The sequence below is a fragment of the Citrus clementina genome, unplaced genomic scaffold (genome assembly GCF_000493195.1).
Source record: "Citrus clementina cultivar Clemenules unplaced genomic scaffold, Citrus_clementina_v1.0 scaffold_5, whole genome shotgun sequence".
Lineage (NCBI taxonomy): Eukaryota > Viridiplantae > Streptophyta > Magnoliopsida > Sapindales > Rutaceae > Citrus > Citrus x clementina.
The window spans coordinates 18893433-18965521 of record NW_006262201.1 but is presented as its reverse complement, the minus strand read 5'-3'; the positions used below and the strand labels follow the sequence as shown (position 1 = coordinate 18965521).

Below are 72089 nucleotides of genomic sequence, written 5' to 3'. Positions count from 1 at the left end.
AGTAAGAATGCAAGAACACAACTATTAGTTATTCCACAACTATCAACTATTCCCCCAACCAAATGAGTCATTATTCTTGATTTCTGAAAGGAAAGAAGTAGAGTTTAGAAAACATTACATGAATGCTGCAGCATAAGAAAATATTTACAAATAGAGGATTAAATCTAATTTGCACTTCCTACTACTGCTGCTACCATCATTAGTTGACCAATCCAAAGCAAAAGTCCTAGAATCTAGCTTTAGTCTGTAACCTTGTTGATGAGATTGAGCACAAAACGGTCACAAGAACGTGGGATAAGGCATATTCAGATCCTATTCAAGTTTTCGTCGGACTTGTCACAAAGAAATTCAAAGAAACATTTAATGGGTTTATTCAAGCACCTTGGGCTCAATCAAATTCGTGGAGCCCAGTTGAAAGAAATGCATGATTTGGGCTCTTTAAGTTTGCAAATAATCACTTCAATGAAATAGGAAGTTGGCTTGCACATTATGGCGGGAAAATATACTATTTTCCTTTTCTAGATACTTTCATGTTTCTTGAGGAGGCTAGTGGAGAAACAAATCAGTTATTTCTATTTTAATTGCCTAGTTTCCATTTTAATTGATGTATTATATTCTTTCATGTTTGCTTAGATTAGGATTCTAATTTGATATAGATTCTTTCCTATTCGCTTAGATTAGGATTCTGATTGGATTTAGATTCTTTCCTATTTGTTTAGATTCAGATTAGAATTTGATTTTGGTTTAGGATTTATTTCTAAAAATTCTTGTAACCAACCTTATATAATATACTTGCATCCAATAAACAAAAAAGTCACTTTTGATGCAATTGGTGAGAGAGTTCATTCTTTTTGGTTCTTAAACAAACTCTTTGAACTTATTGAATTTCCATGGCATTCAAACTCTTGACTTATCAATCAAATCACCCATAACTAATTGTGGCATCATCATGTAACAAGGTTCGTGCTTTTATCAAGCACTGGGTCATGGTTCCATTCAATTCCTGGTTTAGATTCGATCTTGGGGACTAAATTGATTACGGTCGTGTCAATTCTTGACGGGGTTCTTATCATTTGATATCAAAGCTTAGGCACCAAGGTCATATTCATCTATCTTTATCATTTTTAATTCTTATATGAGATTTTTCATTTTTGTTTTCTTTAAAAAAAAGTCATTAAACAGTGCTGCGTGAACAATATTTTTATGGATTCTTTTTTCATCAATTTTGTATCCTTATGGTTTAATTCTCCTTAAATCTACAAATTTTATCTATTCCTTTCCCTAAAAAAGGGGGGGGGGGGGGGGAGAGGGTTCCAACCTCCGCTTAAAATCTTTTGTTCATTTTTCTATTATTAGTGTCCCAGAGAGTCCAAAATTGGTTTTACTCCTTAGGTGAAAATGCTTGCCCAAGATCAAAACCCAAACTTACATACGCATTGTATTCTTAATCTTAGTGTAATCTTTGAGAATTGCTGCTGGAAGTGAGTATTTTGATGTTGGTTTGATTAGTTTGATAAGAATCGACCGAGTATTACTATGAGTGGAAAAAGGCAAAATAGTGTGAGCGTATTAGATGGTAAAAGCCAATAAATTTAAGTGAAACCGGAGTGGAATTGAGTGAATCATTTTCTTGGGTTAAACACGTAAGGAAGTGATGTGTGGTCCTTTCCACATTATTTCTAATTTTCTTTTGCAGATGTTAGCCATGTCTCACAACCCAAAATGAAACATAAATGAAGAGGATCAATTCGCAACTACTTAGAATTTGTAAATTCAAGCAGTAATGGGAGAGATGAGATCATGAGGGTTAAATTAGAGCATATACATGAACGTTTAGATCAAGTAGAGAACACACGGATCCCATAAATTCTACCCACTTTGATACATAGTCAATGGTAACCAATATGAATTGATGGCCAACAAAAGGAGGAAAGGTTCCCATAAAATCAATGCCACACATATTAAAAATCTCGACTACTAGAATAGGGTTTAGTTGAATCACATTCCTTCTGTAATGCTTCCTATGTACTGGCACCTATCACTTGAAGAACCACATTGTAAAACTTTAGTAGCCATTTTCTTGGCACTAAAATGACCTCCACAAGCTTACTCATGACAATATGAAAGGATTTCTTGAAATTCGCTCTTTGGGACACAATTTGAAAATTTGATCTGTGCAATAGTTGAACAGATAAGGATCATTCCAAAAGAAATTCTTTATTTCCACAAAAAATTAGGCCTTGTCTTGCCTAGTCCAATGCTCTAGAAGTTAACCTGTGACAAGATAATTAATTATATTAGCATATCATTGTAGTAGTTCCACACTCATTAGTTGTTTATTTGGAAATGATTTATTTAATAGTAATGGTTCTGCAATTGTGTCAAAATTGAGGTAAGAGAGATGATTTTCCATCGCATTTTCTGTGTATTTAGCTTTGATCTCAAGGTTAAATTCCTCCAAAATTAACACCCAATGAACTAGTCTGGCCTTTGTATCTTTCTTTCTAAGAAAATATTTTAGAGCAATATGATATGTGAACACAATTATTTTACATCCTATGAGATAAGATCAAAAATTTTATAATGCAAACACCACTACTAGCACTTCTTTTTAGTGTTGAATAATTCAACTTTGCATCATTTTATGTCATATAGCATAGTAAATGACATGGGGAATTTGATCAACTCTTTGTCCTAATACTGCTCCTACTACATAATTAAATGCATCACACATGAGCTCAAAAGGTAAGTTCCAATTTAGGGGTTGAATGATGGGTGATGAGGTCAACAACTGCTTTAATTTTTCAAATGCCTCAAGACATGAATCATCAAAGACAAAAAATACATCCTTAACAAGTAAGTAAATTGAATAAGGGTCTAAAGGTTTTGAAAACCAGCATGCCTAAGGAAAAATCTTACTTCTCTGATTGTTTTTGGTAGAGAAATGTGGGAAATAAGATCTACCATTGCTTTGTCAACCTCAATACCTTTATTTAAAATGATTTAACCGAGGATAATACCTTGTTTTACAATAAAATGACACTTTTTCTAGTTCAAGACCATATTCAACCATATAAGAAAAAAATGTTTTTCATGCATCGTTGAAATATGACAGGTGCATTGCATAATTTAAATGGCATTCTCCTCTATGCAAAAATACCAAAAGGGCAAGTGAAAGTTATTTTCTATTAGTCTTTTGGTGCTATGGGAGCCTGGTTGTATCCTGAGTAGCCATATAGAAAGCAATAAAATTCATGACCCACTAATCTATCAAGTATTTGATTGATAAATGGTAAAGGAAAATGGTGTTTTCATGTGTCAAATTTGAATTTCCTATAATCAATACATACGTGCTACCCTATAGACACTTGAATGGTATTAACTCATTGTCTATATTACTAACTACTGTGACTCCTAACTTTCTAAGCACAACTTGTATAGGACTGACCCATGAACTATTAGAAATGGGGTAAATGATACTTGCATCTAATAGTTTAAGAACTTCAGCTCTAACGACTTCTTTCATATTAAGATTTATCCGACGTTGCATTTCCCTAGTAGGTTTAACATTTTCATCAAGGTGAGTATAATACATGCATTCTAGTGGGTTCATGTCTTTTATATCAGTGATGGTCTATGTTAATGACTTTTTATGCTCTCTTAAAATAACCAACAACTTACTCTTTTCCTTGTCATCAAGAGAAGATGAGATCATTACTGGCAAAGTGTTTTCTTATCCTGAGAATGAATATTCCAAAGTGTCGGGTAATGGTTTGAGTTCGAGCCTTAGTGGTGATTTTAATGATGGACTGATTTTATTCCCTGATGGTGCCAATTGCTCTAATCTTAAATTCCATTTTATAGCTATCCATGCATGGTGATGACCTTGTCAACTAATCTATCATCTCTATTTTAAGGTTGTTTGGTAGTGCTAAAAATATTCAACTCCATAATCATGTCGCAAAAGGACAACTATATATTTTCAGTCGTGCATTGAATGTGTGCATCAGCAGTTGCCAAGAAATGTTGACCTAGAATTATGAGGATGTGCTTCTTCTCATTCCTCACTAGTTGAGTGTCAATCATAATAAAGTCAATAGGAAAACAAAACTTATCTACCTTAATGATAACAAACATGTGTCTTAATTGATATGACAAATATTGTATTTCACATTTTCACTAGTTCTTAAAGGATAATATTTATGCAAGTAAATCAAGTGAAATTAAGCCAAGACACTCAACGGACAACGGCTTAATCAAGAACAAAGTTTAGCTTAATAAAGTCATTATTGTGGTAAATTCTTGCAAAGTCAATATAAATTAATATATGCATGGTTTAGCATTTGAAAAGCTCAAGATTTTGTTTAACAAATCATTATTTTTCGTAAACCATAAGGTTTCATATTTATAAGACAAGTATTTTGTGGATTTCAGTGTTTTTTAAATTTTGGATTAAATTAAAAAAGTTTTGAAATCATAAGCATTGTGAAAAGAATCACTTTCAAACGTATTATGAAGATTTAGGCCATATTATAATTTTAGAAAGTTTTAGGAATAACGAGCATTATTTAAAAATTATAGAGTTGGACCTATTTGCACAAATATAAAACATAAAAGACCATAGTGTAATTTATAAACCTTTTGGGCCATATTTAATTTTTTAAAGTATTGGAGCTTAAAAATAAATATAAAAATATGGTGGGGAGAATTTTCAAATCCAAAATTTGCAACGGTAACTTGCACTTTACTAAGCAGTGATCTAGCTAATTAAGAGGCTAGTCGGCTATTTGTCGATTTTGTCTATAATGGCTAGTTTTTGTGTTTAAACTATATAAACTCAAATTGAATTCAATTTTTTAATTTTTGCAAGTAAGAACAAGAGCATACATAATATTTTGAGCTTTTATTTCACAAATCATCATATATTAAATCTCCATTGTGCTATCATTTGTACATCCACTCTAAAAGAGAGTTGTTTGTTGTAATTTTCATTTGTTTATCAAATTTGTGAGAGTAAAGGTCTATTGATACTTTGGAAGTCAATTGTAAGAATTTGAAGCCTTGGGAGGTTTAGATAGTGAAATTTTCAAGCTTGGTTTGCTTAGAGGTGTGGACATAGGCAGGGATTGCTGAACCACATAAAAATCTTTGCATTTACTCTCTCTTCCCTTACTCTTTTATTTTTTAACATTGTTAAATTTATTGTTTTTTATTTCATTAAGGCATTAGATTGAATTGTTGTGTGGTTTGCTTAGCTTGAGTTTTAAAACCCAATTCACCCCTCCTCTTGAGTTGTATAACTAGTATTTCATTTGGTATTAGATCTTAGTTCTCTTATTAGGACTTAACCGTCTAAAGTAAAAGATCCATGGCAACCCAAAATGATTCCACATTTAGGGAAGGTCAGTCCACAACTAGGCCACCATACTTTGATGGAAACGATTATCCATATTGGAAAATAACTATGAGAATTTATTTGCAAACTTTAGATTATGAGACTTGATAAATCGTTAATGATGGTCCTTTCCTGCCGACTACTAAAAATGAAGAAGGGGAATAAATTCCAAAACCTTCTAGTCAATGGACTGAACTAGAAAAGAAAAGATATCTTTAAATTCTAAAGCTATGAATGCCCTGTTTTGTGCTTTAGATAAGAAAAATTTCATAGAGTTTCTAGTTATGAAAATGCTCATGAAATTTGGAATAAACTTGAAGTTGTCTATGAGGGTACAAACCAAGTGAAAGAGTCTAAAATCAGTAGGTATACTAGGTAGTATGAGTTGTTCCAAATGGAACAAAATGAGAGTGTCCATTCCATGTATACTAGATTTACGGATATAGTAAACACTCGAGGAGCACTTGATAAGACCTTGTGAGAAGGTAAATAAAATCATTAGGTCATTACCAAAGGAATAGAGACATAAGAGAACTACTATTGAGAAAGCCAAAGATTTAAATACTTTACTTATTGATGATTTAATTGGCTCTTTTATTTCTTATGAAGAGGATTTGGCAGCCGAAGGAGGAGATGAAGATAAAAAGAAGAAAAAATTACCTTGAGAGCATCAAAACCTGAAAGTGATGAGGAAAGCAATTTCGACGATGAAGACATGGCTATGATGGTTAAAAACTTTAGGAAGTTTTTCAAGAAATCTGGTGAGCGAAGAAGATTCAAAAACCTCAAGAACCAAAAGGAGAAGAAGGAAGTAATCATATGCTATGAATGCAAGAATCCTAGCCATATAAGTTTGGAGTGCCCACTTCTCAACAAACTCAAGAAGAAAGCCATGGTGCCTACTTGGGACGATAGCGATGAAGAATCGAGTGATGAAGAAGATTTGCAAGAAGTGTCAAACCTAGCACTTATGGCAATAGGAGATGATGAACTTGATGAGATAAATGATCTTCCTACTTATGATGAATTATGATGAGAACCATCAAGAGAATATCATTAAAGCTTCAAGTGATCCTTTGCACATTCATGGAGGCCCAATTACAAGAGCTAGAGCCAAAAAGATGCAAGCAGCTTTAAATAGATTAATTGAGAATATATGGATTGAAAATACAATTCAAGATGCAAGACATCATGAATTGGGCTTGAAGAGAAGACAAGACATTGTGGGCATTAATCAAGCTATTGGGCAGCCAAATACACAATTTGGATCAAATGCTGAAAGGTCAAATTCGGAATAAAACTGGTATTGATTGAGCCTGACCTAATGTCCAAGCTATATACCATTGGAAAGATAATTAAGTTAGCTTTCCAATTCATTTTACAGAGCTAGATTTAGAGTTCTCTAGAATGAGTTATGATCGATTCATTACAGCTTGTTCAGACTTGGGATTTTCAACGACTCCTTTGTTTTTCAACTTCGTTTGTTTGTTTTGTTTCAAGTTTGTGAATGTGTAAGGTAAGTCTACCATCAACGATGGTGGGCTAACATTAAGTTTGTCAATGATAGCATTAATCATGGTGGGTTGGTGAAGACTTTTAAAGCATCATTTGTCAATGTTTTTATTTGTATTGTTAGGATCTTGGGTTTCTATTGGTCTATTTAAGCCCACAACCTTGTTATGTAAGACAATTAGAGATTAATGTTATTTGAATTTGAAAGATTATTCTTCCTTTGGTTCTTTTGAGAACAAGTGAACTTATCAAGAATTTGCATTCTTGTAGCGTTCCAAATTTAGACTTATCACTCACCTTCTCTTCTATTTCTTGAGTATGGTGTCAATATCATTCTCTATACCTTGGGTTCATGTTTTCTTAAGGTTTTGTTTGTCATAAATTTGTTTCGCATCATTTATGGTATCAGAGCCATACCAGTCCTTGAAACTTTTTGTTTTCAAAACCTCTTCTTTTCCTGCTCAAAATGGTATGATTTAAGTCTTTTTCTCTTTTGATCTTTAGTCTTCAGGCGCAGAGAGAGAACTTCTCATTCATGGCTTCCACTTCATCTTCCACTCCTGTTACTCTATCTTCTACTCTTTCTTTGCCCAGATCTTGCACTTCTCATACCACTAATAAGATCGAAAACCTTGTCGAATATTCCTACATCCCAGCATCTGCCCAAATTAGTGAGTCATCCTATCCTCTCATCAGCCCTTATCAGTTGTACAAACGCCCCAGTTCCTTTACTCGTAGTATCCGTACTCATCTCTACTAGACAACCTCACCCCAAAGAATATATCCAGTCTTCTCGCTTGGATCAATGTGCTCTTCAAGCCACCTCTGCTGAGCAATATGTCACTCTGGAAATTCCCTCCGAGTTGTTTTCCAATTGGAAACGAGAAAGTTATACTCATCTTCATCTTGGAGGCATCCGATTAATTCTTACTCTTCATGGAAGAAAGGGATTACCAGTTACAGCTCGCCTTGCCATGCTTGATACCCGGTTTAAATAATACTAAGATGCTGTTATTGGCACTGTCCTCATAACTCTTCATGCAGGCAGTGTTTTACTCACTTTTTATCCAAACTTTAACCTTTCTCTCCAAGACCCCAATTTGCCCACAACCTTAAAAGTCCAAGTTCAGATCCAAGGTGCTGAACAAATTTCTTCTGCCAAAATTGCTACCCTACACCACCAATTGGTCTATAGGCTTCAAAATCATGCCTTGGATCTCCCCACTCCAGAACACCATTCTGATACCCTCATGGTATTAGCCAAATCTGGCCAAATCCCAACCATAATCCAAATCCCATGACAAATTCCCCATCATGAGCTCATCAAGCTTATGCCTCTTGAATGGATCTCCAACTATGAACAGTTCCATAACAATGCAGCTCTAATTCAGACATCTGAAAGCATATTTGAAAGACGCCAAGATGGAACAGTCTGAATGACTTTTAAACCTCCTCCAAGTGCTCCACAAGAGCCTCCTCGGCTCTCCTTTACCTATTCTTCAATGATCACAGCTGTTCAGACAGCCCAAGAAGACCTGCCCATTACAGGGTTCAATTCTGACGGCTAGCCTGTATATCCAGCAAAGCAAAATGGACATTTCCTATGGGATGTCCCAGGCTCAGGCATGTGTGACCCAAATTGTCCCTGCTGGGATGATTGGGAAGAGGATGATGATTATTCCACCACAAGGAAAAAGAAACCCAAAAAGAAAAAATCTCCCGCTTCATGCCACCACTATGATCCCCAACTACCGCAAGATCCTCCACCTCCACCAACTCCATTACCCATTTACAAAAAGGAACTCAAATGAATTGCAAAGCATTGCAAATCTGAGACTCCATCACTAATCCCACTTCCAACACCACCACTGACTTGTATGATGTTTTCATCTACTTCTTCAGACTATTCTTCTTCTTTTCCTCCTTTAGACACTCACACAGATTCCCAACGAAATGTCGTGTCCAAACCCTTTATCCCTTCACCAATTACCTCATCTGGCCACCTAGAACCTCCCAAACCTTTTGAATCAGTTCTCAACTGGCAAACCCAAAATGCCAGAGCACATAATGATACTTTGTTGAATATCAATTCCAAAGTTGAAAAAAATCAGTTTATGAACTGAACAACTTGAGACAAAAGTTGACTCCATCGTAGCACAGATGCAGTAGATCCACCAAAATTTCCAGTCCCGAATTACTCAACTCGATTATGAGTTACGAACCATGCTTGCCCAACGCTACTATGGCCCCGAATTTAACCAAAGGGAAAGAGAAATCAGACGCTTAAAAGCTGAACTTGATCAGATTGAATCTGAAAAACAAAGACCTACTCTTTTTACCACATCCCCTCTTATCCCTTCCATCGGACCAACTTATCACCCCTTACAACCACCACCTAAACCAAAATCAAAGCCTAGACCACAACCGCGACCTGTCACAATTCATCCTTCATCCATTTCCATCCCTGGCCAACCATCTCCTGGTTATACGCCGACATCACCACCAGCTCCTCCATCAACCCCTTTATCCCAACCTCAGACCCAATCTAAGGATAAAGAACCCATGCACCAATTTAGTGCCCACACAGTCGATCATTCACCTACTTCAGATGACCAAACTTTTGATTCAAATCTAGCCGTTTCCGATAGCCATACTGAGTCTGACACAGATTCCTCAGTATCCACCAGTGACTCTGAAAAGTCTTATGCTGATATCACTAAAATCTTGATGGCTCAACCTGACCAACCTGCCCAAGGCCAAACTTCTCATACAGAACCATATGTTGATATTCCCTCTGAAGTTGAAGAAGAAATGCCTGAATCTTCTGCCACAAACCAACCCCCTCCAGCTCAAGCCCAGACCAGTTCTACAAGTCAAAAATCGTCGAATGGTCCATGGTTCACATTTGATGATCTTCTATCTCATAAATGGCGTGACTGACTTAATGAAATGTCCGCCTGGATTGACCTCCAAATGCTACGGCCAGGAGCCACAACTCAATCAGTCCTTAGAGAATTTGCTACTCGTTTTACGGGTGCTCTCAGAGATTGGTTTGATTCTTTAGGGTGCTACCGCCAATTACAGTTTGTTGATCTCCCAGAAGTCTCAAGTGCTCTTGCAGTTCTCCATGATCAATTCCTTGGAGACCCCTCTGCAGTTTTTGAAGCTGCACGCCGAGACTATCTCAACATGAAATACTGTTCCCTCAATGCTAAAGATCTTGATTTCCATTACAAACGAATGTCCTTGCTGTTCTATAAGCTTAATGGATTTAATAAGTCGACATTAAAGCATGTCTTTCTGGCCTCCCTACCAGAAGAACTCCAACCAAACATACAGCGGCAACTCACCGCATTCAATATTGTTCTTGACAACATTTCTCTTGGCAAAATTTTTCAGCTTGCCAAAACTTGTCTCGACAAACTTTGTGAGCAGAAATAGTTTTTCAAAGAACTGTTGAAAGATAAAGAACCATTCCGGAGTGCTTGCAAAAAGTCTTATTTGCAGATCAAATGTCAGAAGAAAAAAGATTGTGATTACAGTTCTAAAAAGAAAAGGCATTTTCAAAAATTCAAAACTCCAGAATTTTCATCTAGACCTCGCAGATCCAGAAAGCCTTACCGATTCTTTCGGAAAAAGTCCTCTTCTTCTAGAGTCTTTAAACGAAGAAAATCAACAGATGTTTCATCTGTAATAGAAAGGTCATTTTGCCAAAGATTGCCCCAATAAAAGGGAAAAATCTATTCGGCTAGTCGAGCATCTTCAAGCCACTACAGACTACTCTCCCGAGAAGGATGAACTAGAATTCTATTTCTCTGAACAAGATGAACCTAATGATGAAACTGTGTTCGCACTACAGAATTCTTCTGATGACTCAGACAGTGACCAGTCCCAAATAATTTTCCACCAACACTTACTGTCCCTTGACACTACTGTTCCCATCCCATCCATCAAACTCCAGATCGTGCCCTCAAAATTCCAAAGGCCCATTCCAATAATTGGTCTCATAGACACTGGTGCCCAACGCAACATGTTAAACCCCATATTCTTCCACCAGAATACTGGATAGAGTATGAAGAACATTTCAAAGCTGTCAATGGCAAACTATTCACCACCTCTCTGATTAACAAAAAACCTATTAGTATTCAAATCTTCCCCAACTGTGTCATTTGGGCCAAAGTTATCGGTTCAACCCTTCCTAATAAGGATATCTTGTTAGGTTTTGACATTCTTCACCAGATCAAACACCTCCAAATCATTCCCACTGAAATTCGAGTCAAGTCCATGTTCAAACCTTTCACAAACATTCTGAAACTCTACAATCTGTCTGAAACCCCTCAATCCTACCAAGATATTTCAACCAAGCTTTTGAGTTTCTGCCCAACGTCCCATTCTGAGTTCACCCATCCAAACCCATTGTGGAAAAATAAGTATTTCTTCATTAAGTTACCTTTCAAACTCAATGAAGACATTAACCCAACCAAAGCTACTCACCCAGGAATGAGTCTTTCTGACTTACTCCTAGCCCAACAGGAATGTTCCCAATTGTTAGCCCAAGGTCTAATTGAGCCCACGAATTCTCAATGGGCTTGCCAAGCCTTTTATGTTGAAAAGCATTCTGAAATTGTTCGAGGAAAAAAACGCCTAGTCATTGACTACCAGCCATTAAACATGTTTTTGCAAGATGACAAGTTTCCCTTGCCTCGTAGACAAAGCATGTTTACTTTTCTCAAAAATGCCCAGATCTTTTCAAAATTTGATTTAAAATCAGGTTTCTGGCAATTAGGCATTGAACCCTCTGAACGTTACATTGTTTGTCATAAATTTATTTAGAACTTTCTTGGGAAGTTGAAACTTCAAATTAAGTGTGGATTCAAAGTTTCATTGTGGGATTCGCATCATTTGGTATCAGAGCTAGTTTCTATGATTTAAAAAAAATGTAAAAAAAAAAAACAGATTGCAAAAGGAATCAAGTATTCCTACTTTCATCAAATTGAATTTTAGTTATTCATTTTCTTTGACATTGTTTACACACAATAACAATTCTGTTCTTTTGCTTTCTTGCTTTCTTTTAATCAATTGTTCTTTGTGTCCTCTTAATTCTTTTTCTTTGTTTAGTGTGCCACCTGGGTTTTTCTTGATTTTGTTTATTTAGTTCAATAAAGAATTGAAAGAGAGAATTAAGTGTGACTACAACAAAGGTTTGTGAGATCATTAGAGGGTAAAAGCTAATTTGTGTGTTAAACATGAGAGGTAATTGACATCAAATTGAGTGAAACACGAGGGAGTGTTGTGAGGTCTTTTTTCTAACATTCTTTTCATAAATATGTCCAAAGATCAAGAAGTTATAAACCAATCAATCATGCTCAAAGCCATGCAACAACAATTTGAGCACATGAATCTGATGTTTGGAGAGATCCGTGACAAATTGGAAAGGCAAGACACTGCCATTGCCAATCTACAAAGGAGGCAACAACCCATAGCTCCAAATGTAGGAAATAATCAGGGACGTGCTGTCATTGGAGAAGAACATAGCGATGACCTAGATAATTTTGATGACCAGACCACCGTTGACATGCGTGGAAGAGATGATAGAAGGGTAAGATGACTTGGGGAGTATCAAATTGAAAATTCCTTCTTTTCAAGGTAAAAATGATCCAGAAGCTTATTTAAGGTGGAGCTAGGATTTAATTGCCACAACTACTCTGAGGAGAAAAAGGTAAAACTAACTACTATTGAATTTACTGATTATGCTATTATTTGGTGGGATCAACTTGTTTTGAGTAGGAGACGAAATCGTGAAAGGCCTATAAACACTTGGAAGGAGATGAATGCCATAATGAGGAGGAGATTTGTTCCTAGTCATTATTATAGGGAGCTCCACCAAAGGCTTCAAAGTCTTACACAAGGTTCCAGAAGTGCGAAAGATTACCACAAGGAGATGGAAATAATCATGATTCGAGCCAACATTGAAGAAGAATGAGAGGCCACTATGACAAGATTTTTACATGGTTTAAATCAAGATATTGCTAATGTGGTTGACTTGCAGCACTATGTTGAGTTCAAAGACATGGTTCACATGGCCATGAAAGTGGAACGGCAACTAAAAAAGAAAGGTTCCACTAGAACCAATTTGGGTTCATCTTCCTCATGGAAGTCAAAATGAGCAAAGATGAAAAGGTTGTTTCAAAGCCTAAGGTTGAACCATTCAAGGATCATAAAGAGGGAGGCAACCAAAGCAAAGGTAAGTATGATTCCCAATACTCTAGAAATAGAGATATTAAGTGTTTTAAATGTTTGTGGACAGGTCATATTGCATCTCAATGCCCAAATAAGAGAGCAATGATCTTGAGGGACGATGGTGATGTTGAAACCGAGAGTGAATCAGATGATGATCCTATGTATCGTGCAAATGAAACAAACCTGAATATAGAAGTAACCCCAATGAGACAAAGGAGCTTCAAAGGCAAGTTGAAGAACTCTTGGCAAAGGGATATGTGAGGGAGAGCATGAGTCCATGTGCGGTACTAGTTTTACTCTGCCCAAAAAGGATGGAACATGGAGGATGTACGTTGACTGTCGTGCAATTAATAAAATCACTGTAAAGTGTCGACATCCTATTCTTAGACTTGATGACATGCTTGATGAATTGCATGGTTGTTGTGTGTTTAGTGCCTTTAAAACAAAATATGGTTTATATGAGTGGTTAGTGATGCCATTTGGGTTATCTAATGCACCTAGCACTTTTATAAGGTTAATTAACCATGTTTTGCGTGCTTTTATTGGTAAGTTTTTTGTTGTCTATTTTGATGATATTTTGATCTATAGTAAAAGCTTAGAAGAACACATTGAACATTTGCAAAGTGTATTGACTGTTTTAAGGAAGGAAAAGTTGTATGCTAATTTAAAGAAGTGTTCCTTTTGTACAAATCATATTGTTTTTCTTAGTTATGTTGTAAGTGCTAAAGGAATTGAGGTTGATGAAGAGAAGGTAAAGGCTATTAAGGAGTGGCCTACACCTAAAAGTGTAAGTGAGGTAAGAAGTTTTCATGGTTTAGCTAGTTTTTATAGAAGATTTGTGAAAGATTTTAGCACCCTTGCTGTACCATTAACTGAAATTGTGAAGAAACACGTGGGATTTAAGTGGAGTAGTGAACAAGAAAGGGCATTTAATCTAATCAAGGAGAAATTAGTTTTTGCACCATTACTTGCTTTACTTGATTTTGTTAAAACTTTTGAAATTGAGTGTGATGCTTCAGGTATAGGTATTGGAGTCGTTTTGATGCAAGAAGGGCATCCGATTACTTATTTTAGTGAGAAATTGACTAGACCAACCCTAAACTATCCTACCTATGACAAGGAGATGTATGCATTGGTGAGAGCATTGGAGACTTGGCAACACTATCTTCTACTTAAAGAGTTTGTTACACACTGATCATGAGTCCTTGAAGCATTTAAAAGGGCAAGGTAAGTTGCATAAGAGACATGCCAAATGGGTTGAATTTATTGAACTATTTCTTTATGTGATCAAATACAAACAAGGTAAAGAGAATGTAGTGGCTGATGCATTATCTAGAAGGTATGCACTTATCTTTACATTAAATGCAAAGTTGCTAGGATTTGAGCATATTAAAGAATTATATGTTAACAATCCTGATTTTGCTAATGTGTATTGCTTGTGAGAAAGTTGCATTTCGGGTTCTTATTTAGAGAGAATAAATTGGGTGTGCCTCATAGTTCTTTGCATGAATTGCTTGTGCGTGAAGCCCATGATGGAGGTTTAATGGGACATTTTGGCATTGCAAAGACTTTAGATGTTCTAAAAGAACATGATGTTGAAAGAATATATGAGAAGTGTATCACTTGCAAACATGCTAAGTCTAGAGTTTTACCCCATGGATTGTACAACCCTTTACCCATACCTAGCGAACCTTGGGTTGATATTTCTATGGACTTTGTTTTGGGTTTACCTAGGTCAAAAAGGGGAAAGGATTCTGTTTTTGTTGTTGTTGATAGGTTTTCATAGATGGCACACTTCATTCGATGTCACAAAACAGATGATGCAACAAACATAGCTAATTTGTTTTTCAAGAAAATAGTCAGATTGCATGGAGCACCAAGGAGCATAGTTTCAGATCGAGATGCTAAGTTCTTGAGCCACTTTTGGAAAACTTTGTGGGGTAAGTTGGGTACTAAACTTTTGTTTTCTACTACTTGTCATCCACAAACTGATGGACAAAACTGAGGTTGTAAATAGAACTTTATCCACTTTGTTGCGGGCCATTATTCAAAAGAACTTGAAAACTTGGGAAGAATGTTTGCCACATGTTGAATTTGCTTACAATAGAATTGTCCATTCAGCTACTAAATTTTCACCATTTGAGATAGTATATGGTTTTAATCCATTAACTCCTTTTACCTATTGATGAGTGTTCTAGTATGAGAGAATTTGTCAAGCAATTGCATGAGAGAACGCAACAACACAGAGAAAAGAGAACTAAACAATATGCTACTCAAGCCAACAAAGGACGTAAGCAAGTGGTTTTTCAGCCTGGAGATTAGGTTTGGGTGCATATGAGAAAGGAGAGGTTGCCAGCACAAAGGCATTCCAAGTTGCTTCTAAGGGGAGATGGTCCATGTCGAGTGGTTGCATGGATCAACGACAATACCTACAAATTGGATCTTCCTGATGAGTATAATGTGAGTGCTAGTTTTAACGTTTCTGATCTTTCTCCTTTTGATGTAGGTGAAGATTCGAGGACAAATCCTTTTGAGTGGGGGAATGATGAGAATCATCAAGAGAATATCATTAAAGCTTCAAGTGATCATTTTCACATTCATGGAGGCCCAATTACAAGAGCTAAGCATGCTGCTTTAGGGTGAACGTTGTGAGAAAACAATTTCATTTTATAAAAATCAGTTTTGGAGGATAAATAGGACTTTTCTTATGCACAGGATCCTCAGGCTTAAGGCAAGTGCAGAGCATACTCAGTATGAAAATTTAGAGGCGAGCGTACCCTTATATTCCTGAATCTGCCCAAATCAATGAATCACAATTTCCTATCATGAGTCCTTACAATCTCTACAAACAAAAAACTTCTCTCACCAGAAGTATTCGAACCCTCATCTCCACAAAAAGACCATTACCCAAAGAGTACATCCAGTCTTCTATACTAGATCAATGTGCTTTACAAGCCTCTCAAAGTGAGCAGTATGTCACTTTAGAAATACCCTCAGATCTCGTAGCAAATTGGAAACGAGAAGGGTATACCCATCTTCATCTTGGTGGTAATAGATTGATTTTGACTCTCCATGGCAGAAAAGGTTTACCTGTTACAGCCAGAATTGCTCTTCTCGACACCAAGTTCAAACAATACCAACATGCTATTATAGGAACCGTTCTGACCACCCTCCATGCTGGTAGTGTCCTATTAACCTTTTACCCAAATTTCAACCTCTCTCTTGAGGATCCCAACCTTCCAACAACCCTCAAAGTTCAAATCCAGCTCCAGGGAGCAGAACAAACTCCCACATCAAAGATTGCAACCCTTCACCACCAAATAGTGTATCGATTACAAAATCATGCACTAGATCTTCCTACACCTCACACCACATCTGATGCCTTAATGATCCTTGCCGACACAGACACAATTCCAACCATCATCCAAATTCCCAAACAAATCCAGAAACAAGAATTGCTCAAACTCATGCCTCTTGAATGGCTTACCAATTATTAGCACTTCCACCAAAACTTTGAACCAGTTCAAACATATGTGAAATTTTGACTTTGGTTCTGAAATTTTGACTTTGGATTTTGATTTTTTGGGTGAAGAAGGCTTTGGTGGAGGAGTTGGTTGGAGATGTGGGAATCTAAAGAAGTGATTGTATACAGGTGGTTGAGGTCTTGATGGTGTATAGAAAGGTGAATATGATTCAAAACACTAGAGGAGGAATAGGTGTGGTCGGACGAGTCTTTTCAGCATCAATTTTCACCAATTCAGCTTTGAGTTTTCTGATCTCTGCTTCTTTCTTGTTAAATTCTGGACCCCATATGTGATTGTTGATCATTCGTCTGAGATCAGTATCTAGGTCAGTGATACGGTCTTGTAGATGTATGTACATCTGATCAAGACGATTGCTCGATCAATTTTCTTTTCGAGTTGTTGAAGAGTTTGATTCTGAGCATTGGCATTTTTGGTTTGCCAATTTAAAATAGCTTCATATTGTTTTGGTTCTTCAGGTTGCCTAGAGGCTATAACTAGGGATTGGACAAAAGGTTTTGAGACAACTCTAGTTTGAGTGTCTGTCTGTTTTTCAAGTGGAGGGAATGACTCTTCATAAGATTGTCTTGAAAACATTAGGCATGATCTTATTGGTTGAACAGGAGGTTTGGGATCTGGAGGAGGTTGTGGAGGAAAAGATTTACAAGATGTTTTTGGATGAGAGGTGTTTTCCTTTTTCTTTTTCTTTCTCCTCATGACTTCCAGTTCGTCATCAACATCCGTATCATCTAGGCAAGGACAATCTGGATTGCACATATGGACTTCAGGAACATCCCATAAAAAGTGACCATTGATTTTGTCAGGATATACGAGATACCCTTCTGATGAGAAACCATGAATGGGAACACGGCACTCATGGCCTTCAAAGAGGGTGAACGTTGTGAGAAAACAATTTCATTTTATAAAAATCAGTTTTGGAGGATAAATAGGACTTTTCTTATGCACAGGATCCTCAGGCTTAAGGCAAGTGCAGAGCATACTCAGTATGAAAATTTAGAGGCGAGCGTACCCTTATATTCCTGAATCTGCCCAAATCAATGAATCACAATTTCCTATCATGAGTCCTTACAATCTCTACAAACAAAAAACTTCTCTCACCAGAAGTATTCGAACCCTCATCTCCACAAAAAGACCATTACCCAAAGAGTACATCCAGTCTTCTATACTAGATCAATGTGCTTTACAAGCCTCTCAAAGTGAGCAGTATGTCACTTTAGAAATACCCTCAGATCTCGTAGCAAATTGGAAACGAGAAGGGTATACCCATCTTCATCTTGGTGGTAATAGATTGATTTTGACTCTCCATGGCAGAAAAGGTTTACCTGTTACAGCCAGAATTGCTCTTCTCGACACCAAGTTCAAACAATACCAACATGCTATTATAGGAACCGTTCTGACCACCCTCCATGCTGGTAGTGTCCTATTAACCTTTTACCCAAATTTCAACCTCTCTCTTGAGGATCCCAACCTTCCAACAACCCTCAAAGTTCAAATCCAGCTCCAGGGAGCAGAACAAACTCCCACATCAAAGATTGCAACCCTTCACCACCAAATAGTGTATCGATTACAAAATCATGCACTAGATCTTCCTACACCTCACACCACATCTGATGCCTTAATGATCCTTGCCGACACAGACACAATTCCAACCATCATCCAAATTCCCAAACAAATCCAGAAACAAGAATTGCTCAAACTCATGCCTCTTGAATGGCTTACCAATTATTAGCACTTCCACCAAAACTTTGAACCAGTTCAAACATATGTGAAATTTTGACTTTGGTTCTGAAATTTTGACTTTGGATTTTGATTTTTTGGGTGAAGAAGGCTTTGGTGGAGGAGTTGGTTGGAGATGTGGGAATCTAAAGAAGTGATTGTATACAGGTGGTTGAGGTCTTGATGGTGTATAGAAAGGTGAATATGATTCAAAACACTAGAGGAGGAATAGGTGTGGTCGGACGAGTCTTTTCAGCATCAATTTTCACCAATTCAGCTTTGAGTTTTCTGATCTCTGCTTCTTTCTTGTTAAATTCTGGACCCCATATGTGATTGTTGATCATTCGTCTGAGATCAGTATCTAGGTCAGTGATACGGTCTTGTAGATGTATGTACATCTGATCAAGACGATTGCTCGATCAATTTTCTTTTCGAGTTGTTGAAGAGTTTGATTTTGAGCATTGGCATTTTTGGTTTGCCAATTTAAAATAGCTTCATATTGTTTTGGTTCTTCAGGTTGCCTAGAGGCTATAACTAGGGATTGGACAAAAGGTTTTGAGACAACTCTAGTTTGAGTGTCTGTCTGTTTTTCAAGTGGAGGGAATGACTCTTCATAAGATTGTCTTGAAAACATTAGGCATGATCTTATTGGTTGAACAGGAGGTTTGGGATCTGGAGGAGGTTGTGGAGGAAAAGATTTACAAGATGTTTTTGGATGAGAGGGGTTTTCCTTTTTCTTTTTCTTTCTCCTCATGACTTCCAGTTCGTCATCAACATCCGTATCATCTAGGCAAGGACAATCTGGATTGCACATATGGACTTCAGGAACATCCTATAAAAAGTGACCATTGATTTTGTCAGGATATACGAGATACCCTTCTGATGAGAAACCATGAATGGGAAGTTTCTTTTCTTGGCCAGTTTGAACTGCTGTAATCATAACAGTATAGGAAAGTCTTGGAGTATTTGAAACAGGTTTTGGCTTAGGTGTTTGAAAGGATAGTTTGACTTGACCATTTTGTCTTCTTTCAAACATGGCTTTAGTTGTTTAAACTGGTTCAGAATTTTGGTGAAAATGCTCATAGTTGGTCAACCATCCAAGAGGCATTAGTTTGAGCAACTCTTGTTTCTGGATTTGTTTAGGAATTTGGATGATGGTTGGAATTGTGTCTGTGTCAGCAAGAATCATCAAGGCATCAGATGTTGTGTGAGGTGTAGGAAGATCTAGTGCATGATTCTGTAATCGATACACTATTTGGTGATGGAGGGTTGCAATCTTTGTTGTGGGTGTTTGTTCTGCTCCTTGGAGCTGGATCTGGACCTTAAGGGTTGTTGGAAGGTTGGGATCCTCAAGAGAGAGGTTGAAATTTGGGTAAAAGGTTAACAGAATACTACCAGCATGGAGTGTAGTCAGGACGGTTCCTATAACAGCATGCTGGTACTATTTGAACCTGGTGTCTAGGAGAGCAATCCTTGTTGTAACATGTAAGCCTTTTCTACCATGGAGGGTTAGAATCAGTCTGACACCACCAAGATGAAGATCGGTATACCCTTCTCATTTCCAGGTTGCTACGAGATCTGAGGGTATTTCTAAAGTGACATATTGTTCACTTTGAGAGGCTTGTAGAGCGCACTGATCTAGTTAGTTTGAACTACTGTAATCATAGTAGTATAGGAAAGTCTTGGAGTATCTGAAACAAGTTTTGGCTCAAGTGTTTGAAAGGATAGTTTGACTTGACCATTTTGTCTTCTCCAACCAACTCCTCCACCAAAGCCTTCTTCACCCAAAAAATCAATATCCAAAGTCAAAATTTCAGAACCAAAGTCAAAGACCACTTCATCTTCATCAGTATGGCATCTCCTAGATGTTGAGATATAATGGTTTTATTTTAAACACTTTGGCATGTTCTCAGCAATTATTAGAATTTTCGGCAATCTCGTGCTGGTTCCACAAATTTTTTTCCTTTTTTCTTCGCCACACCTATTGCATTATCCTTTTTGGTTTTTTTCTTTACTTATATATAGCCCCTACTGTTTTCTCTTCCTGTTTACCACTTACGATTATTTAAAACTTTTTGGATTCTATCGCTAATTCTTTACAGTTCTTGTGCTTTGATTTGTCTAATCATTTAAGACGCCATCTTGACGTGGACAAGATATTGTAAGAACTATACATGTGAATTCTGTTATGATGGAATTTGTTTCGCGCTCTTAAATTTTGGGTATGCAAATTTATACAGCTGGTGTTTTTAGGAATTAGTGTATGTTAGCTAGATTTTTATATTTTATGGCAATTCATCAACTGCTTATAGATAATGATAATAGCAACCTGTTAGCCACTCTTGCTATGTTGAGGCTTCAATGTATAACAGAAATTGAAACATAATTGCTCAAGTTTGAGAAATATATTGCCTACTAATTCTTGGGATGTAATATTAATTACCCAATCCCATTTCTTATAGCTTTTCCTTAATAATTTTCTATTATTATTTTCCATAATTTCTATAATTATAGAAATTATAATTTCTTTTTTTGTTCTCTATCAGTTTAATCTTTTACAACAATTTCATCTAGTTAAATAAGAAGTTGGTGTTGTAATTGATGGTACAATTAGCTTTAAACTTTCATATAGTGGATTTTAATTTACTAATGGATTTTTGTTACTTACAATATGCTATTGTTTATAATTTGCAGCCATGTTTACATGGAGATAGGGGTTGTGGTAGCTGGTGAAAAGATTGATGTAGCAACTGTAATTCCAGAGCAGTACACCTTAAAGAAGTTGTGGCAAGATGTAAAGGATGTGTGCTTTGACAAGCCTATAAGACATGCTAACAAAGTGAGAGTTTATGTCATGTTGCCATGGGAAACATCTAATATGCATGTAAAACCTGACTCTGACCTTCAAGACACATTCAAAAAGCTGAAACTGAAGAGTTATTCTTGGCCATTATTCATTATCAGAACGAAGTTAGATGTAACCCCTATTTCTCTGGATCAGAATGAGAATGAAGAGACTCCCCTGGCCAGTTTCATGTTCCACAAGTTTCTGAGCTTGATTGGTTTGATTTTGCTGAAGTAAATGAATCTGCTTTGCCTGACTGGAATGCTTAAATCAAATCTGTTGTTGGATGTTCTGCTACTGCAGCTGAAGAGATTGAAGGCAACGAAGATGATGATAGCACAACTAGTGGGTTTGTTAATACTTATGATAGTATACGTGTTCCTGATCATGAAAATAATACAGAGGAAGTGGAATCTGTTGTAAGTGATGATGAATTAATTTTAACAACGAAGATGAGTGGGATGCGAGATTGGATGCCTATGAGTCTGGAGATGACAGTGGGGTAGATTTAGACGGTGAAGATGAAAACGTTCAACTTGCTGCTTGTAGGTATGAAGCAAATTATGGTGGCTTCGAGTTCACTCCTGATGGTGACAATATTATACTTAGAATTGGACAGCTATTCAAGACAGCTGATGAGTTTAGAAATGTTGTCAAAGTTGACATAATAAAAAATGGGTTTAGACTTAAAAGGGTGAAAATGAGAAGAGTAGGGTGACAATGAAGTGTTCGGCTTTAGGATGTACTTGGAGAATACACGCGAGTCTAAATTGGAATAAGAAACATTTCCAAATTAAAAGTCATATGCCCAAACATAGTTGTGAAAGAAACAGTGAAAACTATGAAGCAAATTCAACATGGATTGATGCTACATTCCTTCATTTATTCAGAGCTAACATAGAAGTTCCTATTGATGTGCTCGGGTCAGAATTATTCAGAAATTATGGCCTTAGAGCTGCTTGGTCAAGACCATAATGCCATTTTCACAAAGCTATTCAGGTACATGCATGCAATCTTAGCCTCAAATCATGGTTCAACAGTGTCGTTAGAAAAAGATTGGCTTGGTGGTGGGGTGAATCCTCACTTTAATTTTTTTTTTGTATTTTTTGATGCATGTAGGTTTTTGAGGGTTGTAGGCAGTTCATAGGTGTAAATGGTTGTCACTTAAAGGGTCTGTACAAAGGGGTTTTACTATATGCTGTTAGTGTAGATGCCAACTACGGCATATACCCACTGGCCATGTGTGTTGTAGAAATTAAAAACATTGAGTCTTGAGTTTATATTATGGAGAAACTTTATGATCAAATAGGCTGTAACGATGGTGAGGGTTTGTGCTTCATGTGTTGTAAAAATTAAAGGGTATATTGAATGCACTTGATAGGGCTTTTCCTCGAGCCATGAGAAGGTATTGTTGTAGGCACATATATGCAAACTTGAAGCTGAAATTTCCAGGAATCTGACTTAGGAATGAATTTTGGGCAGCATGTAAAAGTGGAAACCAAGTGGAGTTCAACAATCATATGACTGAAATTAACAGCATCAGCCCTACTACCCATAGGTGGCTGTTACAAATTCCTGTGACATGTTGGGCCAAACATTGCTTTCCCACACAAACCAAATGCTCACGTCATAAATAATATGACGGAGTCCTTTAATAATTGGATAAGTAACTTTAGAGGCATGCCAATAGTAAGAATGCTTGAGGAGATTAGAAGAAAGATTATGATCCTCATTCATAAAAGACATGAGCTGGTCAATACTTGGCAAGATGAGCTGCCTCCACTTGTTAGGAGAAGAGTAATGGAAGCAAGGGTTGAATCTAGGGCATTATCTATAATATTTAGGCACAATAAATCATTTGAAGTCATGGAAAATGTCTCCAAGAGGTGTGTTGTAGATCTAGGCAGCAAGCACTATGATTATGGGGAGTGGGATGTATCAGGCTTGCCTTGCAAGCCTAATATGTGCCGCATTGATACAATGAGGTATAATGTAAATGAATATGTCCATCCTCTGTTGAAAAAAAGTGCATTCATGAAGACCTATCAACACCAATCATATTAGTGCCAGATGAAAGTAGATGGCCATTACTCCTACATGATAACTTGCTGCCACTAACTATCACTAGAGCTGCTGGCAGGATAGAGAAAGACAACCATTTAAGAGGAGCACAAGTGTAAGATGTTCTAACTGTGATGAGTGGGGCCACAACGTGAGGAGTTGCAAGTCTATTACCAAAGCTGGAAAAAATAAAAAATTGGTGAAGAAGAACTTCTATCAGGTCTTAGTTACTTGTTTGTAATGAAGTTTTTATATTGCTTTTGTTAGTCTTTGCCTATTTAAATGACGAACTAATATATCTATTAATTATCTAAATGTAAGATCGAGGAACGACATCCAGCTGTAACAAAAAAGAAGTTGTCACATGTGGTCCAACCATGAACACTCAAAACAGTGTCCATGAAAATGGTAAGCGTTTCGTGTCTAGTTTATTTTTTAAATTTATACATATACAAGTTTAATTTCACCACCTGTTTGTTTTACTAATGTTGTAATTCCAAAATAATATGTTACATTTTAATTTTTGTACATTTTATTATGAAGGACAACTTACCTAAGAATGACCACTTCCAAGTTAAAGCATCCAGCAGCATTATGAATACCTTTTTTGTAATTATGGAAAGAGCAGGAGTGAAGCTAATCCCTTCTAACAAATTCTTTTGAGGGATCAGATGATACATCACCTTAACTATAAGCATTGCTATGAAGATGTCGTATCATCTTTTTGTCACTCAACTATAGATATAGGTTTGAGTTTTTGTACATTTTTAGTTGTCCGTCACATACAAACACACACTTTTTATGGGGCCATATATGCCTTGCCTATTTTTGTCATTTCTAAACAGAGGATATTGTTATTTGTATTGGCTAATAGGAATTCAGCCATTGATGATATGTGATACTCTTATTGTTGCTAGATTGCATACGTCTTTATAATCTAAATAGCAAAAAATTAAGTGCTTTATATTGTTTCAGTACTTCATTCCTTATTAATTTTAATTTGTTGATTAAGGATTGAATATTTAAGGCAGTCAAGGGTTAATTTCAGCAAAGGCTTATGCTCTTGTTGTGGTTGACATTGTCAATTTAAACAGCAGCGTTTCCTCTGCTTGTACATGTTATTATGAAATGAGACTTGCTTTGTTTGCAATGACAAACGGATATATAGTTTGTGCATATTGTTGTGTGTTATTAGATGTATGTTTCTTGAGAAATTAGCTTGAACAACAGTAGCTTATGCTATGGTTGTTCTTAAGCGAGTTGCTTGTATGTACTTGTTGAACTTACATAATGATGTAACTGCTCATGTGTGTTATTTATTGTGTGTGTTGGATATGTATAGATATGAACAGCGGGATGTGCTAGGTTTGTAGAGGTTCTTATGAAATAAGTTGCTGTGTGTTAGTGTGTGCTTGTTGTATTTTGAACAGCAGCTTGTGTTGAGGGATGTAACTGCTACTGTGTGTTATTTGTTGTGTGTATTGGATATATATGCATAAGACGAGCAGCTTGTGCTCTACTTGTGGGTCGCAATGAAGTGAGTTGTTGTGTGTCTACTGGATACGTATACATATACTGGTAGTTTGTGCTATGTTTGTGGTGATTGTTATGAGGTGAGTTGCTATGTGTTAGTGTGTGTTTACAGTATTTTGAATAGCAGCTTGTGTTAAGGGATGTAGCTACTGTGTATTATTAGTTTTGACTACTCAATATTGTCAGTTTTTGCCACCTTCATTTCCAACGTTGGATTACACATGCATTTTATTCCTATTAATAAGCACATTACATATAAAAAGCACTATATTCTACAATTTATTGCATTCTTCATACTTAGGAATTCTTAGGATTACCACTTCTTAAGCATCATTAAATTGAGCACAAACATAACTAGGTTCATGTACATTATCATCTTCACAGCTCCTCCAAAAACTGACTTTTGCAGCTTCTTCACAATACTCTTCACTTCCTTCATGTTTGATTCAATAGCATTCAGAGTATCATAATCCACAATAGCACCTAAATTCTCCTAAAACACAACTCCATTATTGAAATTATTCCTTTCTGGAACCCACCATTTAAAGTACCCACAACCTTTGTTTCAGCATCTATAATAAAGCTTGTGAGGGTTGTCATCCGATTCAGATATCATCACTTCGGCTCTCATCCGACACCTGCAGATTCGATTTGAAAACCTAATGAGTTTCCCATTAACAAAGTTCCTCTAAGCTGGCTCATAAATTTGTTGCATGCTTGATTGGCTGGATGTGTTTGAGCTCTCAACATCCATTTAGTTGAGACAATGCAGTAGTTTCCTTATGTTGAATGCTGTTGTGGATGAGTTTGAGACAAATGCAAAGATTTCTTATGCCTTTGTTGAATGCTTCTGTTGATAAGAAGAAAATGAAGAATAAATTGTACTTTGTGATTTACTACGCCTCCATTTATAGCAATTGTTGCTGCTCAAATTTTTACCGTTTACTTACAATGGCTACTTTTACAAATTTATTTCAGTTTTACATTTTTTTAATAAGCAATGTCAATTACTTCATATAGTTGGGCATTTTGGTCTTTTTCTAATTTTTTGTGATTCCCGCCATTTTTAGTACCCATCGGTTCTCATCCATTTTATTTAATAATTCATTATTTTGGCGGAAAGGGTATTTTAGTAATTTTAATAGTCAACTAACGGTCAACTTAACGGCAAGGGAGGTATGTGTAATTACATCAATACTTTCTATCAAAGTGTTAATACTTCAAACCTCAGGGGAGGTCCCTAAAAATTGCCCTTTGTCAAATGATGTATAAAGCTTGTAGCTAATAATCCAAAAGAAAGAAAAAGCAAATAGTAAAACGAAAATAAATAATGATTAGATCCATAACACTAAAATCAATTATGCAAATGATAAAAAGGATAATAAAAAAAAAAAGGACATTTACTGGTACTTGATGATTTTGGCTCACATCTTGCTCTGGTTTTACACTCAATAATGGCTTGAATGCCCTCTATGGGTCGAAGATAAGCTTTCCATCCAGTTTTCTTATAAAGTAACAAATGAGATCTTTTAGAGTCTGATTCCCAAGACTAAATTGTACACTTTCTTTTTGAAATAGTGTCCATAAATTATGAATCTCACATTGCACATATTGCTTGGATGCGTCTCAAAAGATCATAAGATATTATCTAATAGTTCTTTACTTAGGCCATCTTTAACGAATTTAATTTTATCTTCATGATTTTCATAAACCATTCCTAAATTTTTACAATGTGATTGATTACAATCAAGTTTTACACAGTCAAGACATTTAGAGCCAAGTCGATTAGCTTTTTTTTTTTTTAGCAAATGTGCTTTTACCAAAACCAATCGAACCTTTGCTTTAATTAACCAATGAATATAAAAAAAATCACATTGGTCATCAACAAACACAATCATTCGCAATGAGATTTATTAATTTTCTTGAGAGCATTTTAAAGAAAAGAAAGAAAACACTTATGCAATTTACATTGTATTTCTTCCATATTTGATTTTGGGGTTTTAGTTATTATAGAAACTGAAGATACTGACTTAAAAAGTTACAAAGTACCATTTATATCGAAAAATGAATCAAAACACATCAACAAAATAAATCAATTATGCAAAATCAAGTCAAACTTGGAGGCAAACAAAATAACAAAATGAAACACACAATGTGACAAAGATTGAGTATAATCAAATATTCAACTCACCTTCATCCCTTTATTGAGTTAACCTTAAGTTCTAATTTAAAGTCTTATGTCCACCCTCTGTTTCCATGAATTGTCTTTTTAGATCCTCAACATGTGACACTAACACTGGCGGTCGTAGATCCCAGATGAGATGTGATCTACAAATTTGTGTCAGGCCTCTTAAGTGAAATTTCACTTGTAACAGTTCTCTAAGATGCTTCAAAATGATCTTTCTTATTGAGGTTGTCATGACGTTCGATGAAAGGAAATACAATCGTCAAACAAACTCGGCAAGAGATATCACGAAACTCAAAAGATGTGCGATGCATATCATCTAAAACATAAAAAAAACAACTAAAAACTTTTAAATTGGCAAAGTAACAGTAAAACAAATTGGCACAAAGTAAAATCACTCATTAAATATAGAGAAAAGAAAAAAAAGATTTAATCAAGATATGGTGGACCACTTAAATTTATTTCAGTGCTTAATGTGATTGGTATTCCAGATATAGTTTTAATATTTTATCATCAACTTTAAATATAACTCATTCTTTAGATTCTCATTTTTGTACAACCCCATATAGATATATATTTTTTACAATAAATGGGCCACTCCACTTTGACTTTAATTTCTCTGGAAGAAATTGAAGATGAGAATGTTAAAGCAACGTTTTTTCACCAATCTCATCTGTTTTTCAAAAAATTCTTTTATCAAGTAAGATTACAAAATCATGCACTAGATCTTCCCACACCACACACTACATCCGATGCTTTAATGATCCTTGCAGACACAGACACAATCCCAACCATCATCCAAATTCCCAAACAAATCTAGAAACAAGAATTGCTCCAGCTCATGCCTCTTGAATGGCTGACCAACTATGAGCATTTTCACCAAAACTCTGAACCAGTTCAGACAACAGAAGCCACGTTTAAAAGAAGACAAAATGGTCAAGTCAAACTATCTTTTCAAACACCTGAGACCAAGCCTGTTTCAAACACTCTAAGGCTTTCCTACACTGCTATGATTACAGCAGTTCAAACTGGTCAAGAAAAGAAACTTCCCATTCATGGTTTCTCATCAGAAGGGTATCTTGTATATCTGACAAAATCAATGGTCATTTTTTATGGGATGCTCCTAAAGCCCATATGTGTAATCCGAATTGGAAATCATAAGGAAAAAGAAAAAGAAAAAGAAAAAATCTTCTCATCCAAAGACATCTTGCAATTCTTTCCATCCACAACCTCCACTAGATCCCGAGCCTCCTGTTCACCCAATTCGATCATGCCTCATGTTTTCAAGTCAAAGTCAATCTTATGAGGAATCCTTCCCTTCATTTGAAAAACAGACAGACACTCAAACCCGAGTTGTCTCAAAACCTTTTGTCCAATCCCCAGTTATAGCCTCTGAGTAACCTGAAGAACCAAAATAGTATGAAGCTGTTTTAAATTGGCAAACAAAATATGCCAATGCTCAGAATCAAACTCTCTAACAACTTGGAAAGAAAATTGATTGAGTTGCCAGTCAAGTATCCCAGACTAACACTAAAGTTGATTCAATCATCAATCATCTTGACCAAATGTACATACATCTCCAAGACCGTATCTCTGAACTAGATACCGATCTCCAACGGATGATCAAAAATCATATCCAGGGTCCATAGTTTAATAAAAAAGAAGCAGAGATCAGAAAACTCAAAGCTGAATTGGCAAGGATTGATGCTGAAAAGACTCGTCCATCACCAGTATCTTCTCCAATGTTTAAATCTTATGCACCTTTCTATACACCATCCCGACCTCAACAACCTGTCTACAATCAGTTCTTTGGATTCTCACACCTTCAACCAACTCCTTCACCAAACCCTTCTTCACCCAAAAAATCAAAATCCAAAGTCAAAATTTCAGAACCACAGTCTTCATCTGTTCCTCCGGTCCCTCCAGAAGATTCTCCAAACGCCACTCCTGACCCTCCTTGCAAAGACAAAAGACCAATGGATCAGTATCATTATCATGTTGTCTAAGGCTCATCATCTAATTCTTCTGAACCAAAAACAGTATATGAGTCAAATCCATCAAAGTCAAACCCATCGTCCTCTTCTTCAAACTCAGCTAGTACCTCCACTAATTCTGAATCCGAATATGCTGACATTACCAGCATATTAATGGCAACCAAAACTGAAGATCCAAGTGCTTCAACTTCCACACCTATAGTTGAAGATAGTCTTTTTGAAGATGAAAATCAAACATCTCAAACATAACCGGTGCCACCAATGCCACCACCAGCTCCTAATCACTCAATAAAACCATCTTCAACATTTTGGTTCAAATGTGATGACATTCCTCGTCCCAAATGGCCTGCTTGACTTCAAGAATTTGCTGCATGGATTGATCTCCAAGGAACAAAACCAAATGCTCAACCTCAAGCTGTTCTTCGTGAATTCATGGCCCGATCCACGGGTTCTTTATGAGATTGGTTAGAAAGCTTGGGAGAATACAGACAGCTCCAATTCATGCAATCCCCAATTGGTAGAGCACTCAATATCATTCATGAACAATTCATCGGTGAAAAAACAGCATCCACCGATGCAGACAGAAAAGAGTATCATCAGATGAAGTGTTGTTCTCTCAAAAGACATCTATTGGAATCTCATTACAAAAGAATGAGTATTCTTTTTTACAAGCTGAATGGATTCAATGAACCTTCTCTCAAACATGTTTTCATAGCCTCACTCCCTTCTGAGTTACAACTTGATCTTCAAAGAAAACTCACAGCCACTAATCTCAGCATAGTTGATATCTCTCCGGGAACGATTTTCCAAATGGCAATGCTATGTCTAGACAAAATTTGTGAGCAAAAGGAATTCTTCAAAGATCTTATGGAAGATAAAAAATCTTTTGCTGAAGCTTGTAAAAAACCCTATCTCAGGATAGAGTGCAAAGATGACAGGAAGTGTGTTTTTCCAACCAAAAAGAAAAAAACATTTTCAGAAACACTTCCACAAGAACTCATCCTCCAAAAAACCCTTTCCGGTAGTTCAGAAAGAAGGATGTCTCTCAGTACAGAAAGAAAAAGCACAACCGTTGTTTCATTTGTAAGAAACACGGTCACTTTGCTCGAAACTGCCCTCACAAATCTGCCAAAGTTGTTCGTCTCATATAGTATGTTCAGCATTCTTCTCTGTTATCTGAGAATGCAGATGTTGAATTAAATTTTTCAGAACAGTCAGAATAAGATAACCAGATTGCTTTCATCATCGCAGAATCTTCTAATTTTGATGATATTTCAGTCATCTCTACAGTTCAAAATGTCAACCTTATCTCAGCCATTCCTAGACTTTCTCTCAAAATGTCCATTTTTCCTTTAAAGTTTCATAAATCTATCCCTGTCATCGGGTTTATTGATACTGGTGCAAATACTAGTATGATTGATCCTACTGTTCTTCCCTCTGAGTATTGGGAATCTCATTCAAAGCTTTTCAGAGCAGTTAATGGAGAAACTTTTGAAACCACTTTGATTACCAAAAAACCCATTGGTATTCAATTCTTTCCGAATTGTATAATTTGGAAAAAGATTGTAGCTTCAAAACTCCCTGATAAAGATTTACTCATAGGTTTTGATATCCCGCATTTAGTTAAAAACCTATTCCTCACTAGTTCTGGAGTTCGCTACAAACAGATGTTCTTGCCTTATAATGATACACTTCGTCTGTATGCACTTTCAGAAACACCATCTCCATACAGTCACATTTCACAAAAGTTCCTAGAGTTTTGTCCAGAAAACCATTCACAGTTCCACCATCCTTCACCTCTTTGGAAGGATGAAAAATTCTTCATTCATCTTCCTTTCAAACTCAATGAGGACATAAACCCCACAAAAGCATCTCACCCAGGTATGTCTCCTTCAGACCTCTTGCTTAATCCTCAAGTTCGTTCAATTACAATTTACGCACAATACTAGCATCATTAAGATTTGAATTAAAAGCTTTAATAGCTCAAACTGATTTATGTTCAAGTTCGACCGATAAGTGGCAACACTTACCGTAAATCAGTTGATAGGGTGACATTGTTAAAGACGTCTTAAATGCCCAAAGTGCATCAGTTGGTTTCTCTGTACTTTGAGTTAACCGTCTTTTCTAAAGTTTATTTTATCTCCCTATTTGCTAATTCAACTTGACCATTTGTTTGAGAATGATAAGGGATAGCATTTATGTGTACTTCCATATTTCTTCATTGATGACTCAAATGACTTGTTACAATAATACTTACCTCTGTCACTAATAATGGCTTGAGGGATTCCAATTCGACTTAAAAGATTTTCTTTTAAAAATTTAATCATAGATTTGCTATCACTATTTAAGCAAGAAATTGCTTCAATCCATTCTGAAACATAATCAATTGCAACTAATATGCATACAAATCCAAAAAATGGTGGAAACGAATCCATTAAATCAACTCCCCAATAGTCAAACATTTCTATCCCAAGTATGGGATTTAAGGGCATCATGTTTCCTTTAGTAACTGATCCCAATTTTTGATAGTTTTCACAATTTTTACAAAATTCATATGAGCCTTTGAATCTAGTAGGCCAATAAAATCCATATTACAAAATTTTAGTCCGCCACATGTTTCAGAATAACAAAAATTAATGACATTGCTTATCTTGTTGTTAAGAATACATCGCCAAAAAATTTGATTAGGGTTATATTTGAACAAGTAAGGATTATGCTGATAAATTTTATTTTCTTCAACCAAAGTTTCCTCATATCTTGAATGTTCCATTGCAAAGGTATTTTACGTATAACAAGGAAAATAACAATGTTATTTGTGTAACATGTCGATTTGAAGATATCACATCTATAATGACTGTAAAATCTACAGTAACTATAAGATTTTTCTATTTTTTCAGAGATATTATCAGGTTTATTAATGTGTGTATATTTCTATACATATTCATATAGTCGTTCACATGCCATCTTCACCATCACCCTAGCAAATGTGTAAGCTCAGTCCAATGTGTTTAGGAGACAGCAATCCTAATGAGAGTGTAAATGGATAATATTTATATGTCAAGTTGCATTTATCTTGCTAGATTAGAGAAGGGCAAGAGAACTGGTTTTGATGGTTTGTGTTTCAAGGAAGGTTGTGGGAGATTACTCATATGTAGAATCATACTATGCTTTTGGTCAAAATATAATAGCAGAACATTTAAATTTAAACAAGAGTTCATATTCACAAGGGCCTTCTTGCACTTGGTAATGTTTCAACGCTCTTAGTGATGATAAAAAGCGAAAAGAAGGTGTACATGCGCCTTTGGGACAGGGAACTTACTAAACCTTTTATTTGAAAATCATTTTTCATCGTTACATTTTATGCTTCTAAAAGTTTGTTTTACTACTATGTCATGTCTACACTTTTGTAGTTGTGTCATGAAGTGATGGTTTTGTGTTGCTTTATGTAATTGTGAATAGAGTATTATGATTATTTTATTATTAGATTGATGATTTTCACTTGTCTTGTTATTTGTATCTACATTATTGTGAACAAAAATAGTGTGATTACATATCTGGTTGAGGCTCCTCCTACTATTGCTAATGCTGAGTTGTTGGAATGGCCAAAGAAAGATAAGCTACGCTTCCTTCATGATGTGTATGGTGTTGTTGATACCATCAAGTATGTCTTTAACCCATAAATTTTTGCTAATGTAGTTGATAATTTTAGGTGCTCGGATGTCCTAATATTCTTTTATTCTTTCTCTTCAGGTTTTACACTGAATGCTTTGAGATAAAGCTATTGAGAAAAGAGATGTCCAAGAGAAATACTCAAATGCCTTTCTTAGATTTAGCCATAAATAGTCTTACTTTGTTCTGGTGTTAATATATAGTATGGTGCTAATACTTTTTCTTTGTCTAACATAAGAGTTACTACATCTACAAAATTGCATTAGAATTTTATTTCTTGGGAAATGATTATGAATGGATTTTTATTTTTATATACCTATTTATAAGAGTTTACTTTGCTATTGATTCATAGGCTATGGTTTAACTTTATATGCTATTGGAACTAGTTTTCATCATTTTACAATTGTAACTGGAGATGTAAGTGTCGTAAAATATTTACTTATTTTGAGCATTGGATTTTGTCGAAGCATTGAAACTAAACTAGTATACCATGGAATTTTAAAGTTTACAAAATGGTTGAAAACATTCTTGCCAAGGGTGGCATTGTCTCCAGAGAGCTTGGTCTAGTTGAAGGTGGAACGACTCACATTGTCTTTGTGAAGGATCTCGATGGTTATATTTTTTATCTCATCTAGAGAGGTCCAACTCCTGAATCACTCTGTCAAGTAATACTTCACATTGGGGATCTGAATCACTCCATTCAAGTTCTATGAAAAGGTAGTATGACAAAATGGAATTAATTATAATACTGAGATGAGATTTGTGAATGTAATAATAATTAAAAAAAAAAGTAACCCTATAGAAATTATGTGTGCGTAAGTAAATTTTTTTTTGTTTTACATGAACAGGGTCCGGAAAAAAATATTGAAAAATTGGAGTTTGGCTATTATATCTTAAGGAACATGAAGGAAATAATAGCAAGCGTTAATTTGTTAATGAAAAACATAAGTTGATGATATGATATATTAAATTTCTTTTATTCCATATATGTGACATTATTTTTTAAGTTTGACTATATTAATCTTGTGATTAACAGTTCATTTGGAGTGGGCTAACCATTTTTCCGACATCCTTGTTGCATCAACAAAATGGTTAGTGTGAGTACGAAACTACAAATATTGTTTGTTGCAAATTGTTGAAATAAAAGTTGTAGTGTCAAAATATAATGGTTGCTCTTAAGGATTGTAGTGTAGATGTTATGCATTTGATTACATTGGGTATTTTAATTGATTCTACATAGACTGGTTTGCTCAGTTTAGGTTGGATTGTTGTTGGGTATATTGCTAGAACTAGAGCGCTATTGGAAGATGGTGGGTTGCTAGGTATGGGGTAGAGTGTTGCTGGCTATATGGCTAGAATTAAAGTGTTGTCAGAAGATGGCATTGGTGTCAGAAGATGGCATTGGTGCCAGAAGTCTTGTTAGAAATCTTGCTATTGGAATAGTTACATTAATCTTTGGAAGTTTTGTTGAGTAGCTTGGCTTGGTGGCTGGAATTTTAATTGGTTTTCACGAAGTTTGAGTGGAATTTAGTTGTTGCATTATATTTTGGAAGGTTCTGTGAATTTTGGATGGTTTATTATGTATTAATGTTGATCACATTGGATATTAGATGTATTTTGCAATTAATTTGTTGGATTGAATGGATATTAATTAATATTAATTTCTTTAATTTTTTTATGATATTCATTTTATAAATGAATTAAAATTGTAAACAGGAACTCATCAATAAATTATAATTATAAAATAATTTTTTTTAAATCAAAGTTTTATGAGGGGAAATATCCATCATAGATTCTATAAATTTACTCACCAAAATAAACCTAATGAATATACCAATTTTTACGCCAAAATTAAATAATAAATTTAGAAATGATAATTCAATTTCCAACCAAAAAAAATAAATAAAGACACAAAAATTTAAACAAATTTTAATTTTAATTCAATTATTTTTTTCAGATTAAAAAAGTTGTGTGACAGATATATGAATGTGACAAACCATCATGAATTTATGATGAAAAATATTTTGTCATTAATCAATGGTAGTGACATAAATGACAGATATACACAATCTGTTTTATAACATTTATTTTTCATTTTCTATTGTTTATTTTCTTATAGTGGTTGTAATTTCATTGCAAGCCTTGTCATTATTACAATGGTCCTACATCATTATATTGTAACCTCAAAAACTTTAGGGAGACGTTCTCCACATTTCTTAGATTAACAAGGCGACTCACGGTCATTGTTAGAGATCTTATACCCACCCATTTTTCCTTCTGACATACCATGAGGGTATATCAGTCATTGTGGTTGTATTAACAAATGTATTAACAAATTTGTGGTTGTATACCTACCCATGTCATGCCCTGAATGTATTAACAAATTTTACCACCAGCACCCCTTACAAATCAAACAAAAAGATAATTACATGAGGCAAATGCAAATGTAGATCACAAACAAAAGGCAGAAGAAAGTATCTATTGTAGAATACAAATCTCTAAACTTTACGTTAAGTCAGCAGAAAATGTAATCAAATTATTGAAATTAATTTGTTTCCAATTATTACAAATAATTTCTGAATATGAATTGGATTTTTTTCCTAAGATCCTTGTTTATTAAAATTAAATCAGACAAAATTAAAGTTTTAAAAATACCTTATAATAACTTGAGGACGAAAATAATTGTAATCATATCAAATAAGTTGTCTTAACTTGCCAACACTACAAGAAAACCGGCAATAGATGGCAGACACTTTGTAACGGAAATGATGTACGTCATAAAAATATGATAGAGTCGTGATAGATTTTGTGTCTATCAAGTATTCATGATGGACTCATGATAGAAATAAATTATGTCAATAATATATGACGACTTTGTGATAGAATATATTACATCAAGAATTCATGATAGAATTTTAGTGTTGACTTCATTTTGGCGCTTCTTTGACTGAAATTTTTGGCATTATTTGAAATAAAATATCATATGAATCAAGAAACGCTGTCGTTTCACTTAAGTTGGAACAATGATGTTTTGCTTATAAAATATTAAATATTTAAAATTTTTATTATAAAATAAAAAATAAGCTATTAAAATAAAAATAAAAAGTTAAAATTAAAAAGAAACCCTCGATTTTTTTTCTAAGTGTTGAGGTTCCCACCCATTCTCACACCAAACTCTTCTCTCATAAAACCACCTGAAACCCTAGCCTCCTTACAGCCACTCTCAATCGACCTAGGTAGATACTCACATCCATAGCCACCATGGCGGAAGCATTCAAATTGGGCTACATTTCTTGATGCAACAGAAGCGTGGCGGTGCTCATGGCTCTGCTAGTTGCACGCGAGGTTCCAGCGTGGGCTGACAGCATGTGATGACCACAAAAATAAGCAGTACAGTGGCAACAAAGTGTGTTTCATGCTGGTTGCAGTTGTCACGGACTAGAGGCATGAGCTTCCAATGGCCAATTTTAAATATTTGTTCTTTAATTCTTATTTTTTTTATCTTAATTTTTATAATTTTTATCTTATTTTGGCGAGTGTTTGAGATTTATAGTTTGGATTTATGTTGTTATGTGTCACTTTTAGTAACTACTCTGCTAAGGACCTTAGTTTTTTTAGAGAACTTTTGCTTTGAAAGCTTCTAGTGCATTTCTAATGTCGTTGGAGCTATTCTTCTTGCTTTGAAAGCTTTTTCGTAATTTATATTCTCTTTGTTAGGTTGTGAGTGATAGCAAAATGTTCCGAGTTCATGTGGTATTTTTGGGGCATCCTCTACTGGAGGGGTTTCGAATGATATTTCCATTCTTTCTTTTTGTTTTTGGCTTCCATCTTTGTCTATCTAAATACTATAAAGTTGCGGTTATGTTCTGATTTTTCATTTCATTTTTGCAAACTTTTGTTGCAATGATGTTGGAATGTTTGTAGTTTATGTAGAGTATCCGGACTCTGCTATTTGGGGCCTCTGTAATGTGTTTCTTTTCCCCCCTACCTCTCTTTATTGATGGGTTGTGAATGGTATATTTAGAACTTAGTTGGCTTTTTTTCCCCTCAATTTTCTGAAATGAAATACCCTTTTGCAGTAATTTTGAATGTCAAATAGTTTTCTCATTTTGAATGTTGGTTTATGATTAATTTGTTTAATTGTCCGACTGTGGTGCAGAATTTCATGTGTAACGTGTGCAGGATTGGATAAACGTCCTGAAGACGATCTCTATTTGAAGAAGAGAGTAAAGATGCGTCGTTGGCTCTTTTGTACTTGTCAAGTAGAAGAGTCTTATCCATCTCATGAAAATGAGCGCCTGAAAAGCCTAAAGAATTATCCATATGGTATGTTTCTTTGGCCCTTGTTGTCTCGATTTATTATTGAATAGTGAAGCAGCTTTTGAATAGATGTAATACTCTGAATTCCTTGTTTATAGCATCACTTTTAATTGGTCTTGCAATTATATTTGGGTACATTTAATAATTTGTAATGATTCCGAACTTTTAACTGTTTTATGTTTAGATAGAACGATTTGGACATGGCTTTGATCTCGTATTTTACAGCTTAATAAGATAAATTAAAATTCATATTTATGATAGGAAATTCTTGATAATTTTAGCACTTGATTTTTAATATTATGTTGGAGAATTGCTAGAGATGAGAAAAAGTTGGTTATGATAGTTGTTTTGATGATCAGATGGGTACCGATGTCAAGCATTCAATAGTTAATACCTTTTACTTTTCCTCATTTGTGGCTGCGCTCAAACTAAAATTCAAAATTGTTTTGTGAGAGCTTATTGCAGTGGATATTCTATTCTTTTTGCAGAAAATTGATATATCATTTGATTAGTAGCAACTAGTTTCATTGTGACTCCAAGTACATATTTACTGTTGTAATTAAGTTTGTTTTCACATAAGGCCTTCAAAAGTAGCTATTGGCATAATTTCATATGGTTAAAAGGAAATGAATAGATTTCTTATTTATGAATAAAGGCATACATCTATAACTAGGTTCAGTTGTTTTTCTATGCTTGTCCTATCTCAATCATTTTCCACATTTTAGGGCACCACAAAAAGGTCCTAGCTCTTGTAAAACCTGAAGTGCAGAAGGAAGCACCACCTATTGAAGTGCCTGCATTGCCTTTGGATGAACTGAAAGAAAAGACAGACAATTTTGGATCAAAGGCATTGTTTGGTGAGGGATCGTATGGAAGGGTGTATTATGCAAACTTAAAAAATGGCAAAGCAATGGCTGTTAAAAAGCTTGATGTTTCCTCTGAGCCTTAGTCAAATGTTGAATTTTTTATTCAAGTATATCTGAAACTTCATAGAAGCATATTGTTTTTATTATTACTTTGTTGTTATTGATTGCTGAATTTACGTTTTTAATGCATGTGCTTTTGTCCCGCTATTTTGTATCAAGTTTCAGTTGTTTCAAGATTGAAGCATGAAAATCTTGTCGAGTTGCTTGCTTACTGTGTTGAAGGAAATTTATGTGTTCTTGCTTATGAATTTGCTACAATGTGATCTCTTGATTAGAAGATATGATGAGCTGATTTGGATTATACATGTAATTACATGCAGAAAAGGAGTTTAGGGAGCACAACCAAGTCCAGTGCTTGACTGGATGACATGGGTTAGAATCGTAGTTGATGCAACATAATACACAGAGATATCAGATCTAGCAATGTCCTTCTCTTCTAAGATTTCAAAGCAAAGATTGCATATTTTAACCTTTCAAATCAGGCCCCTGATATGGCAGCTTGCCTTCATTCTACTCGAGTTTTGGGAACCTTTGGTTATCACGCTCCAAAGTAATGCTTCTGAAAATCTTCTGTCCTATTTATTCGTTTTCTCTGTTCTTGATTCACTATTTCCTTTTTTGATGATTGGTTTGGTTAAGTGCTTCTAACTGTCAAAGATAATGCAATTACTACTGACAAATTTCTATATACCATATGACCTTGATTGATCCCAAACTTGTGACTTTGACTTTTATCCTATCCAAAATGACACTAAGTAAATGTAAAACAGTAAATTTTAAGAATGGATAATGTTCTGTTGAACTAGAATGGTTTTTAAGAATGGGTAATGTTTATTGAACCAGAATGGTTTTAGGAATGAGTTATGTTCTATTGAACTAGATTGCTCTGTCAGAGATGGTTTATAACAAAATAAAATATATTAATGTTTCTGAGATTTATAATCTTTTTATGATGATTGTTGTTAAGGATTGTAGTGTAGATGTTATGTGTAGATTTTGTATAGATTTATTTGTTGGTTTGGTTTGGAATGTTGTTGGGTATGTGGCTGGAATTAGAGTGGTATTGGAAGATGGTGGGTTGCTGGGTATGGGTTGGAGTGTTGTTAAGTGTCTGCATTGGAGTGTTGGAGTGTGGCTGTTGGAGTATTCCCACTGGAAGAGGGCATTCCTGCTGGAAGTCAAGCTTAAAGTCTTGCTATTGGAATATTTCCATTAATCTTTAGAAGTTTTGTTGGGTAACTTGGCTTGGTTTCTAGGATTATAACTTAACTGTGTTGTTTTATATTTGGGATTTTTTTAATTTAAGATGTTTTATTATGTATTCATGGTGATTACATTGGATACTATATGTATCTCTTTTGAATTTGTTGGATTGAATGGATTTTAATTAATATTATTTGTTTTTAGTTTTTGTTCCCATATTCATTTTATCAATTAATTAAATCTGTAAACAGGAATTGATTAATAAATTATAATTATAATATAATTTTTAAAAAAATATATAACTCTATGATGGAAAATAGCCATCATAAAGTCTGTCACAAAAAATTTTCATCCAAAATTTTAAAATGATAATTGAACTTCCCACCAAAAATTAAAAAAAAAGGCGCGAAATTTAAATAAATTTTAATTTTAATTAAATTATTTTTATATTAAAATAATATGTGATGGATATATGACCGTGAAATACCATCATAAATTCATAATAGAAAAATATTCTGTCATAAATTAATGACAGTGACATAGATGACGGATGAACTATCATGCACCCCCTTTTATGATAGTTATTTTCCGTCATCTATTACATTTTTTCTTGTAGTGCAACAGGTAGCGTAAATAATTACCTGATGATGAAATGAAGAAAAAATTAATAGCTTGTGGAACATATTGATAATCAACAATAAAATTATATTTACCTAGTTAAGAATAGTTTGTATTTTAAGTGATGAGTCATAAATCATTACTTGTCATTTGTTAGGTGTTTTGACATTATTTTTTATATTATAAAATGGTACTTTCATTTTGTACAATACAAAAAATCACAATTATATAAGTGTTATGTATCATTATTTAGTAATTAAAGGTCATCCGCACTGATATTTGGCTAAGTAAACACTCAAACTTCAGATTTTTTATTTCAAATCAACAGATTTTACCAAATAAATTAGCCGATACAGATGTATTATATTATGTTGAACTTATTCATAAGATTTTAGGAATTGATATTTTATTCCAAATTGAGAAAAAAATAACCACAAAAAGTAAAAGAAATCAAAGTTTCATACTGTAAGCGTCATATTTCCTAGCTATCTGCATATAGTAACGAGTGTTAGTCAAAAGAGTAAGCTACGTCCTCCTACACACGTGTCAGCCCAGTCAACCTAAAGGTATTCTGAAAGTAACAAAATAAGTAAGGTTTTAATTAATTTTTTAACCCTTATCTTCTTTATGATTCGAGCACGGATAACATACTAATTAGAGTCGACCGCAAATATACGTATCCAAGAGTATGACATATATATATGTATGTATTGCAACACATGAATTAGGTAAATAATACTTTCCAAGAACTTACCACTTTAAAGTTTAAAGCAATGTCAAATTGATAATAAATAATCCACCAAAAAAATCACGAAGCACATTAGTGGAGAAAAGCCGACCCGAGCAAATTATTTCACACATGGAAAGTGCATAATCAGCTGAGAATTAATTTTTGACTAAAATCTAGTGGACAAATAGGAATTCAATTGCCTTCCAAAATTACAGCTACTTCTCCTTTTCAACGTGGGCAACATAAATCATGGCAACTGCCACCATGCACTATCCCACGTGTAACAGCCACGAAGCTACTTCGCACGATTGCATGTTTCTCCAAGCGTGTCATCAGGTATTACGCAGCCTTTCAATTGATTTTTGCGAGTCAGAGCCACAAAGTACATTAAAGAGGAGCCAGCCCCATTAATGTTTAATTAACAGAATTGTTTACGCATGAGCAACAAACGTGGACGCTACGTATGTGCTTACGTGGTAAAAAAAAAATTGCCTATAAAGACTACTGAAAGAGCAGAGCAAAGAAAGCCATCCATCTCTCACAGATTAATTTTAATTTATTGGTTTCATTTGTTTCCTTTCTTCTTTCAATTTCAAACAAGAGAGAAGAACAAAAAGGAGAAAAGATTTTCTTGCTTGCCCGTGCTATTGATTGCTCTTAAATTGTCATACATTTTTTACATGATGATGATGATGAAGTGGGGGCAAATATGTAATTTAATACATGGGTTAAAGCCAGCGTTGACGATGGTGGTGGTTCAAGTGGCATTTGCCGGGGTGAATGTCTTTTACAAACTGGCGGCTAATAACGGAATGAGCTTGCGAGTTATTGTTGCCTATAGATTCATTTTTGCCACTGCTTTTATGGTTCCCGTCACAATCATTCTGGAAAGGTGATTTCATCCTGTTAATTAAATTTTCGATTTGGCACTGTATATATATATATATATATATATATATATATATATATATATAGATTCTTTGGTCTAATTAGTTTTCGGATTTCAAATTTTATTTAGTTAGTCACTTCAGTCCGAATCTTAAGAAGTAGGGATTTTCAAACAATTTGATTGAAATGGTCATTTGAGTTTAAATTATAGGAAAAATAGTGGTTAAGGCCCATCCCCACCTTTAGAGAAGAATATTTCTTTAATAGAACTGTTGCTTAAAAATCGTTATAAATATCTTTTTTTTTTTTTACAATTATAAATATCTTTTTTATTTCGCTTGTTATTGTGATTTTCTACTGCTTTCCAAAGGTTCTTACACTTCTGCATACTATTTTTATACACTTCTATTTCTGTTTAGAACCCTCAAGAATCAGAAAAGCTCAAGCCAAGGCATAATTGACAATGAAATAGCCAGACGGAACATATTAGCTACACTGTAGAACATATTGCGCATTAAAAGAGACGGGAAAAATGTAAAGATTTTATTTGACTATTTGGTATAGTCTAACAGTATTAATTATTTGTTATGAAAATATTTTTTCAGGAAGAGCAGACCAAAATTGAATTTGAAGATACTCTTTCAAGCTTTTCTTTGTGGATTATTTGGGTAAGTTGATGGAAATATATAATGCTGTATTACAAAAACCTGCAAAAACCTACAAAATCCCTAGTTGTCTAAACATTTTTGTCGAGCAAAAACTTCATTTAGTGGATTGAAGGGAAGAAGAGGGCTCAAATCAGGAAATAATTCTAATTTTGAGATTATTTTTGGTAATTGAATAAAGACATTAAAAGTAATGTGATGCATACAGTTGGTGGTAGACAAACACAGTAGCCAGCTGTATCACGGAAAATCTCTCCTATGCATGGCCATGTAGCTGCTGACCTGCTGTTTAATAGCTTTAAGTTACACTTGTCACTTCTGTTTCTTTTGGAATCCACAAAGCATGCAAACTCTTTCTTTACCAACTCAAGTATCTTGAATGAGACAACGAATCCTAAACAATCTTTGGTACGCTGCATTAGTTTAGTTAATTAATTTTATCAAATATAACAGTTATCTTTACAGCTAATTTATTATTCTTCAGATTTTATTTATTTCTTTTTAAAATAATTTAATCTACGTTTACAAATTGGTTTATGTCAATCTGCATGCAGGGGATCACTATCTCAAAACCTGTACTTGGAGAGCTTGGTCCTGACATCTGCAACATTTGCTTCAGCCATGGCTAATCTCGTTCCAGCTATTACCTTTGTTTTGTCAATATCTTTTGGGTACAGTTAATTTTAACGCACTTTAATTAATGGCCATATCATTTTGATCATCGTAAATGCTTTGATCATCCTAAATGTGGAGGAAATGATAGTAAGACTGCACTGTCAGAAACAAAATAATTAAAATCGGTGTTGGCTAGTTTATTCACTTGAATGAAAAATAAGATACTAAGTTAACACCGATTTTATTTTATGATCTTTAATTACAATCGATTGATTGCAGATTAGAGAAGCTTGGAATAAGAACACGGGCAGGAAAGGCAAAAGTGTTGGGGTCATTAATTGGTATAGGTGGGGCAATGATACTCACGTTCTACAGAGGAGTAGAGATCAATATCTGGTCAACAAATATTAACCTTATTCACTCTAACGGGCACGTGGCATCATTGCATGCTGACCCTGGTAAACGTTTCTTGGGTGCTTTATTTGCTCTAGGCAGTTGCTTCGGCTACGCTATTTGGCTGGTCATTCAGGTAATTAATAAATTAAAATTTTGCATGCCTTGTAATTTAATTAATTGTTAGTTAAATTTAATTATTTAGTTATAAATTGCCGTAATATGCATGTAGGCCAAGATGAGTGAGGAATATCCATGTCAATTCTCGAGCACAGCTTTGATGTGTGTAATGGGGGCAATTCAAGCTGTTGTTTTTGCTCTTTGCATGGAGAAAGATTGGAGTCAATGGAAACTGGGCTGGAACATTAGACTTCTTACAGTAGCCTATTCGGTATATATATGATGGTGAATTAATTGATGACCATTAATTTTGTTAAATTCATATAAACTTTAACCGTTAATCAAATTTTTAATTTTGTTTCTTATATCGCAGGGGATTGTGGCTTCTGGTTTGATGGTGACACTAATATCATGGTGTGTGCGCACGAGAGGCCCTCTTTTTGCATCCATCTTTAACCCGTTAATGCTTGTGGTTGTGGCCATACTTAGCTCTTTAATTTTGGATGAGAAGCTTCACTTGGGAAGGTTGTTACTTTTTATCATTATTATTAATTAATTAACTGTTTAAAATTATTATAAGAACTAATTGAATAATCCGCTCAAATGGATATAATGGATATAGTAGATATTAAAAACATTGACCTTTAACTTTCATGTGTAGAAGTAATGGTGGAGAACTTCTAAATAAGTTTTAGAAAGACAAAAATTAAATAAATAAATAGACTCAAATTATGGAAACTAAAAGAATATTGACTTTTATTTGAATTTCGTATGCGTCTTGTTTTGACAATATTTCGAAAATTGTTTCAGCATACTAGGAGCAACATTGATCGTGTGTGGGCTCTATGCAGTTTTGTGGGGTAAAGGAAAGGAGATGAAGAAGATAACTCAACTAGTACCTGCTAAAATCAATGGAGAGTCATCAAAATCAATTGAAATTGTTATTACTTCTCCAGTAGATGGAGATATAACAACGAAAAAAGAAGAAAAAATAGAGGAAACAATAAAGGTAATTACTAAAGGAGATAATATATTAGCCAAAGAAGAAATCAATACAGTAGAGATAAAAGGATTTGATTGAGATTCAAATACATCAACCAAGGAAAACGGGAGTGCTACAGGAAAGACACATAGTTCTAGCAATTTCTAGCTTACAATTGTCAATATATTTAATTAGTTTTCATCCCAACTTTCCGGACCCATTCAATAATCCTTCGTTTTCCTATTTAATTAAATTTTTTTCTTTGTTTAGACCGAATAGTTTTTCACATTGTAAGTTAATTTAAATATTTTTTTATTATTGTAAAGCACTGTATACATCATTAGTTAAATATTTGTTTAGTCTCTATATTTTGATCTTATGTGTTTGTTTGAACTTCATATTTTTTAAAAAAGTACATAAAGAAAGCCTTGTTAGTAGTTATATTACAATTCTAAACTTATTTTTCTACTTTTACAATAACTCCCTTGTAGAAATATTATTTGATATATTAATGAAAAGAAAATAATGTAAATTTATCAAATTAACCTTAAAATAAAAATAAAAATCAGTTATTATTATTTTACTTTTAAGATTAATTTAGTAAATTAATTTTTTACAAAAAATTATTAAGGATATTCAACATTGTAAGGATATTGATATTTCAATGGAAGAAATCATAATTAATAAGATTTTTACAAGAGTACGTGCCAGTTGTTTCATGCATATTGATATTTATTTATTGATTTGCTAATAAGTAATTATTAGTTAATTTTTTAATTATTTTTTAGATAAAACAATTAATGTAAAAAAATATGGTTGCTATTATTGTAAAAGCAAAGAAAAGTTAGAATTAGAGTGTAACATATTTAATAGTAAAGTATCTTGAGGTATTTTCCAAACTAGAGGGACCAAACAAGCAGTTAGGTTAAAATATAAGAATTAAATGAGCATTTATGATATATGACCACTGGAGATGGTTAGTTTTTTTCTATTGAAATTAATATTTATCACTTACTTCTCTACTATTTTTATAATATCAATAAATTACTTTGACCTTATAATTTTATAATACTGCTCTTATTTTCTAAATAAATTTTTATTCATATTTCTCATAAATTACAAAAATGAAATAATTTGAAATTAAAACTAAAAAGTAAATAAGAGAAATTCTTATTGTTCTTTTTATTTTAATTGTTTCTTTTTTTGTTTATTCCAAGATTATTATTCGTAAACTAAAATAATATCTAAATAAAAATAATAAATAAAAATTCTAGAGAATATGTCAACCTTAATTGCATATTAGCTTTTCACATAATCGCTGCAATTGCATCTTTAAAATTATTTCTTATAATAAATGTATATTTTACATTCTCAAGCACTCCATAAGAGATAGGGGTGTTCACATATTGGATTTTGTAGATTGGACTTCAATCCATATCTGATTCATGATTTTATGGATTATAAATTTCTAATCCAATTCATGGATTGGTGAAATTCAATCCAAATCCAGCCCATATATCTGCGGATTGGATGTAGATTTGACCTAAATCATATCAAATTCACCATTTTGCGGATTGATTTTGCAGACTAAAAACTCTAATTCTGTCCAATCCACATAAAATAAAAAAATTAATGTATAAATAATTTTACTACCAACCAAATTCAAAATTAAATAAAATTTAAATAAATAAATTATTTAAAAATATAAAATACATTCAAAATTTCTACACCAAAAAGAAAAAAATCTCATTTGTTTAGATACATGAAAATTAACTAAAATTATGAAAATTAATTGTTTATTTTATACTATATTATTATTGGATAAGATATAATATGGTGTTAATGTTACTATATTTTAACTTATTTATTTTTTAGTAAGCACTAATGCCACAATTACAAGTTTTAATTTATAACCAAATAAGTATTTTTTTTTATTTTTTTCCGGATTCGCGAATTACTATAGATCTACAAAAGTAAATCCATATCCAATTCACCAACTACGGTTTTTCAATTTTCAATCTAATCCAATCCACTAATTCACAAATCAAATTTCTATGGATCAGACAGATTGAGTGAATCAGATTGGATTCTGAACACCCCTAATAAGAGCAAGTGGCAAATATTATTTGGAAGGAAAATCCCTAACACATGATGCGCATGCAAGTGGTTCGAATTGTAACATTGTCGTTGGCATTTAGCATAAAAGAGAAGGAAGTCAATTTTAAACGACAAAAAAAGACAACAGTAGCGGCTTTAGCACTAGGAGAACTAGGTAGTTGCCTTGGGCCCCGTATTTAGGAAGGCCCCAATTTTTAGGTATCTATTTATTAATTTGTATAATTATTTTTTTTTAAGATTCAAAATAATTTAAGTTACATATATTTTTTTTTCTACAGTAGAAAAATCTTATTTTTAGGCTTTACTATAATATTACTTTCATTCATAATCAACTCTCTTATTTGATAATCTTAATCTTAAATATAAGATATATTTTTACTATATAATAATTATTTTGAAAGTTACTTCTTTATTTTTTTAACTATTCATGATTTCCTTTTTAAAGAATATGACTTATTAAAATTAGTAATGTTAGATTTTGAGAGCTAACTTTTAGTATTCTATTATATTTAAATACTCATTATCTATAAACTGATGCACATTGAATTGAGGATGGATACTTTCAGCAAAAGTTTTCGTGCTCTCTTATCTTTCTCTATGAAATTCATTTCCATCATCATATTCATCTCAACTAGTTAATTGACTCAATTCCAAGTGCTATCATTCTGTTTTTTCTATTTTTAATTATTATTGTTCTTATCCTTTTAAAATTTAATTTATTTTTGAGTTTTTGTATTGATTATGGCTTGAATAATCTAAAAAAAAAATTGTGTTTGTTCATTTGTTTGTTTTTTAGATTTGAAAAACATGTCAACTAGAAAATATGCATCATGATATTAAAAACTACAAAAAAAAAAGAGGAGAATAGAAAAGTTAGTCCAATCTCAAAAAGGAACTCTTGATAAATTTGTCACAACTAGTAAAAATGATTTAAATTTAAGTAAAGAATTAGTTATTGAACAACCAACCTCAAATGAATTAAACAATGATGAAACAGTGAATGAAATAAACAACAATGAAGATGATAACAATAAAAATACAGACAAAGTTAATGTAGGAAATTTATTTGTTCCAAATGTTGATACAAAGTTAAGAGATCTTTCAATAGAAAAAGGCACAATTAGAGAGAATGATATAACTTTCCCAAAAGATGAATATTCTATTGCATTTTATGTTAAAATATTACCAAAGAGAAAAAAAACATGACAAAAAATGGTTAATATATTCAATACAAATTGTAGCAAAAATCTGTTTAATGATGAAGGAACAAGAGATTGGAAAAATCTTAGTTCTAAACTTAAAAGGCATGGGTTGATTTACAAGTAAGACTATCGAAAAGGAAAACAATTAATAAATATGTTCAAGAAAGAATTTGTTAACTTGTATGTTTCCTAAATAATGATTTTGATGATAACAAACACGTTTTAAATTGATAAGTTAGAAAAAGTTTTGTTAATCCGTTTTAAATTGATAAGTTAGAAAAAGTTTTGTTAATCTGATCAAATTATTAAGTCTTATAATATTCTAAGTATAGAATAACTTTCTGGAAATAAACGGATAACCGTTAATAACTAAATGGCACACCGAATTTATAGGGATTAATGGATAATGGTAATCCGATTGTATTCCATAAAGCAAGTCTTTTGCTAATGGAAAATTGATTATTAATAACGGAAAACCGATTGCATTCCAGAGAGCAAGTTCTTTGCTAACGGCGAATCGTTTATGGATAATGATAAATCGATTGCATTCCAAAGAGGAAATCCTTTGCTAATGGATAGCTGTTTATGGATAATGACAAACTGATAACAAACTAGAGAGCAATCATCTTGCAAACGGTGAACCGTTTAAGTCAAATAGATAACCGATACTTTCGGACAAGATTCTGAAGCGATAACGGTAATTTGACTTCTTAAAAATGGTGATCAGATAATAAGTAATGGCGATCTAATTGAGTACAGAAAGTCAATAACGGCTAGTTTTTAGCTCCAACTATAAAATGGTTCAATCAAATTCAACCAAAGAGATATCCAAGAGTTATCATCAAGCTTGCTACTGAGTATACAATTCTTATTGCGCTTTAAACTTGTTTTTGTTTCATCCATTCACATTTTGAACTTTCATTTGTAATCAAACACATTGTGTGAGAAAATTTATTTGTAATTCCTTTTGTAAAATCAAGTTGAGAGATTATAAGTGTTGGGATACACTTGAGTTAAGAGATTAGAGATAATTCCATAGAGTTTTTAGTTGTGAAATGCTCATAAAATTTGGAATAAACTTGAAGTTGTCTATGACGGTACAAACCAAGTGAAAAGAGTCTAAAATCAGTAGGTATACTAGACAATATGAGTTTGAAATGGTAGTTATGCAACCCAAGAGGGAGGGTGAATTGTGATTTTAAAACTTAAACTAAACAAACCACACAACAATTCAATATATTGCCTTAATGAAATAAATAATAATAAATTTAATAAAGCACAATAATAAAAGAGTAAGGGAAGAGAGAGCAAACACAATGATTTTTACATGGTTCAGCAATCCTCGCCTACGTCCACGCCTCCAAACAAACCAAGCTTGAGGATTTCACTATCCAAGTCTCCCAATGCTTCAAATATTTACAATGAACTTCCAATGTGTCAATGAACCTTTTAAACAAGAGATTATCCCCCAATCTCTTCACTCAAGTGTTTCCCAAACTTACACACTCACAAATTTGATAAGAAAACAAAGATTACAATAAAAACTCTCTTTTAGAGTGGATATACAAATGATAGCACATTGATGATTCGATATATGATGATTTACGATGGAAGCTCAATATAAGTTGTACGCACTTGTTTATACTTGCAAAAGTCTTAAAATTGAAGTTGGAATTGAGTTTATATAGCTTAAGCCCAAAAACTAGCCGTTATAGGCAAATTCCAGCGAGCAAGTGGCTACCCGTTTAATTTAGCTAGCTCCCCGCTTCAGAATAGTAAAGTTACCGTTAAATTTGAATTTTGCTACAGTCATACTGTTCACAAATTTATATTTTTGCCCAAAACATTCTGTAATTATATTATGGCCCAAAATGTCATAAAACTTTACAACCAGGTCCAATTTCAGAATTTCTAAATAATACTTGTTATTCCTAAAAATTTTTGAAATTGTGATATGACCCAATACATAATAATATTTTTCAAAGAAGTCATTTTCAAAATTTAACAAAATACTTATAAATTTCAAAGTTCTCAAAACCTTTCAATTTAGTCCAAAATTTGAAAATATGAGATTTTCGTTAGTCGGCTAGCCGTTAGCCCTCATGCGGTTAATCACTAACTCTTTGTCCATTTTTGGATATTTACACTTAGGTCCTCATTTTTCTAAAATTATAGTATGGACCAAAATGTTTCAAATGTTTGCAAATAGGTCCAAATCTAGAATTCAAAACAATGCTTATTAAAATCAACGATGACAAAACTTTTTCATTTTAGTCCACATCTTGAAAAACAAATAATTTCATAAAATATTTGGCTTATAATTGCAAAACCTTTGGTTATGAAAAATGATGATTTATTAAAAAAATCTTGAGATTCTCAAATGCTAAACCATGCATATATTAAATCATACCGACTTTACAAGAATTTTCATAATAATGAGTCCATTGAGGTCTAAGCTTTATTCTTGATCGAGTCGTTGTCCGTTGAGTGTCTTGAACTTGAGTTAACTTGATTCACTTCATCGTAAATGTTATCCTTCAAGAACTAGTTAAATGTGAAATACAATATTTTTCAATTTACTTAAGACACATGTTTGTTATCATCAAATTTACAATATGTGTAGCCCTTTAGGCTAACAAAGTTGTTCCAAATAGCATAAAATGAGAGTGTCCATTCTTTGTCTACTAGATTTACGGATATAGTAAACACTCTAGGAGTGCTTGGTAAGATCTTTTCAAATAGTGCGAAGGTAAAGAAAATCATTAAGTCATTACAAAAAAAATGGAGACTTAAGAGAACTAGCATTGAAGAAGCTAAAAATTTAAATACTTTATTTATTGATGATTTAAGTGGCTCTCTTATTTCTTATTAAGAGGATTTGGTAGCCGAAAGAGAAGATGAAGATAAAAAGAAGAAAAACATTGCCTTGAGAGCATTTAAACTTAAAAGTGATGAGGAAAATGATTTCGAGGATGAAGAAATGGCTATGATGGCTAGAAAATTCAGGAAGTTTTTTAAGAAATCCAAAGAGCGAAGAAAATTCAGAAACCTCAAGAACCAAAAGAAGAAGAAAGAAGTAATCACATGCTATGAATGCAAGAAGCTTGGCCATATAAGATCGGAGTGCCCACTTCTCAACAAACTCAAGAAGAAAGCCATGGTGGATACTTGGGACGATAGCGTTGAAGAAGATTCGCAAGAAGTGTCAAACCTAGCACTTATGGCAATAAGAGATGATGAACTTGATAAGGTAAATGATCTTCCTACTTATGATGAATTGTATGATGCTTTTAAAGAACTGAATAATGATGTGATGAAAATTGGTAAGAAAAATGCATGTCTTAAGAAGAAAATGCTAGAACTTTCAAATGAAAACGATGCCTTGCATAAATGCAATGATTTACTAAATGAAAAGATCAAAGAACTAGAATTAGAAAATGAAATATTGCATGATAGGATTATTTCTTTAAAAGGTAAACGAAGTACCTCATATGAGCATGAAATATCAAATGTTGATAATTTTATCAAAGAAAATGAAGAGCTTAAGAAGAAGAGCAATGAACCCAATAAAATTATGTTAAAATTCACAAATGGTCAAAAGAACTTAGAAAAATTGCTCGGTTCTAAAAAATGTGTGTTTCATAAAGTAGGGCCTGAGTATAAGCCTAACTTGAAATAAAAATACTACAAAAATTACTTTATTAAGGCTACCTTCACTAGTGATCATAAAATTGTTTGTCATTATTGCAATAGAAATGGTCACCTAAATTATAGATGTCCTGTTAAGAGAAATGCATATTACGGAATCAAATGTGTTTGGGTTCCAAAAAGAACTATCGCTAACACTCAAGGACCCAAAAAAGTTTGGGTACCTAAAACTTGAGATTTTCTCTGTAGGGTTTGAAGAAGAACAAGAATAAATAGTACTTGGATAGCGCTTGCTCAAGACATATCACGGTAAATTATACATAGTTCTCAAGTTTTACTAAAATAAAAAATAGTGGAGATGTTTCCTTTGTAGACAATTCAAAGGGAAAGATTCTTGGAATTGGTAATGTCGGTAAAGTTTCGTCAACTCTCATTGAAAATGTATGTTTGCTTGAAAATTTGAAATACAACTTGATTAGTATTAGTCAATTATGTTATAAGGGTTATAAAGTTGTTTTTGATAAAACTAGATGTGTCATTGAAAATGCACGTGAGAACAAAATTTTGTTTGGTGGAAATAGATGTGGTAAAGTTTACAACACTAACATAGAATGTGCATCTACCCATGATAAATTTTTTTCCGCATTGCATGATGATGATTGGTTATGGCATAGAAGATTAGGACATGCAAGTATGGATTTAATTTTAAAAATTTCCAAAAATGATTTGGTTAAAGGTCTTTCAAAAATTGGTTTTCAAAAAGATAGAATTTTCAAAATCTCTTCTAAAAGCAAAAATCATATCTCCACTTCAAAACCACTTCAACTACTTCATATAGACTTATTTGAACCATCTAATATGCTAGCTTGAGTGGCAAGTATTATGCTTTTGTAATTGTTGATGATTTTCAATATACACATGGGTATTATTCTTAGCCAACAAGGATAATGCTCTTGATACTTTTAAAGTGTTTTGTAAAAAGATTTAAAATGAAAAATGTTATGGTATTGCATGCATTAGGAGTGATCATGGAGGAGAATTTGAAAATCATGGATTTGAAACATTTTGCAAGAATTTTGGCATTGTGCATCAATTCTCTTCACCAAGAACTCCACAACAAAACAAAGTTGTTGAAAGAAAAAAATAGGTCTATTCAAGAAATGGCTAGGACCATGTTGAATGAAAATGCATCACCAAAATATTTTTGGGCCAAAGCCGTTAACACCGCTTGATATGTTTTAAATTGTGCGCTGATTAGACCATACCTCAATAAAACTCCCTATGAGCTTTGGAAAGATAGAAAACCTAACATTGGTTATTTCAAAGTCTTTGAATGCAAATTTTTTATATTAAATACAAAGGAAAACCTTGAAAATTTTGATCCAAAATCTGATGCTAGCATCTTTCTTGGGTATTCAAACTCAAGCAAAACTTATATAGTTTATAATAAAAGAACTATGGTTGTTGAAGAGTCAATGTATTTAAGGTTCATTTCTCTCACTTAAATATAATAGAATTTATTTTGACTTAAGAAGCCCCTTTAAGTATTAGAATAATAATAATAATATGTAATATTTAATTCTAAGAGTAGTAATAACATAAGTGATGATGCAATGACTAAGTAATAATGACATAATCTATGACATAAGTGATGATGTAAGAGAAGTAGAGATAGATAAGAATTCTAGAAACTAGTAAGGTATTTATGAAGGATAATTTCAACCATTGATCAAGAGTTATGGTGGCAAAATTCTAGCCATCCATTAGCCTTAAGAAATCCTATAAATACCACCTAGCCCATTCATTTTCAATCCAACTTAGGAATTAAAACATTTGTTTAGGAGAGAATCAAAGCAATTGGTAAGTTTACTCTCCTTATTCTCTATAAGATTTCCAATCACTCTATCTAGGGTTTATATTAATATGATTTTATATTGATACAGATTATAATACATGATTTAAGGTGTGTTTAGGTTCTGTTTAGGGTTGTGATTTATTGTGGGTTTTAATAATCAACCCTTGCTGCATTAAGCACACTAGACAAATTCTGGACAATATGAGTACCTCGAATTCAAACATATATTTTCTAAATGAATTTTTTTAAAAACTTTATATTTCTGAAAACTAGACATGTAGGGCTTATTGAATAAATTTTGTTTCATAAGATTTGACCTTTTGTTCAATTTTATATGGATTTTTGAATCGCACACTAATACACTAGAAAACTGTGATTCACAAACTTATTGGTACTATTAAATGAACTCAAAAAATTCTGAAATTTTATATAGGAGTTGATACATGTGTCTAGTATTCATAGTTTTAATTTTATAATTTTCTGATTATTATATGATTTTATAAAAATCTTAGAACACGTTCTGTTCGGTTAAGGTACTGTGAAACAGTTTCAAATTTGTCAAGTAATAAATAGTCTCGAAAATGTTTTTGGTATCGGATCCTCTTGAACATTTTACACGAGATACCCATGGATGTCCAGAATGGTTCCATAGAATATTATGTCATTTTGATTTTTAGATTAAGAATATTATGGTTCCATAGAATATACGAGAATCAGACTAGTACGGGTATGAATTAGAAAATCAAATTCTTAGGATAAATTATTGATAGTTATATCTTATATTTGTTAAGGTGTTGGAGGTGATTGAGGTTTTTAGAGGTTTAAAGGTGTGTTAGTTCAAATCCTTTTATCGAGGTAAGTGACTTCATTCCTAATATACTGGATATGTATAAGTATTTTGATACTTCTTAGAAGATTAATGGATTTTCATAACAAAATCAATTTATGAAAATGTTTTCAAATTTAAATTCTTTTAACAAAATATTTTATAAATGCTTTTCAATATGTAAATTATTTTATGACATGACTACTTTTTATAATTTTGTCTATAAAATATTCTACAAGCCTAAATTATTGTTATGGACTTTTATAAATCTGATACGAATGTTTTGTACCCATGTCTGATTTCAATTATTGATGATTGTATGAGATTCCTAATGTTTTGGCTCATTGTCCATAGTTATTCTAATTATGATTCTAATTCTGATCGTAATATACGATATATCTGTCTGGACCAGTACTGGGTTTCTGTTCTAGGTGTGCACATGATATTCTAATTCTGTTTCTAGCCGGGTCACCAGGACTATAGGTGACACTATGTGATATGAGCTAACTATCTGCTTTCTGTGTACGCGTTATGTGATTTGCTTTCATAATTGATTATTCTTTAGATATTTTGAATTACTATGAAATTATGTCATCTTTTTGAAATATGTTGTTTTTATGAAATTTATGAATTATAATATATGTTTTAAATGGAAGAAGGCTTGCAATATTTTTGGTATCGGTTGGGCTAGTGTGTTAGGAATGGTTTTACTTACGGAGTTGACGGCTCACCCCTTGCCATTACTTTTTTTACAGATTAAGTTTCTTTTGAAAGGTGTGGTTAGCTTTAGAGTTAGAGATTTCATTTTCCTTTTGCTATTTGAATAAAAGGAGGAATGGACTCATGTTTCTTTTTAGTTTATTTCTGTTATGAACTTGTAATTTGGAGTTTGAGACTTTTGTTATTATTTTTATATTTCGAGAGTGATTATCTAGTATTAGACATATGTATTTGTGGATCTATTTGAATAAGATTTTAAGGTATTTCAGTTTGGAATTTATGAGTAAGGATTACGATTTGTAAGTAACCTCCTTCTTCACGTGCTCCGCACGTGTTAGTTTTGGGGTGTTACAATGTATGTTACGGTTGATGAAGCTAACCCTTTCTTTGCGAAGAAAGTTGTTGTTAATGATGATGCAAATGAAAAGTTACAGGAAGAATCATCAAAAGATAGACAAGAGAATATTCTGTTTGCTATCGGTTAACTGTTAAAACAAAAACAGTCAACTGATATCAAGTTTTTAATATTGTTATGGATATTAACGGTACGCCAAAATTATAACGGCTTGCCGTTTTTGTAAGATAAGGGAACATTAAACCATTTTCTTCCTCATTTTGCCTTGGCTTGAACCGTTTTCTCCCCTCATCGCAACTGCAACTCCCTCTCTCTCTAAAATCAATTGGTCATCTTGCATTTTTCTTCGAAATTAATGCCATAGGATTGTTTTGCATCAAGTTTAGAACCTTCTACCCGATTAAAACACAAATTCAAGCCTAAAATTGAAAAATCCCTATTTTAAGACCATAACCCAAACCGCGTCTTTTTCTCTAAATTTAAACAAATTAAGCCCATAATCACCTTTATCTGCACCCAAAATTCACCTTAATCTATTCTTTTTATTCCAAACCAAAATTATTTGCAAATTTCTCCCCATGGCTGATGCAGGACCTTCCAGGCTTAAAAGACAATAAAACAGAGGGCAAGCAGGAGTCCTACTCATCCCCCTCAAGCTCCTGAGTTCGAGAGGATTCACTTCCCCCTCTATTTCTCTAGCTAGGAGGTTCCAGACTCGTTTTATGACAAGAAAAGTAACTGATTCCTTTTATGTTGATTTGGATGATTTTGAACTATAGTAGTAATGTCAAAGAGATGTTAAAACCATGGGAGAATGCCTTAAGTATAGAGAAGAAGGTGTATCTGAACTTAGTTAGAATTTTCTACTCTTAAATAGAGCTTTCGACTACTAGGTTAGATTGATTAGTCACTAATATTGGGGGAGTGTCTATTGAGCTCAATATGGAGAATTTGAATTCTATTTTAGGAACTGAACATGCAGGACTAGAGTTGTATGCATCTGGGAAAGAACTTTAGTTTAACCGTTTTTCTCATGTAGATGCGATTAAGACCATATATGGTATTGATTAATTGATTGGCCATATACTAAGGGGGAGCACATACTTAGGGGGAGTAAAATTGCATAATCTTCCTAATATCTTGTAACGTTTGTCATCATAAAAAAGGGGGAGAATGTTAATTTGTATGTTTCCTAAATAATGATTTTGATAATAACAAATACGTTTTAAATTGATAAGTCTGAAAAAGTTTTGTTAATCGAATCAAAATATTTAAGTGGTATAATATTCCAAGAATAGAATAACTTTCTGGAAATAAACGGATAACCGTTAATAACTAACCAACACACCGAATTTATAGGGATTAATGGATAACAATAATTCGATTGTATTCCAGAGAGCAAGTCTTGCGCTAACAGAAAACCGATTGTTAATAACGGGAAACCGATTGCATTCTAGAGAGCAAGTTCTTTGTTGACAACGAACCGTTTATGGATAACAATAACAAACTAGAGAGCAATCATCTTGTAAACGGTGAACTGTTTATGTCAAATGGATTCTGGTTCAATAACGGTGGTAATCCAACATCTTAAAAACGGTGATCTGATAGTAACTAACGGCGATCTAATTGGGTACAGAAAGTCAACAACGGCTAGTTTTTAGCTCCAACTATAAAATGACTCAATCAAATTCAAACAAAGAGAGATCCAAGAGTTATCATTTAGCTTGCTACGGAGTATACAATTCTTACTGAGCTTTTAACTTGTTTTTGTTTCATTTATTCACACTTTGAGCTTTCATTTGTAATCAAACACATTGCGTGAAAACAATTTATTTGTAATTCATTTTGTAAAATCAAGTTGTGAGATTGTAAGTGTTGGGATATACTTGGGTAAAGTCTATTGACACCTTCAAAGTCAATTGTAAGTGTTGTTGAAGCCTTAGAGGCTTACTTAGTGAAATCCTCAAGTCTGGTGAGCTTGGACGCGTGGACGTAGGCACGGTTGGTTGAGCAACATTAAAATTGTGTGTTTGCTCTCTCTTACCCTGTCTCTTTATTTTTCATTGCACATTAATTTGTTTATTTCGAATATTGGTTGCTTTGTTTAAATTGTTTTAAGTTTTAATTGCTTAAATTTTTAGAAACTCAATTCACCCCCCTCTTTGGTTGCCTAGTTAGTGTTTCAGAATTGACAAGGAAGAAAACATTAAAAAAAGTACTAATAAGAATTATTGTTGTTGTAAGAATCTTACTAAAAATAATTTAGCATTTCGTGGAAAAAAAAAGGGAAGATCTACGAAGAGAGAAATGGAAATTTCTAAAGTTTAATTGAGAGTTTGATCCAACAGTGCAAGAACATACTCGACATATTAAAACTGGTGATATTCATGATCATTATCTTAGACATAACCTACAAAATGAACTGATATTAATGTTAGCACTTGAAATAAATAAAAAAATCAATTGTTAACAAAGTTAAAGAAGCAAAGAATTTTTCGATTATACTTGATTGTGTTAATATAAATATTTCTTTAATATTGATTTTGATGATAACAAACTTGATTAAGATTGATTTAAAAGCTCAAATTATTCTTTCATATAGTTTTCATACTATAAAGGCTTTATATTCAATAAAAAGTAATTTTATGATCTTCATGTTTATGATTTATATTGAAAAAGTTTTTGAGGACTTTGAAATTAGCAAATATTGCTTAAAACTCTGGAAATGGACTTATTTGACAAGTTTTATAAAATTTTGGGTCATAGTATAATTTTATAAAGTTTTAGGGCCAAATTGTAATTTTGTAAAATAGTTCATTGTAGCAGTCACTATAGCAAACGGCTAACCGACATCTTGATAACGGCTAGCCGACATTGAATAGAATTGAAGAGTAGTCTCTGGACACTAACGGCGATCTGACATCTTGAAAACGGCGATCCGACAATTTTAAAATTCAGCCCAACGGTCATATTGACCAGTCAAAATGGTGATCCGTCATCGAGTTAACGATGATCCGATAGTGAGCAGAAAGTCAATAACGACTAGTTTTCAACTCCAAATTCAAACAATAACAATTCCAACGATTATCATTGAGTAAAATATTGAGTATACAACTTTCATTAAGCTTTAAATTCTTGTATTCATCTCACTTACTCACACTTTAGATTTTCATTTGTAATCAAACACATTGTGTGAGAGAAATTTATTTTTGTAATATTTTTTAAAAACAAATTGAGAGGTTGTAAGTGTTGGGATACACTTGGGATAAGAGATTGGGGATAATCTCTTTGTGTAAAGGTTTATTGACATCTTGAAAGTCAATTGTAAGAGCGGTTTAAGCCTTGGAGGATTGCTTAGTGGAATCCTCAAGCCCGATGAGCTTGGAGGCGTGGACATAGGCACGGTTAGCTGAACCACGTAAAAATCACGTGTTTGATTTCTCTTCCCTTACTCTTTTATTATCTTGCTAGATTAAATTTATTATTTTTTATTTCATTAAAGTAATAGATTAAATTGTTGTGTGGTTTGCTTAGCTTAATTTTTAATAACCCAATTCACCCCCCTCTTGGGTTGCTTAGATAGTATTTCATTTGGTATCAGAGCCTTGTTCTCTTATTAGGACTTAACTGTTTAGAGTAAAAGATCCATGGTAACAACTAGACCATCGTTCTTTGACGGAAATGACTATGCATATTGGAAAACTAGGATCAGAATCTATTTGCAAGCTTTAGATTATGAAATTTGGGAAGTTGTTTGTGATGGTCCATTCTTGCCTATGATTAAAAATGAAGTAGGAGATGATATTCCTAAACCATCAAGTCAATGGAGTGAGTTAGAAAAAAGAAAGATGTCCTTAAACTCCAAGGCAACTTGTTTTGTGATCTTGATAAGAAAGAATTCCATAGAGTATCTAGTTGTGAGAGTGCACAAGAAATATGAAATAAACTTGAGGTTGTCTATGAAGGAACAAATCAAGTTAAAGAGTCTAAAATTAGTAGGTATACTCGCCAATACAAATTATTCCAAATGGAACAAAATGAAAATGTGTATTCTATGTATACACGATTTACGGACATAGTGAACACCCTATGAGCCCTAGGAAAGAATTTTTTGAATAACGAGAAAGTGAAGAAAATCATTAGGTCACTTCCAAAAGAATAGAGACCTAAGGGGACTGCCATTGAAGAAGCCAAAAACTTAAATACTTTACCTATTGATGATTTAATTGGCTCTCTCATTTCATATGAAGAAGATTTGGCAGCAGAAAAAGGGCATGAGAAGAAGAAGAAAAGTGTTGCTCTCAAAGCTTCAAAATATGAGAGTGATGAGGAAAACAAGTTGGATGATGAGGAGATGGCTATGTTAACTAGAAGATTCAGAAAATTCTATAAGAAAACTAGTGAGCGGAGAAAGTTCAGAAACTTCAAGAACCAAAAAGAAGGAGCCAATCACTTGCTATGAATGCAAAAAGCCTGGACACATCCGGTCTGAATGTCCTCTTCTCAACAAGCTCAAAAAGAAAGCAATGGTAGCCACATGTGATGATAGAGATGAGGAAACTAGTGATGATGATGAGTATCAAGAAATGACAAATCTTACTCTCATGGCTATCGGGGAAGAATCATTGGATGAACTTGATGAGGTAAGTGATCTTCCTACGTATGATGAATTACATGATGCTTTTAAAGAATTGCATGATGAGTGGATGAAAATTGGTAAAAAGAATGCATGCCTTAAAAAGAAAATGCTAGAACTTACAAATGAAAAGGATGCCTTGGAAAAATGCAATAATAAGAATATAAAAGAATTAGAATTAGAGAATAAAATGTTGCATGATAAGATTGCATTTTTTAAAAGTAAACAAAGTACTTCATATGAGCATGAAAAATCACATGTAGATGAATTGATGAAAGAGAATGAAGTGCTTAAGAAGAAGAATAATGAGCTAAATGAAATTGTGCTAAAATTTTCAGAGCCATACTCATCCCTGAACTTTTGTTTTCTAAAACTCAGTTTTTCATGACCAAAATGGTATGATTTAATTCTTTGTTCTCCTTTGATTTCTAGTGCTTCAGGAGCAGAGAGAGATTTTCTTATTCATGGCTTCCACTTCATCTTCAACTTCTTCCAATCCTGTTACTCTTTCCTCTACCCTTTCTTTGCCCAAATCTTGCACTTCTCATACCACCAATAAGATTGAAAACCTTGTAGAATATTCCTACATCCCTGAATCAGCCCAAATCAGTGAGTCCTCCTACCCTCTCATCAGCCCTTACCAGCTATATAAACGGCCCAGTTCCTTTACCCGTAGTATTCGTACCCTGATCTCTACCAGACGGCCACACCCTAAAGAATATATCCAGTCATCTCGCCTGGACCAATGTGCTCTCCAAGCAACCTCTGTTGAGCAATATGTCACTTTGGAAATACCCTCTGAATTGCTTTCTAATTGGAAAAGAGAAGGTTATACCCATCTCCATCTTGGAGGCATCCGATTAATCCTTACCCTTCATGGGAGAAAAGGGTTATCGGTCACGGCTCGCATTGCTATGCTTGATACCCGGTTTAAACGATACCAAGATGATGTTATAGGCACTGTCCTTACAACCCTCCATGCAGGAAGTGTTTTACTCACTTTCTATCCAAACTTCAACCTTTCTCTTCAAGATCCCAACTTGCCCACAACCTTGAAAGTTCAAGTTCAAATTCAAGGTGCAGCCTTAGATCTACCCACTCCAGAACACCACTCTGACAGCCTCATGGTGTTATCAGAATCTGACCAAATTCCCACAATCATCCAGATCCCACGACAAATCCCCCGTCATGAGCTCATCAAACTTATGCCTCTTGAATGGATCTCCAACTATGAACAGTTCCATAACAATACCGCTCCAATTCAGACATCTGAAAGCATGTTTAAAAGACGACAAGATGGCACAGTCAGAATGACTTTTAAACGACCTCCAAGTGCTCCACAAGAGCCTCCTCGGCTCTCTTTTACGTATTCTTCAATGATCACAGCTGTTCAGACAGCCCAAGAAGATCTGCCCATTACAGGGTTCAATTCTGACGACTACCCTGTTTATCCAGCCAAGCAAAATGGCCATTTCCTATGGGATGCCCCTAGCTTCGGCATGTGTGACCCAAATTGTCCTTGCTGGGATGATTGGGACGAAGACGATGATTATGCAACCTCAAGGAAAAAGACACCCATAAAGAAAAAACCTCCAGTCTCATGTCATCACTCTAATCCCAAACCACCACAAGATCCTCCACCTCCACCAGCCCCATTACCCATCTACAAAGCAGAACTCCAATGGATTGCAAAGCATTGTAAACCTAAGGTTCCATCTCCTATCCCAAATTCACCGCCTATTGTCCAACCACTGGCTTGTATGATGTTTTCCTCTACTTCTTCAAACTACTCCTCTTCTTTTCCTCCTTTAGAAACCCACACCGACTCCCAATGTAATGTTGTGTCCAAACCCTTTTTCCCTTCAGCTATAACCTCCACTGGTCATCTTGAACAACCTAAACCTTTTGAATCAGTCCTCAACTGGCAAACTCAAAATGCCAGAGCACAGAACGATACTTTGTTAAATATCAATTCAACACCTAACAAGATATCCTTATTAGGAAGGGTTGAACCGATAACCTTGGTCCAAATGACACAATTGGGGAAGATTTGAATACCAATGGGTTTTTTGGTAATCAAAGAGGTGGTGAATAGTTTGCCATTGACAGCTTTAAAATGTTCTTCATATTCTGTCCAATATTCCGATGGAAGAATATGTGGGTTTAACATGCTGCGTTGGGCACCGGTGTCGATGAGACCAATTGCTGGAATGGGCCTTTGAAACTTGAAGGGCAAGATCTGGAGTTTGATGGATGGTATAGGGACAGTAGTGTCAAGGGACAGTAACTGTTGGTGGAAAATGACTTGGGACTGATCACTGTCTGAATCATCAGAGGAATTTTGCAGTGCGAACACAGTTTCATCAGTGGGTTCATCTTGTTGAGAGAAATAGAATTCTAGTTCATCCTTCTCGGGAGAGTAGTCTGTAGTGGCTTGAAGATGCTCAACTAGCCGAATAGATTTTTCCCTTTTGTTGGGACAATCTTTGGCAAAATGACCTTTTCTTTTGCAGATGAAACATCTGCTTGATTTTCTCCGTTTAAAGTCTCTGACGATGACTTCTTTCTGAAGAATCTGTAAGGCTTTCGGGATCTGTGAGGTCTGGATGAAAATTCTGGATTTTTGAATTTCTGAAAATGCCTTTTCTTCTTAGAACTGCAATCACAACCCTTTTTCTTCTGACATTTGATCTGCAAGTAAGGCTTTTTGCAAGCACTCCGGAATGGTTCTTTATCTTTCAACAGTTCTTTGAAAAACTGTTTCTGTTCGCAAAGTTTGTCAAGACAAGTTTTGGCAAGTTGGAAGATTTTGCCAAGAGAGATGTTGTCAAGGGCAAGATTGGATGCGGTGAGTTGTCTCTGTATGTCTGGTTGGAGTTCATCTGGGAGGGAAGCTAGAAAGACATGCTTTAATGTCGGCTCATTGAATCCATTAAGCTTATAGAACAGCAGGGACATTCGTTTATAATAGAAGTCAAGATCCTTAGGATTGAGTGAACAGCATTTCATATTGAGATAGTCTCGGCGTGCAGCTTCAAAAACTGCAGAAGGGTCTCTAAGGAATTGATCATGGATAACCGCAAGGGCACTTGAGACCTCTGGTAATTGAACAAACTGTAACTGTCGGTAGTGGCCTAAAGAATCAAACCAATCTCTTTGAGCACCCGTAAAACGAGTAGCAAATTCTCTAAGGGCGGATTCAGTTGTGGCTCCTGGCCTTAGCATTTGGAGGTCAATCCAGGCAAATATTTCATTAAGTCGGTCACGCCATTTATGAGATGGAAGATCATCAAATGTGAACCATGGACCATTTGACGATTTTTGGCTTGTGGAACCGGTCTGGGCTTGAGCTGGAGGGAGTTGGTTTGTGGCAGAAGATTCAGGCATTTCTTCCTCAACTTCTGAGGGAATATCAACATAGGGTTCTATATCAGAGGTTTGGCCTTGGGCAGGTGGATCAGGTTGAGCCATCAAGATTCTGGTGATATCAGCATAGGACTTTTCAGAGTCACTGGTGGATGCTGAAGATTCTGTGTCAGGTTCGGTATGGCTATCAGAAACAGCTAGATTGAAATCAGAAGTTTGGTCATCTGTAGTTAGTGAATGGTCGGCTGTGTGGGCACTAAACTGGTGCATGGGTTCTTTATCCTTGGATTGAGGAGGAGGTTGGGATAAATGAGGTGGTGGAGGTGCTGGTGGTGATGCCAGTGTATAACCAGGGGATTGTTGGCCAGGGATGGAAATGGATGAATGATGAATTGTGACGGGTCGTAGTTGTGGTTTAGGCTTTGGTTTAGGTTTAGGTGGTGGTGGCAATGGATTGTCTCGGAAAAGAGTATGAGTCATGCCAAATAACTTGGAGGGATCATACTGAACTTTTGTTTTCCATACTCGTCCCTGAACTTTTGTTTTTGAAAACAAAAGATTTGACAAAGGACGTATTGGTTATAAACCAAATTTGAAACAAAAATATTATAAGAATTACTTTATGAAAAGCACCCTTATCAATAATCAAGTTGTGTGTCATTATTGTAATCAAGATGGGCACATGAAAAATAGATGCCCAGTGAAAAGAAATGCATATTATAGTGTGAAATGTATTTGGGTTCCAAAAGGAACCATTGCTAATACTCAAGGACCCAAGAAGTTTTGGGTATCTAAAACTTAAAAAAATTTCTGCAAGGATCAAAGAAAAAGAAAAATAAGTGGTGCTTGGACAGTGGATGTTCAAGACACATGACAGGGAATTACTCTTGGTTTTCAAGTTTTACCAAGATTGAAAACAGTGGAAATGTATCCTTTGGAGATAACTCAAAAGGAAAAATCATTGGTATCGGAAATGTCGGTAATGTATCCTCTACTCTTATTGAAAATGTGTGTTTAGTTGAAAACTTGAATCACAATTTGCTTAGCATTAGTCAATTGTGTGATAAGGGATATAAAGTTGTTTTTTATAAGAATATATGTGTTATTGAGAATGCATGTGATGGCAAGATATTGTTTGTAGGAAATAGATGTGTTAATGTTTATACCATTGATATAGATTGTGCATCTACACATGATAAATGTTTTTCCGCATTGCACGATTATGGTTGGTTATGGCATAGAAGATTAGGACATGCAAGCATGGATTTGATTTCAAAGATTTCTAAAAATGATTTAGTTAAAGGTCTTCCAAAAGTCGGTTTTCAAAAAGATAAAATTTTTGAAGCATCTCAATTTGGTAAACAAATCAAAACCTCTTTTAAAAGCAAAAATCATGTTTCTACTTTTAAACATTTTCAACTACTTCACATAGACTTATTTGGACCTTCAAGGTATGCTATTTTAGGTGGGAAGTATTATGCTTTTGTAATAGTTGATGATTTTTCTAGATACACATGGGTATTGTTTTTGGCTAATAAAGATTATGATTTTGATACTTTTAAAGTATTTTGTAAGAAAGTTCAAAGTGAAAAAGGATATGGTATTTCATGCATTAGGAGTGATCATGGAGGAGAGTTTGAAAATCATACATTTGAAACCTTTTGCAATAATTAAGTATTGTGCATCAATTTTCATCACCTAAAACTCCACAACAAAATGGAGTTGTTGAGAGAAAAAATAGGTCAATTCAAGAAATGGCTAGGACTATGTTGAATGAAAATTCCTTGCCTAAGTATTTTTGGGCTGAGACCGTCAACGCTGCTTGTTATGTCTTAAATCGTGTGTTGATTAGACCTAATCTTAATAAAACTCCATATGAGCTTTGGAAATATAGAAAACCCAACATTGGTTAATCTTGGCAACTTTGATCCAAAATCCGATGTTGGTATTTTTCTTGGATATTCAAACTCAAGCAAAACTTATAGAGTTTATAACAAAAGAACTCTAGTCGTGGAAGAATCTATGCATGTTACATTTAATGAATTTAACTCCTCCTTTACGGAGAAAGTTGTTGTTGATAATGATGCAGATGAAGAATTACAAAAAGAGTCATCAAAGGATAACCAAAAGGATGCATCTCATGGGAATCAAAAGGAGCAACATGAAGAAACAAATGTAGAGTAAAATGAAGGTACTTCTCAATCACTACCCAAGGGATGGAGGTATGTTTCTTCTCACCCTAAGCACTTGATTTTAGGAGATCCCTCAAGTAGCATAACAACTAGATCATCATTAAGAAATACATGTGAGCATGCTGCATTCATATCTCAAATTGAACCAAAATCCTTTGCGGATGCGGAAAATGATGAACTTGGATTATGGCAATGCAAGAGGGGTTAAATCAATTTGAGAGAAACAATGTGTGGGAATTAGTTCCTAAACCAGAACATCAATCCATTATAGGCACTAAATGGGTATTTAGAAATAAAATGGATGAATCCGGTGTGGTTGTAAGGAATAAAGCTAGACTAGTGGCTCAAGGTTACAACCAAGAAGAGGGAATTGATTTTGATGAAACATTTGCACCTGTAGCTAGATTAGACTCCATTAGAATGTAATTAGTATTTGCATGTCATAAAGATTTCATTTTATTTCAAATGAATGTCAAAAGTGCGTTCTTAAATGGTTATATTATGGAGGAAGTTTATGTGAAATAATCCCCTGGTTTTGAAAATGAAAAATTTCCAAATCATGTTTATAAGTTGTCAAAAGTATTGTATGGATTAAAGTAAGCACCTAGAACATGGTATGATAGGCTTACAAATTTCTTATTTGATAATGGCTTTTCGATGGATAAAGCGGATACTACTCTCTTTGTAAAGCATAAGAACCTAGATATTCTTCTTGTTCAAATCTATGTTGATGATAAAGAATTTTCATCTTGTATGAGTAAAGAATTTGAAATGAGTATGATGGGAGAGTTAAAGTACTTTCTTGGGCTACAAATAAAACAAAATGACAAGGAATTTTCATAAATCAAGACAAGTATGTGAAAGACCTACTTAACTGATTTGGCATTGATGATTCAAAGACCAAAAGCACTCCAATGAGCACAACAACTAAGCTTGACAAAGATGAAAAAGGCAAAGAAGTGGATATCAAAACGTATCGAGGTATGATAAGATCTTTACTTTACTTAACCGCAAGTAGACCCGATATTATGTTTAGTGTATGTTTGTGTGCAAGATTTCAATCATGTCCCAAGGAATCTCATTTACTTGCGGTAAAAAGAATTTTCTGTTATTTAAGTAGAGCCATAGATCTTGGCTTTTGGTATCCTAGAGGAACTCATATGGATTTAACATGTTATTCGGATTCGGATTTTGCTGGATACAAAGTTGATAGGAAAAGCACTAGTAGAACTTACCATTTACTAGGTCATTCACTTATTTCATGGTTTAGTAAGAAACAAAATTCTGTTGCACTCTCAACCACCGAGGCTGAATATATCGGCGCAGGGAGTTGTTGTGCACAAGCACTTTGGATGAAATAAATACTTAGAGATTATGGCATTAATCTTGAACAAATTCCTATTAAGTGTGATAATACTAGTGTTATAAATCATTCAAAGAATCTCATTCAGCATTCTAGAATCAAGCATATAGAAATTAGACATCATTTCTTGAGAGATCATGTTCAAAAGGGAGATATTGCATTAGAGTTTATTTCCACTGAAAAACAACTTGCCGATATTTTTACAAAACCTCTTTGTGAAGATCAATTTTCAAAAATTCGGCATGAACTTGGGATGATGAAATTTTCACACTAACATTTCTACTCATGTTATTGAGTCTAATGAAATTGTTTGATTGATGATTTGATGATTTTTGATGACTATGAAGTGTTTGAGCATGATAAATAAGTAAGGTGTTTGTATTATTATTCTTTGAATGTGTGTATGAATTAATTGTTTAAATACATGTACTTTCATGAATTATGCATTAAACTGATCCTTAAAACGTTTTTGGATCAATGAAATGATCTTGAAATGTATTATTTGTTGCCAAATACTAAAATAAATGTGCGAAATCATAAGTTGTAGAAAAAAGATTGTCGTTATCTTAATAAACGACTAATCGTTTTTGGGCAGAAAACTTGGCAAGCTCTCTGGATGCTGTCGGTTCGCCGATATCTCTATAACGGCTTGCCGTTATCACGCGATAAGTGCACAGTGTCAAGTCTTCTTCTTCATTTCATTTTGCTCTTAACTCTCTCTCTCTCTCAACCCTCGACTACCATCACCTCTTCCTCTCAAATCCACCATTCACAACACATATTATCTTCTTTAGAACCTTTTCAACCGATTAAAATCGGTTTTTTACTTTAAAAATTGAAAAATCCCAAATTGAAAATCCTAGAACCAGCCGCACTACTCTTGCCAAATTTGACCCAAATTTCTTCCATTTTTCATCCAAATTCAACTTGTAATCACTCTCTCACCTCTCAAACGTCCTTTCTACCCATTTCTTTTCCCCCAAAACCATCAATGGCCGCAAGACCACCGTCACAGAGGCGTGCCCGAACCAAGCACACTGCCCCACATAATTCCAGTCCCTCCAGGGCTCCCTCTCATGGGCAAATTGGTAACTCCCTTTTATTTTCTTGACATTAAAGAGTTTTCGGATATTACAATTTGTGGTCGCAATATTACTCACATGCTTAGTCATTGGAATAAGGCTTTAAGTATAGAAGAACATGTTTATGAAAACCTTGTGCGACTATTTTACTCTAATATGGAACTCTCCTCTTCCCAGTAAGTTCAAATTATTACTTTCGTAGGAGGAGTTCGTATTGAGTTTGATGAGGAAGACTTGTGTAGTATACTTGGAATTCATTATGGAGGTTTAGACATTTACACCACTAGAAAAGAGCTTGACTTTAATGATTTCCGTCATGTGGATGGCATACGGAACATTTGTAGGAGTCGGGATCTTTCCGATGACCTTTGCTCTTTGTCCTTTAGGTCTCAACTTCTCCCATTCCAGGTTCGCATACTTCATAGCATACTACAGCACCTGGTTACTCCTAGACATGGTTATAGTGATGAAGTAACTCGACTTGATGTTGGGTTATTAGATTCTCTTATTCGTGGACGACATGTGAGCTTATCTTACATTATCCTACGTCATATGTTATCCACACCTCCTGTGACCAACCGGTCTCTTCCTTATGGTAGCATCAATACTAGGATTTTGAGGTATTTTCATGTACCTCTTACTGAGCCTGTGTATGTCGAGTCTCGCAAGCTAGGAATATAGATTATTTCTGCCATCGGATTTTTTTAAGAAACGTGGGAAGTGGGTAAAGACACAATCTTCTAAGAATGAAGACACTTTGGTTTCTCCGGAGGATGACCGATTGCTCAATGACGTTTATTCCGAGGATGAATTACTTGACTTTCGCCTTGGAGCTAGACCTCGTGCCCCTCGACGAGCAGCAACAGCCCCATCTCAGGATGAGGAGTCAACCGAGCCAGCTGTGCCTCCTGCAGCATCTTATATTTCTGAGGATCACTTTCAGCAGCTCTTCAACAAAGTGGATGCACTCTCCCAGCAGCAGCAGCAGCTTCAATCCGACTTTGTGACTTTTCGGCAACAGATATTAGATCAGCAGATGGAGTTACTTGCTGGGCAGCGCCGTATTCTTGGTCACCTTGGTTATGATCCAGGCAGCTCCTCTTCACCACCCCCATCTTAGTTTTCTGTACCTATGCATTTACGCACAAACATTACTCATCTCATGTAGTTGTGATACTATTTTTTTTCTTGTGCTTGTGATGCTTTTATGATGCTTTTTATTGTGCTTGTGATGCTTTTATGTGGACTTTGTTTATGATTGAGTTGATTTTGATGCCATGTTTGGTTATGATTATGTTGAATTTGTTGGTATGGAGGTTGGTTGCTAAATTGGAGTTTATATGGGAATGTTTTAACTACTTTGTTTTTGAGGATATGTTCATTTTTAAGCGGAGATTCTGCCGAAATTTTTTTCCGACATGGGTAATCTCTGAACTGCTCTTTTTGATGATGAAAGGGGAGATAATTTATATATAATCCGTTGAATAATTTTCTTTTTATTCAATTTATTTTTGTGTGGTTTGCTTAGCTTAATTTTTAATAACCCAATTCTCTCCCCCCCCCCCTCTTGGGTTGTTTAGATATTATTTCATATTGTAATCCAGATGCAAGCCACTAAGAACAAATGTCTCTTATATCAACAAATCTAGTAAAGGTAGAAGAATATTTTTAGGATTTTTAAAAGTTGACAATACTATTGGAAAAGGTCTTTTTAATGAACTTATGGATGTAATTAAAACTCCTAAACTTGATATTAATGATGGAAGAGAACAATGATACGATAATGGATCTAATTTGAAAGGAAAAAATCAAGGTGTACAAAAAAGATTATTAGAAATAAATCCTAGAGCATTTTATACACTATGTGGATGTCATAGTCTTAACTTAGTACTTTATGATGTGACTAATTCTAGTCCTAAAGCTATTTCATTCTAGTCCTAAGAGACGGAAAATTTTACAAGATAATATACATAATTTAACTATTAAATCACTATCACAAACACGTTGGGAGAATCACATAAAAAGTTTTAAAGCAATAAGATTTCAAGCTCCCCAAATTAGAGATGCTTTACTTGAATTAGCAGAATTTAGCGAAGATCATAAAATAAAATGTGAAGCTAAATGTTTAGCAACATATGAATTGGAAAACTTTGAATTTTTGTTAGGTATGATTATTTGGTATGATACATTATTTACTGTGCAGTGTAGAACGGAATGGAATGGAGGCTCCATTGAGTGCGCCAAGAACAAGAAAGGGATTTTATCACAATAGCACAATAGATGGGTCATTCATTGTAAGTGCCTTCGCTCACCTAAGTAGGGATGAACTCAAACTCCTAACAAGGTAGGCAACCAAAGACAAGTTATTCCTTCCAATCATAAAACAATGCTTATTATGGCGACAGAGCCAATGGCACAAACAGATTCAATAGTTGGGTTAATGCCGACCGAACATTGTTAGTAAAAGCTTAATAAATGAAGATATGCAAATTGACGTCGCCATAAATCAACTAAAAGGTCTTACATCTTTTTTTTTTTAGAATTACAGAGAAAATGGTTTTGTATATGCTATGATTTCAGTTAAAGAGATTGCAAATGAAATGGAATTAGAACCAAAATTTCATGAAAAACGTATAATTCGTAGAAAAAATAAATTTGGTGAGAATAATAACGAAGAGATAATTCTGTCTCCTGAAGATTCCTTAAAATTTATTGCTTTGTATATATAGTAGATCAAGCTATTTTTTCAATCACCAATAGATTTGAGCAGTTTCAATTCTATGAAAATATTTTTAGATTTTTATTTAATTGAAAAATTAAAATCATTAGATGATGAAAGTTCAAAACTCATTGTATTAATCTTGAAAATGTCTTGAAATATGATATGTTTTTCTGATATTGATGGATTGGATTTGTTACTGGAGTTAAAAGTCTTAAAAGAAGTTTTATATATTGAAAGAAATACCCCACTTGATATACTTAATTATACTAAAAATGAAGATTCTTTTCCAAATGCATTTACTGCTTATAGAATATTATTGACAATACTTACAACTGTTGCTTCTGCTGAGAGAAATTTTTCTAAAAAAGTTACTAAAATCTTATTTAAGAGCTACAATGTCACAAAAAAATTAAATGGATTAGCTATATTAGCTATTGAAAAAGCAAGAAGAATGAAATTTAATTGATTAGTAATTTGCATTAGTGATGGCTTGCAGCAAGGATCATAGTAGGCAGGAGCAATGATCTAAAGTTCACAAGAAGTTTATGATTGTGGCTGGTGAAGGTTTAGCCTATGTTTGGTTCGAAGAAGTGATAGGAGAGTAGAGGAATGGAAAGGAAACAGGGGGAGAGAAAATGAGTTAAAAAGATGATCAATCTCATTTCCATTGTTTGGTTGGACATATAATTCATTTATTTTCCCTTATTTCTTTCTTCTTTCTTCCTTTCCTGTCCTCTTTTCTTCTTATATTTCCTCAAATCAAACATGCCATTAGAGTATCTTAAGGAGGTGGAATTTGTGAAAGATAAAGTTACTTAATATTCATGTGGAAATAAATATATATTTTTCCTACTACCTTTTTCTTTCTTTTTGGGGTGGGATTGTGTTAATAATTGTTGTAATTTAAAATATCATTGAATATATTTGAATTTTAAGCTACTTAATGTTCTTGTGAGAGTTTTTTGAGATATTTAATATTCTTGTGAGAGTTAATATTTTAATATCAGAAGGTGTAAAATAAAATCTCGCGTAAGGGCCTGCCGGCCCCCAAAGACAACTGAGGATTAGAGAATAATATGTCCTCTTGTCGTCTATTGGCCTGTAGACCACCAGATATTGTAATATATTTTAAGATCGTGTATATGTACGTAGGTTTTCTTGATTTAGTTTTATACCTGCTTGTTGTTTAATGGCTTATAGTAAAATAATCTTATCTCGTGATTATTTAATCTTTTAGAGAAATACTGTATCGTGATTATTTAGTCTATTTAAAAATTGTTTTATCGCTCATGATAGCCGGAGATACAATTTTCTCTAACACAATGTTTTATAACCAAAAATACACGTAACAGACATGCTCCTCAGAAATAGGAAAGAAAGGGAAAAGTTATTGAAGTTTCTCTCCACAAATTCCTTCCTCCAAGATAGATGACTAACACACGCTGAGATAAAATTAAAAATCTAACTGAGAACATAATCAATATAATCAGCTAATTGGCTACCTCAAGAATCCAACATCACAATCTATGCAGTCAAATTCTTAAATAGCTCTTAAATAGCTCTACATTAACAAACTATATATAAACAAACTAAAAGATTATGAGATTTACGATCAAGTTACTTCAATTTTCACGCCATCATCGAGCTAATTCTAGCCCTTCTTGTTATCAATTTAGCTATTCAAGCATCCCCAACCTATCTACTCTTATATTTACCAACATACTATTTTAAGATGTCCAATAATCAATAACATGAAGCATATTTTGTAACTTTACAGAACTGGAAATATATAATTATTCCACAAAATTTACAAAAAGATTAAACCACATCCAAATATTCCAATAGATGGACA

General features: G+C 34.0%; 2 protein-coding genes and 2 pseudogenes across 2 annotated transcripts; all 4 read left to right on the top strand.

The window, feature by feature from the left end:
• Positions 1-9130: 9130 nt before the first annotated feature.
• Positions 9131-9847, top strand: LOC112098005 (pollen-specific leucine-rich repeat extensin-like protein 2). Its single transcript, XM_024183598.1, has one exon. It carries the CDS (start codon positions 9131-9133, stop codon positions 9845-9847), a length of 717 nt encoding a protein of 238 aa, XP_024039366.1.
• A 22664-nt stretch (positions 9848-32511) lies between these two features.
• On the top strand, positions 32512-34167 carry LOC112098004 (annotated as a pseudogene).
• Positions 34168-36882: 2715 nt separating this feature from the next.
• Positions 36883-38492, top strand: LOC112098430 (annotated as a pseudogene).
• A 2614-nt stretch (positions 38493-41106) lies between these two features.
• LOC18042421 (WAT1-related protein At1g68170) lies at positions 41107-44321 on the top strand. The gene is made up of 7 exons (XM_006432201.2): positions 41107-41381; positions 41983-42045; positions 42597-42713; positions 42937-43186; positions 43283-43441; positions 43544-43695; positions 43981-44321. Exons 1-7 carry the CDS (start codon positions 41170-41172, stop codon positions 44249-44251), a joined length of 1224 nt encoding a protein of 407 aa, XP_006432264.2. The 5' UTR covers positions 41107-41169; the 3' UTR covers positions 44252-44321.
• The last annotated feature ends 27768 nt before the right edge of the window (positions 44322-72089 follow it).

Bases quoted from the DNA above. Each gene is read 5' to 3' on its own strand.
- LOC112098005 (XM_024183598.1), top strand. From the start codon at position 9,131: ATGCTTGCCCAACGCTACTATGGCCCCGAATTTAACCAAAGGGAAAGA.
- LOC18042421 (XM_006432201.2), top strand. From the start codon at position 41,170: ATGATGATGATGATGAAGTGGGGGCAAATATGTAATTTAATACATGGG. The intron at 42,714-42,936 runs GTACAGTTAATT...GATTGATTGCAG, and splicing joins GTTTTGTCAATATCTTTTGG to ATTAGAGAAGCTTGGAATAA. The intron at 43,442-43,543 runs GTATATATATGA...CTTATATCGCAG, and splicing joins TTCTTACAGTAGCCTATTCG to GGGATTGTGGCTTCTGGTTT.